Source organism: Physella acuta, unplaced genomic scaffold (genome assembly GCF_028476545.2).
Source record: "Physella acuta isolate Inbredline_101_S28 unplaced genomic scaffold, ASM2847654v3 ptg000678l, whole genome shotgun sequence".
In the NCBI taxonomy this organism is placed as follows: Eukaryota; Metazoa; Mollusca; class Gastropoda; family Physidae; genus Physella; species Physella acuta.
Genome location: NW_026732197.1, coordinates 82,566 through 154,654, shown reverse-complemented (window position 1 = coordinate 154,654; position 72,089 = coordinate 82,566). Strand labels below are relative to the sequence as shown.

General features: G+C 35.9%; 5 protein-coding genes across 6 annotated transcripts in view; 1 reads left to right on the top strand and 4 right to left on the bottom strand.

Annotated features, from left to right (window-relative positions):
* LOC131949237 (zwei Ig domain protein zig-1) overlaps nt 1–20,053 on the bottom strand; it is a 20,421-nt gene extending 368 nt beyond the window's left edge. Inside the window, exons 1-7 of one of the 2 annotated variants that reach the window (XM_059311038.1) lie at nt 19,815–20,053; nt 7,436–7,609; nt 6,820–6,897; nt 6,376–6,591; nt 3,906–3,986; nt 2,541–2,667; nt 1–914 (exon numbers count right to left, since the gene is read on the bottom strand). The exon at nt 1–914 is cut by the window's left edge and continues 368 nt beyond it. In XM_059311038.1, the coding sequence (XP_059167021.1) occupies nt 911–914; nt 2,541–2,667; nt 3,906–3,986; nt 6,376–6,591; nt 6,820–6,897; nt 7,436–7,609; nt 19,815–19,935 (801 nt within the window). In that variant the 5' untranslated portion in view covers nt 19,936–20,053 and the 3' untranslated portion in view covers nt 1–910. The remainder of the gene's footprint in view (nt 915–2,540; nt 2,668–3,905; nt 3,987–6,375; nt 6,592–6,819; nt 6,898–7,435; nt 7,610–19,814) is intronic. The other variant, XM_059311039.1, reaches the window with a different exon arrangement.
* Nucleotides 20,054–26,282: 6,229 nt separating this feature from the next.
* Nucleotides 26,283–32,226, top strand: LOC131949235 (cerebellin-3-like). The gene is made up of 7 exons (XM_059311036.1): nt 26,283–26,334; nt 27,784–27,869; nt 28,022–28,124; nt 28,482–28,679; nt 29,280–29,431; nt 30,776–30,908; nt 32,011–32,226. Exons 1-7 carry the CDS (start codon nt 26,283–26,285, stop codon nt 32,145–32,147), a joined length of 861 nt encoding a protein of 286 aa, XP_059167019.1. The 3' UTR covers nt 32,148–32,226.
* Nucleotides 32,227–35,123: 2,897 nt separating this feature from the next.
* Nucleotides 35,124–41,651, bottom strand: LOC131949239 (low affinity immunoglobulin epsilon Fc receptor-like). Its single transcript, XM_059311044.1, has 7 exons — nt 41,537–41,651; nt 38,386–38,471; nt 37,557–37,656; nt 37,053–37,256; nt 36,056–36,210; nt 35,832–35,961; nt 35,124–35,536 (listed from the first exon to the last, which is right to left on the bottom strand). Exons 1-7 carry the CDS (start codon nt 41,586–41,588, stop codon nt 35,412–35,414), a joined length of 852 nt encoding a protein of 283 aa, XP_059167027.1. The 5' UTR covers nt 41,589–41,651; the 3' UTR covers nt 35,124–35,411.
* Nucleotides 41,652–48,376: 6,725 nt separating this feature from the next.
* On the bottom strand, nt 48,377–53,287 carry LOC131949240 (uncharacterized). The gene is made up of 7 exons (XM_059311045.1): nt 53,189–53,287; nt 52,711–52,796; nt 52,248–52,350; nt 51,612–51,812; nt 50,250–50,404; nt 49,152–49,281; nt 48,377–48,517 (listed from the first exon to the last, which is right to left on the bottom strand). Exons 1-7 carry the CDS (start codon nt 53,238–53,240, stop codon nt 48,393–48,395), a joined length of 852 nt encoding a protein of 283 aa, XP_059167028.1. The 5' UTR covers nt 53,241–53,287; the 3' UTR covers nt 48,377–48,392.
* Nucleotides 53,288–58,764: 5,477 nt separating this feature from the next.
* On the bottom strand, nt 58,765–64,521 carry LOC131949231 (low affinity immunoglobulin epsilon Fc receptor-like). Its single transcript, XM_059311032.1, has 7 exons — nt 64,416–64,521; nt 64,194–64,279; nt 62,952–63,051; nt 62,458–62,661; nt 59,667–59,821; nt 59,443–59,572; nt 58,765–59,105 (listed from the first exon to the last, which is right to left on the bottom strand). The coding sequence occupies exons 1-7, from the start codon at nt 64,465–64,467 to the stop codon at nt 58,981–58,983; spliced, it is 852 nt and encodes a 283-aa protein (XP_059167015.1). The 5' UTR covers nt 64,468–64,521; the 3' UTR covers nt 58,765–58,980.
* Nucleotides 64,522–72,089: the final 7,568 nt, after the last annotated feature.

Genomic DNA, 72,089 nt, shown 5'->3' with positions numbered 1-72,089 from the left:
CTAAAGTTAGATTCTAATCTTTATCAAGTGTGAATTCAGAAATAAAGCCCAAATGAAATGACAGGTTGGTTTTTTCTCTTTAAATTTGTTTTTTTTTAACACTGAATAAGTAATAGGAATATTAAAGCCAGAATATTTTGGCACTTTTGACCATGCCATTTATAAAAAAAAAAAAATTCTATAAATGAATTAGCAATTAATTATTTCTCATTATATATCCTGCTGATAATGTATCTATTAAAAGTGAGCGATGAAATGTAGAGTCAAATAAAAGAAATATACATTAAAGCAACACAAAATACCTTTCTACATGAAGTATTTTTAGACCGTGTACTTGGCCTTTTTCATACAACTACAGACTAATTCTGTTGCCAACACAAGCCCTTATAATAAAAGTACCTTCATATTTGAATTTCTAGGGATTATTTCAATGTTCTTTAACATAAAACAAAAGCAATCTCTTTTGAAAACAAGCTTAAAAAGCTATTTAAAAAAAGCTTGGTTGCACATAGTTCATAAATTCTAGCTAAAACAACCTAATTCAAAGCACCTGCTAAAAGAACAATAATACAGCACTAAGTGTAAATTATAAGTATGCTAAAGCTTTTTTCTTAATAAAATAAGATGCTCAAATACATTGTTCCATTCAAGTGTTTCAAGATAGAATTAAAAACAACTGGTTTAGTGAAGAAATCATTAAAAAAAAAGATGGTATACAAATTCATTGGTTTTTGTTCAGTATAAAAAAGGATGGAACACATACAACTAGTTTACACACTAAAGTAAACTAAACTTATATCTAGTCTACCTGTAAACTAGCCGATGAAAATGTGCAGAAAATTTGTAATCTGGTTGCATGAAGACTCATCTCAAGTTTCTGGTCAAAGTGAAGATTCCTCCAACAGTGTCCTCAGCTGTCATTAACAAAGTTACAGATTATAATAGGAGTAAAATAATAAAATACAAGCTAACTAAGAAATACTACCTACAAAAGGATAATGGGCAAGGGTGTAATATTACTCAAAAATCACTCTGAATTAAATAAAACATTCTCACATATTTGTAAAAGTAATATTTCTAATACACTTAGGAGAGATTAAAACAACATGGGAACATTACAAACACAACTTGGAGACATTACCAACACAACTTGGGGACATTACCAACACAACTTGGGGACATTACCAACACAACTTGGAGACATTACCAACACAACTTGGGGACATTACCAACACAACTTGGGGACATTACCAACACAACTTGGGGACATTACCAACACAACTTGGGGACATTACCAACACAACTTGGGGACATTACCAACACAACATGGGGACAATACAAACACAACTTGGGGACATTACCAACACAACTTGGGGACATTACCAACACAACTTGGGGACATTACCAACACAACTTGGGGACATTACCAACTCAACTTGGGGACATTACAAACTCAACTTGGGGACATTACAAATGCACCATGGAGACATTACCAACACAACTTGGGGACATTACCAACACAACTTGGGGACATTACCAACAAACACAACTTGGGGACATTACCAACACAACTTGGGGACATTACCAACACAACTTGGGGACATTACCAACACAACTTGGGGACATTACCAACACAACTTGGGGACATTACCAACACAACTTGGAGACATTACCAACACAACTTGGGGACATTACCAACAAACACAACTTGGGGACATTACCAACACAATTTGGGGACATTACCAACACAACATGGGGACATTACCAACACATCTTGGGGACAATACAAACACATCTTGGGGACATTACCAACAAACACAACTTGGGGACATTACCAACACAACTTGGGGACATTACCAACACAACTTGGGGACATTACCAACACAACTTGGGGACATTACCAACACAACATGGGGACATTACCAACACAACTTGGGGACATTACCAACACAACATGGGGACATTACCAACACAACTTGGGGACATTACCAACACAACATGGGGACATTACCAACACAACTTGGGGACATTACCAACACAACTTGGGGACATTACCAACACAACTTGGGGACATTACCAACACAACTTGGGGACATTACCAACACAACTTGGGGACATTACCAACACAACTTGGGGACATTACCAACACAACTTGGGGACATTACCAACACAACATGGGGACATTACCAACACAACTTGGGGACATTACCAACACAACTTAGGGACATTACCAACACAACTTGGGGACATTACCAACACAACTTGGGGACATTACCAACACAACTTGGGGACATTACCAACACAACATGGGGACATTACCAACACAACTTGGGGACATTACCAACACAACTTAGGGACATTACCAACACAACTTGGGGACATTACCAACACAACTTGGGGACATTACCAACACAACTTGGGGACATTACCAACACAACTTGGAAACATTACCAACACAACTTGGGGACATTACCAACACAACTTAGGGACATTAACAACAAATATAAAACAAACATGTGACATCTCAGAACGTGTCTCACTTGTCTTTCCCTTGCTCACTCTGTAGTTTGCGCTTCTTGTCTATTTTAGTACAGATGATGATCATGGCAGCCAGCAGGATGATCTCTACCAGTATCCCCACCAGTGGCCACACCCAGGCTATGGGGTCTGTGGACAGCCAATCAAGTTAGGATAGTTTGGACTTAGAAAAGACGAGGTCAAAAAACAAGCTAAAAGAGTAAACTCATTCAATTTTTATGGTAACAAAATAAAATAAGAAAAATAAAATACCACAATTAAATATAAGTACATTAAAAATCATAGCAAAATTGATTTTTAAGCAAAAACTACAAAGAATAAGAACTAATACATCTACTGCAATGCTAATGAGATGCAATGATTTTCCAATTACATAAAAAAATTTAAAATACAAATAACGGTTTGAAAAACTGAAATTAAAGATAGAACCTTAAAAATAACAAGCTTTTATGTGCACCACAGTTTCAATTTTTTTTTATAACAGTTAGGGGACAATTATTAATGTTTCGTAAGAAAAGTGTTGTCTAATAGATCTTTTTTGTTATGAATATTTTCTAACATTCAATGCTAATATGTCAACTATTTATTATTGGCTGTAGCCATGCATCACGCTCCTGCTTATTTCTTTTTTGGGAACAAATGGACATGTCGAACATGATTTCAATTTATTTTTATATAGTTATATGAAAGTTTTCATGTTTAAATCATGCATCTTTTAATCTTTTTCTAAAATGTGTGGTGGGAACTTTGTGTTTGTTTTATAACCTGTAAATATTTCTTGGTGCTATAAAAACAGAAAGCATATTGATCTGCTTAAATGTATCTTCAGTGTGACATTAGAATTGTTATTCTATGACAAAAACACATTTTTTGAGATTTTTTAATTGTCATTTTTCTTTTCTTTTTTTTTTTGCATTGAAAATAAAAATGACCAAAATGCATTTATGAAACTTTCAATTATTATTTTTTCTATAGAAAGATTCATTAGCGATGACAGAAAGCACCTTTACCAACTTCTGCACAAGTTATTTTGGTTTCGAAAGTAATGGTTCTCAAAAATGCCACTTTTTAAAACGAATTTCTGCTTTTAAAAAAAAGGCATAACTTCTTTATTTATTGATACATTTTTATAAAATTTGTGTCATAAAGCTTAAAGTTCTATCAGGGAAACTCACTACTGTTGTCTACAGTCAATAGTTAATTTCAATTAGGACAACCAACTATTATCATCAGAATACACTTATGGAGATTTTGAAAGTAATAGGTCCCTGTTGAATTAGGATAAAAAGTTGTACAGTTACAATATATCACCACAAATTATAATAAGTACACTAACAAACTAAAAGGTGAACTAAAGCTTCACTTACTTTTAATCCTGACCATGAGAGATTTTGTTGAGGAGGTGTTTGAATATAGGGAGTGGGCAGTACAGCTGTATTCCCCTTCATCTAATTAACAACAAGCAATATGATATAAATCAATCAAGGGGTGTAAATCATTTGATATCAACCATGTGTATGTAACACATAGAAAAAAATCAATGAAACCTAGTGAAAATTGAAGGAAATAAGCTTAAAACTAGCTACTGATATTTATCAGATGAAATATCTAAAAGCAATAATTATCAAACAATTATCAAGTCTTTGTGCAATGAAAGGTAAAAAAAAATCTTTAACAAACAAATACTTTAATTATATGCAAACTCTGTCTAGTCACTCTACCAATCATAAAATATTGTAGAGCAGGATAAGCTGAAGTCAACAAAGGATAGATTTATACACCCACCCCACATCTACAAAGCCTCTTCACTTGAAATAAATCCCTCTTTAAGACCCAAACTCCTGCCCAGCCCCCTTGTGACATCCATATATCAATGACATCCAAGCAAGGGTGGGGAGGGGGGAGAGAAGCTGAGATTGGGTTAGTGGTAATTTCCACATATCGAGTAACAAAAAAATAATAATAAATAAAATAAATACATTTTTTTCCAACAAAACACCATATAAAATGGCCAAACTGATTTATTTCCTTAAATATTTAAGTTTAAATACTAATTATTTATTGGTATATGTCATTTTTTACAACTTATTTTTTTTTCTTTTTTCTTTTCTTTTTTTTTTTGCTGACCAAAAAATGTTTCCTGGTTTGTTCAAGCCCTCATAGGTAAATAACATAATGAATAAAATTTCTTCACATTCTCAAAACTGAAGATCTATCAAACGTTCTATCAAAAATTGATAGAGCTGGAACCTAACAGGAATAGCAAATGAACACTATAGTTGAAATAATAATGATTTTCATGCTTTGAGGTGCGTTGGAATTTCCCACTGTGGACCATCTATGTGGGAAGATTAAAAAACAATATTTACATGGCTGTATGGGTACCAAAACCTCAACCGACAGGGTCAATAGCACAATATTGTTTTACTTTATGTGCCTGTCTACAAAAATTTTGAAGGGAGGTTATTACTGACCATAAAGAAAAATTAAGCCTAATAACATTTTTAATTAAACCCTGATTTAACTTACTCTATTGCTAAGTAACTTTGTCCGACAAAAAAGCTCAGTTGTCCTAATTTGTCAGTAAATAATTTCCTTATATGCTCTAATTAAAAGATCCACCAAGTGTATCTTAATGAAAATTGATAGTATTGCTGGAACCTAGATTTACATTTTTTTAAAACTTATTTACTTTATATAGCCTCACAACAATTATGTAAGTTTCTTTAAATTCCAGCGCTTATCCGGTAAATGAAACTTTCATAGAAAGAATTAACAAAAATAATATTTTTAACACTAGAATCGGAAAGTTTGTTAAAACTTTCATAGAAAGAATTAACAAAAATAATATTTTTAACACTTGAATCAGAAAGTTTGTTAAGGATATTCTTTGAATGTTAATAATAACAAAATGCATTAGAACACATTTAACTTTTCAATAGACTACTGTCTTGTGTAGATTGGATGCTCTTATAGCATTAAAGCAAATCACTTCCTGCTTGTTAAAAAAATTCAGTCATAGTTCTTGGTTGGCATAATTAAATGTGTTTTTACATTTGAATAAGTCTTTTAGTTTTATTACCATCTATAAATAAAATTTGCTTTATACATTCACTTTCAACAGAGTAATTTTTTCAACAGATTTTTTGATTAGACAAATAAAGTAATAAATGAGAAATTATTTTAATTTGCAAACTTTGATCAATTTTAGTAGTATATAGATTTCCCAGACATGCCTACCCATGTCAGCCAAAAGTAGGAACAGTCAAGCCTAAAAGAGGAATATGAAGCCAAAAAGAGGAACATACATGCGGACGCTACTTTACAAAGTCAAAAATAAAGAATTAAAAATGAGTCTAATGACATTAGTAGGCTTCTAGTTATATCTAACTAGTCTCTAGGCTAAATTTAAATGCTGCTTAATGTCAGCTTACATTTCAAAGACAAAAGTTAACCAATAACCTGAAATCCTCCCCCCCCCCCCCCCCCCCCCCATAAAAACTTAGCTTTGACCTAACATTATTGATTTGATTTCCTGTCTTGCTATGTTCTAGGCTATATGAACAATAAATGCTGAAGGCACTTGAAAATATTGTAAGTTAACTAGGATATGAAACGTGTGCCAAAGGGAGTCGCTTTTTCCATTTCGATTTATTACTTTCTTTATGAATTATTTTTTTTTAAAAATGAAAAAAAAAAAAAAGCTTAACTTCGTCAAAAACGGGATGGCGGAACAGGACACGCTTTTGTAAAAAAGCGGAATTGATCCGCTTTTGACCGGATGGTAGGCATGTCTGCTATACACATTACTGTTTTTAAAGACTTAGTTGTCTGTACCTGAGTATTTAACGCCCTCGATGACAAGTCGAGCATTGGGATGGTCTTTAACATCTTTTAGCACAACCCTGGGAGCAACTGATTTATCTAGAATTACACCATCTTTTTTCCAGGTTACGCTATCAATTGGGTAACCTTTGACATCACAGGTAATATCCAAGTTCTCATCCACCTCATAGTTCACAGACTTCACAAAATCCAGGACCAAAGGATCACCTGTGTGGCGATAAAATATTTTGTTTAACTGCTGGACGTAACAGATAATATCTGCTACAATGAATCATAGGCAGGTATTCTTAATGGTATGACATAGCATTGGCATTCTAAATACAATGAAATAGCATTTTAAACAATTTAAAGACTAAATTCTAAACCAAAACTTGACAGGGTATTAAAATAATAAATATTATTATTAAAATAAATGATCTCAAATACAAGACTTACCATAGTAGGACACTGAACAGTTACAAGAATCTGATAAAGAATTGAGCTGTAAGTGGTATAATCCAGCATCGGCACGGTCTAACAACACCAAAAGATTAACCATTCAAAAGGTTAACAATACTATACATCTTCTAATTAAAATCTGATAAACATACTTTCTAAAAATAAACCGCACCTTATAAAACTTCATACATCCTCAATTACACTTAATTTAAATGAAATAAAAATATGTAGAAATTATGTATAATATAGGCTAAAAATATTAAAATTGTTTTAATTTTTAAAAAACACTGAAACTGCAACAATCCAAGTACCTAATGTAATTTCTATTAATATAGACCAAAAAAATAAATTCAGTCCACTAAGATACTAATAGAAGTGTATTTCCCAAATGTAAGATGTTTTGAGATTTGCTAAAAACATTACTGGAAAAAAAAAGAAACCTTATGTTAAAAAACTCAAGCTAGCAATTTAAATATAAAAAACATGAAATATTTTACTATCAGTCAATTTAAATCGTAAAAGAAAACATTTTAACCTACAGCAAGCATTAATTTATAAGCTTAGTTGCATTACAAACATGAGTATCGTTATTACATATATAAATATCACTTACTTGTATCTGTCAATGCTATAGTTCCATTTGGAAAGTAGTCTAGATCAGTGCCATTTTCCATATCTTCATCTTCAAAATAAACTGCTACAAATTTGTATACTGTTGTATTAAATGAACAGCCGAATGTAGCAGTTTTATTTCCATAATAATAGGTGCTGTTACTTGGAGTTACAGCTAAATAAAAAAAGATACATTTAATAATTACAATCCTACTTCACTCAAAAACCATTTAATGGCCATTCAGTTAACAGCACAATTGATATTGGAGTCAGAAGAACTTTCTGTTGTTACCAGTTGGACACAATACAAATTTATTGATCATAATTGATGCAAATCAGGGGCACATATGTGATTTGTATTTTTGTTTATTTAAAAAAACAATAGACAGTCCATTAAACGAGTCAAAATTTGAAAATATGTGTCATAGCTTTAAGTTTTAAGCTAAAGTAAACTATGATTAAGCTAGCTCTGTCAATGCATAGACTGATAGGTTTGTATTAGTTGTAAGGCCTATTTATATAGATGAAATAAGTAAAAGATCTTAGATTACTTTCAAATTTTGAGTGACCACAAATATCAAGAAGTGCTGCCATTTCAGTAAGGTGGATGCAACTTCATATATCTGTATTAAATTCAGTAGAATATGTAGGATTTCTTTCAACTTTTGAACGATTCCCAGAAACCAGAAGGGTTACTTTATATTTTTGATTTCTCAAAAACCTTCAGACTTAGATCTTCTTCTCTTCTTCTTCATTTTAGTGTTGGAAGGGATCCCCTCCACCACAATTAAGTATAAGGTTATGCGCCATTGAGGCTGATGACTCCAATTTCAGCCTGCTTATCTTTTTGGATTTGCTTCCATAGCCTTTGTCCAACCAAGAACAAACTACGAGGCAACAGTTGTTTGATTTTGGTGTTGTCTCACCATTATATGATGAGAGAAAATCAGCACAAATAATTTTTTACATACTTGGAACATAATTCAGGCATTAGGCATTTTGATGAAAATTTCATAATGATTTTTTTTATACAATATGTATCAATAATAACTAGCACACTAATAAACTAAGCCAATTTAGCATATTTTAACTTTCTGTGCAAAGTCATAACTACTGAAAAAATTCCAAAGTCAGGTCAGCCTACTGAACTGGATTCTTCTTCTTCTTCGTTCTTAATTTTTAGTGTTGGAAGGGATCGAGCCTTATCTGCCAGAGGGTTTGAACTAGAGACTTTTTTCGAATTTATCAACCATGAGCTTTTGCCGACTCGACCACACCTCCATCACAATTAAGGATACGTGTCAACTGGTTATGCGCCATTGAGGCCATTGACTCTGATTTCAGCCAGCTTTTCTTTTTGGATTTGCTTCCATAGCCTTTGTGCAACCAAGAACAAACTACAAGGCAGCAGTTGTTTTATTTTGGAGTTGTCTCTCCTAGAACTTACGAGAAGAGTGGCTGACCCAGAAAATGTGCCTCATCTGCACGAGGGTTCGCACTCGAGACATTTTGGTTTAGCAACCATGAGCTCAACCGAGTTTACCGACTCGACCACGCCGACCCTTAGAACTTGATTGAAGGAAAAAATATTTGACCTGTGACCTTCATTGAAAACGGAATTTACATTTGTTTGTTTTTTTATTAGTAGTAAAAATGTGCTTAATCTTACCCAAATAAGTAATTAAAATTTTAAAATAAATTTTAATTACTGTTGTAAAGTGCGAAAAACAGCTTAATAAACATGTGTTTTCTTGAGGGGGTGTGACCCAGGTGTGGCGCATTGCATTGTTGTAATTTGTAACTTTTTATTTCTGTGTTTTATGACTATTTGTTCACAATCAGCATGCTATGCTTTTAAAATTGATAAAGGGTAAGTATACCAAGTTACAAAACCTGAAATCTAACTAATAATACATACTTTTTCGTTTTTATTATTTTTTTTAAACTGAAACTAATAATTCATACTTTCAGTTTAAAAAAAATAATAAAAACGATCATCAATGAAGAAAGCGTAAGCATTCTATTTTTAGGTGTGACATAAAAAACAGTCATAAATCTAGCCAAATGATTGGATTTTTGCGCGGCACACATTTTCCCACGCCTCGTGTTCACCAAAAAAGATCATAATAAAATCGCATTATTATCAGTTAACTGTAATATGTGTTAAATTAATACTTTAAAGTTTATGAGGAATATAAGGTGGTTTACAAGGACAAGCGATATTTCAGAGTTATTTGATTTAAAAGACAAGAATACATAGAGCTATTTTCACTTACGCGCGTTTGCGAGACAAACAAAGAAATTAGGTCAAAAGTACATCTGGGAATTCTTAAATAACAGACTGAAATAGAAATGGATATTTCCGTTTTCTAAAATTAACCATGGCATCATAATCAATAGTTTTATCCCTCTACCGTTTAGTGAAAGCGAAACTGGTCGCCATTTAGTAAACGCATGAGCCATGAGATGCCACAAAAATGACAAACCCGGAAGCGTTGAATCGAACTGCCTAATCAATGAATATTCTATTTTTAAGTGTGACATAAAAACAGTAAAAATCTAGCCAAATGATGGCACCCATTTTCCTGCGCCTCGTTTTAACCAAACAAGATTGTAATAAAATGGCATTATTGGGGTGTTGGGAAATTGCGAAAAGCGAAATGGCAAGGCTGTAAATTGCGAGACATACTTACGGAGTCATGGGGAAATAGCGAGACACCTTTTTTTTCGTGGTTTTTTTTCATGCTTATTTATTTAAATTATTTTTGTTTTGTTTTAAAATAAACAAGCATATAGTAAACCTTTAATACAAGTGTTGAATGTTATTTTTTAGGCCTATCTAGATTTCATTACTAGTGGGCTAGCTATTATTAGGGATTTAGGTATAAACACAAATTTCATTATATTAAAATAAAAAATATATGTTCTTGTAGATCTCAATCAGGAGAAAACAAAACAGAAAAAAAAATTTTTCTATCCCAAATAGTTTTTTTTTATGAATTTTTTTGTGGGGGGTAAAAGTCCCTCTTTATAACATTGGCCATTTGTGACAAGTATCATAGGGTATCTATAAATGAGTATAGTTTGGTTAATTTCAGTTGGATTTTGTTCATATTTGCAGAGTTTGTCTACAATATTATAGGGAAGGTATATTCATAGTAAAACTTAAGAAAAAAAAAAAGAGTATACTTTTGATGAAATATCTACCCCTACATTAAAAAACATTCTTTTACATTAATTTATATGTATTATTTTTAGAGCAATGTTTGATATACATATAATAGATAAAGGTTTTTCATTCTAAATATTTGTATTTTAAATATCCAAATATGAAAAAAGGTTAGTAGAATCAGTTAAACTCAACCGAATTTGAACTGCATGCACAGAATACTTACTTCAACTGCAGAAATGCATTTTTTTAAAACTGCATTAGCCTTATCTTATTTCAAAATATAACTTATTTATTTTTTTAACTCCTAGTAGAACATAAACTACTTAGCAAAGAAGATGCATGCACCAAAGATAAATTGATACTTTTATGATCAACACGCAGGAGTTGCATCAATTTTATTTGTATCGTTACCCACAACAGTGAAACTCCTCCGGCCGGAGAAAACTAGATCTGCTACTTTAATAATAATACCCTGCCTGTGATCATATAAATAACAATCTGAAATAAACAATAAATCAATTGTTTTGACAAGCAAATCAAGATTTTTTTTATAATCATCATCACAATGTTTTCCATTTTAGTAATTGATTGGGTTTCCATTCATGATTGGTTTGATTTTGTTTTCATTCACAGGACATTATTTTGTGGAATGTACTTCTTACCCAGACATTTAAAGAATACTCAGTCGAAGAACTCAATATCTAATTGTTCACATCAAAGTTATATTTACACAATTTACAACTTTATAACTGAAGTCATCAATGTTCCAATTATAAAAATAAAAAAATTTATAAGAATACAAATATTTACAGAAAGCTTGTGATATAAATGTTTAAATTAACATTAGATCATGTAAAATTAGATCAGTTAAAAAATCTGTCAAAATGATGTTGTAATCAACAGATTCATCTTCTACTTCATCTGGCTTCTAGAAGGACACTGTCAGATATTTCTCAGGATTCTTCTGCCTTTTGAAATATACATCAACAATTCTACCATTATACATGACATCTTTTCCTTCAACATCCCATAAATGATTAATTTGTTGGCAAATTAAAAATGTCAGCAGCTCAGAAGTTTTTGCAGTTATCAAATTGAACTGATTGACAATTTCAGGAGAACTTCTTTTAAAAACTTCCTAGGAAAAATCATTAGTTTTCAAAGCTTTCTTAATTTGTTTATCATTTTTTCTATTTTTCTTATCAAACAGCTTTTTTGTTTCCACTTGTCTCTCCAAAGCTTCTTTCTCATTGGCCTTCATTTTTAGATGATTCAATTTTCTTAATTTGTAAGCTTCTTTCATGGAAAAGTTGATGGTCTTTTTAAGCTCATCCTCTGGTTTTTTTTAACAGCCATGACATGGTGTCATTCAACCTGCTCTTAACTTTTCCAGAAATAAACATAAATGTGGAATTTGGTGTTCGTCTCTACAGGTAATCTGTCAAACCTAGAGCTCTTTAAGAGGCCATGTTATGTGCTGGTGCTGATGAGGCTTGTTCCATCATTTCGCTACTAGGGTTTGATAAATTTCCTTTAATATAATTGTAACTGCCTCTTATAAACTAAATAAATACTCTGCACTGCAATTGGAATCATGTTTTTAATTAATTCTGTTGTTTCAGGGTCTAAATTGCTTATAAGTGATTTTAATACAGGATCAATTTCTTGATTAATGGGCTCACCAAAAATATTTGATTTTAGAGTAAGAATTTCTAAAGGGCTTGAAACAAAACGTTCAAATTCAGACTGGCAGCCTTGAATAACAGGAACTAGTCCTAAATTTGATTGATTTGAATAAAATTTGGTCATCCAAGGTCCAGTAATTGATTTTCCAATTAAAGCAAGGGTAGTGAGTTGTGCTACAACAATTGGGTCTTCTAGATAAATTTTGATGTTTCTTTTTAAATTTGAAGCTTGATTTTTTGATACATATGTGAGAAGATTTTTTCTATAAAAAATAATAATACCAGATAAGTGGAACAGAATATGCATTCTGTTTCCTACGTATCTCATGAACATTCCAATAGGAATGTCAAATTTTTTACAAAATAATTTAAAACCAGGTGGATCTCCAGTCTTCATGGAGTAACGTAATTTGGAGACATCCATCAAACAGTGAACAGCCTTTGGGTGTACAGATGTGGATGAAGTTAAGCCAGAAGATTTTTCATATTCTAAAATGGATTTCCTAGCAGCCGATGCAAAGCCATCAAGGGGATGCACATTGCAGTTCAGCTCTAAAATTTGAGCGTCAAATAAAATATTTAATTGTTGGACAACGCAGTGGTTAACTGGAGCTCTGTCAGTTACTGTTGAAGAAATTTTCTGAATCAATGATTTACAAAATATGGCAACATTGGCCTCTGGAATTTTTTTATGATTAGCATATAAAGATGTAACATGTTGTAAAGACTGAAAAATGTGTTGCGCATAGTCACTTGCCTTAGCACCAGGCAATTCTGACATCCAAAATTAAGGGTTTATCTGGAGCTGTTGAAATATGTATTTCATTGACATGGGCTACATCTACTGGGGTGGCATCCCAAGACAAAGTAACATTTTTATTTAACATCAGTGCTTCACCTATTTGGATATCAGCTAAGATGCCCAGTTCTAGAGACATTTGGGCTACAGTTGTTTGACTAGGCACAGATGAAAGCTTTTGACAGGTAATTGTTTCAATAAAAAATTCTAGCAGGTCACCAGCTGATGCCACAGACACATTACAGAGCAGGGACTTGTACATGCAAAGTCTGGTGTCTGTGTCAAATTCTTTGCCTTTTTTTGTAATTATATGTTCTTTATTTGTAATTTCTTCAAAGCGACAAGTTAAATCATCTATCACTTGATTTGAGGACACAATTTCTTTAGATAGGTTTGAAATCATCAGTTTATTACTTTTCAAAGTAAGTGTATTAGAATCTATTTTAGATTCAAAAATTTTATTTCTTCTCTTTATGTATTTCATTTTTTCCTTTTGTTGAAAATAATTATGTCTTCATTATGCGTTTTAGACTAATGATCTCTTGCTTCTTTTTATGCAGACGTTGTGTCATTTTTTAAAAATTTTGATGTATCTTTCTTACTTTGTAGACCTTTTTTAATGCTGCATGTGCTTTCATAAGTGAAAGTTTCTCTTGTTTTAACTTTTTATTTTCTTTCAAAAGATTATCTTTTGATATTCTTTTGAATGCACAACTGGCACAATCTGTACGAAGTTCTTTATCTAATGTTTGAACTTGAACATGTTTAACAGGTGACGGTTTTGAAGGTCCAGGAATAGAAGGATACATTTCAATGGATGTTTGTTTTTTATTCAAGGGATGATGAACATCTTCATCTAAAAAACTCAATATTGCACTCCAGTTGCTGCTAATATTTTTTTTCAGGACTTTAAATTTCTTTTCAGCATTAAAAATTGAGGTCTTGAGTGCTTTCTGTTCTATGTCACAATATTGAGAGGTCAATACATCCGTGTTCTTTATTTCTTTTAAAAGTGATAGTGCTGCTTGATGATAACTTTTACTAATTTTAGAAAACCATATTAAATTCCCTATTTTAGTAAATTCATGATTTAAACATTTATAAGAATCAATTAGATTATTGAGTTCTTCTAAAGAATGAGTAATTTCAGTAGGTCTATCCATAGCTGAGAGAAACAAAATAACCAAACAGTAGTTATAATTCATCTTATTTATTATCATTGTTCTATTAATTTTAAATACTTTAAAATGTGTATAGTAACAGGTTGTACAGGTAGATCTAGGCCTGATTTTAACTTAAAACTAGATCTATATAAACTAACAACAAACTTAAATTAAAAGTACTTGAGTCTAGGCCCTAATAAAAGTAGAGAAAAAAAAATATTTGGCAAAAATTAAATCTTCAAGCAAATCTAGAGCTGAAAAGAGGAATGATAGTATGTAATATATATTAGCCTAAATTATTTTTAAAACAACAATTGGGAGAGTTTTTTATACATTACACAATACGAGAATGTTGTTAGTGTGTCAAAACTCAAAAGCCGGCAGTGAGAAAACAGGATGAAAAAATATAACAATGGTGGCAGCGTGACCTACATACACTACAGTGACTACTTTTAAATGAGTATAACTAATGTCAGAGTCAAAATATCCAAAAACAAATATTAGCTAGGCCAATGCAAAAATTTAATTTCAGTAAAACAATATAAAAGTTACATATTTGGATAGGGGCTGTCAATCTGATTACAGATCAGTTTAAATTTTCAAAATCTGACCATAAACAAAAAAGTTATGAATTTTTTTGTCATTAAAAAATAGCAGTTTTTTCAGACAACCGGGGTAGACCCTGAAAGAGGAAAAATACTGGGAGGGTATGGACCAAATTTTAAAGAGTTTTCCACTAAAAGTGGTATTAAAGCAAGCAGACTTTATCAATTGATGTCATGTTATGATATTTTATAGATTTTTGTATGCCGAATCCAATGATGCTATTTTAAAAAGTGTCCTTCGATTACATAATCGACTAATCTCATAGATTATGTAATACCCCCCCTTTCAATTTTTTTAAAACATCTAATAATCAATGTGATAAGAAGTCATTGTTTAAATGTAACACTGTTTTAATCTATAATATGACATTTATATATGCTGAAGCTAATGGTAGTATTTAAAATGGTCCAACATTGTTACATAACTATCAAATGTTAAGGTTATGTAATACCACCCTTTGCTCAAAATATACCATTAATTAGTTTTGAAATCACTTTTGCTCATTGTCAGTTAACTTCAAGTTAATAGCCTACCAAAAGAAAATATAACTAATCAAGTTTTACAATACAAAGGGAAGAATGCTATTACAATAGTAAATTTGTGATTATGTAACTTCTTAAAAGATGTTATGTAATCTATGTCCAATACTTTAGGCCTACTCTATTCCAAAATTTAGGCCAATTTCATTATAATTATATTTCTTGTTATTTTGCTATAAAATTAGTCTAGTCACAAATGTGTCTGATCAGAATCAGAGTGTGCTTTATGATAATTACGTAATATTATTACCCATATTAAAATTATTCCTTTTTACAATTTCAATAAAATATTTTTTGGAGGAAATTTTTTTTTTTTAAAACTTGCACAAGGTATAGATCTAGTGTAAGTTATAGGTCTATAACATAAATTATATTTAAGCCCAATGTTTATGCTAGTAGTAAGTAGGCTTATGTATTTTTGTAGGCCTACCAGTAGGCCTTTTACAATTAAAAACTTTCTTAAGAAAAAAGCACGTGTTTGAGTGCTTGACTGTGTAGATCTTGTAGACTCTAGAAATTGTGTAAGATCACCGTGTTTGGCTATACACAGACACGTGTACCACCACCAGCTTTTGCCTAGATTTTGTTTAATCTGACTAGCCAGATCTTCTGACCAACGAATTTTATTGCCCTATTACGTAAACACGACCGCTGGATAGGCTAGTCGGCCAACCCGATGAACGTGTCAGACGAATATTATGTACTTTCAGAGACAAAAGTCTGGCAAGATTTCTTGATCTATGCCCGAGGGTTAGTAACATCAACTCCACAAAGTGAAGGGGGAGGTAGGTGGGGTATGAATCCACCACGAACTGAGTAGGTACCGTACGGGTGTTGTACAACATCAAAGGCGACGACCATCGGCTCGTCGCGTCACGGACTAGTGGGGGCGGGGTGAGGCTTACGTAGGCTATGGGTGTTACGTTGGGTGTTATCAGTGTTTCTTCCAGACTTTTTTCTCCGGGGGGGCACTTGAAATCTTCGGGGGGGCGGTTAACTTTCTTCGGGGGGGCGGACACTGTTAAAAGTATATATTTTCTATATAAATTATATAAATTTCATTTCGTTCGGGGGGGCGGTAAAAATTTTTCGGGGGGGCTTCGCCCCCCCGAAGAGATGCCTGGAAGAAACTCTGGGTGTTATACAGAATGCCCACCCACACCCACCCCATCCCTTTTTGGTCAATTATTACAGGCTAGTATCCTCCACGTTGTTAAGCGTATTTAAATGTGTAGTGAAAAAAAGGGGGACCGGGAAAAAAATTAAAGCCGTTTTTATGAAAAAGAAATGCTCTAATTTTAAATGAAATTAGGGTGCGCGAAACGCAGAATTGTTATAATCGGACAGTAACCATCTGGATTAATTTAAAAAACAAGATAAATTTGAAACCTGAGCCGTAAATATTAATAAGACTTTTTTCCCCTTTAAATGGGTAAGGACAAAATTATGAAACATGCCTGTCGGCTTATAGATATAATCTATATAAAATAGAAATAGCCGTCGAGTCTAACACGGGAACACATGTAGGCCTATCTATCTTTAGAAATTGTTTACAGTATCATCCAATCGGATCGACCGCCTAGCGTCACGTGACCAGGCATTCGGATGTGCCACACGGTGTGTAGATCGACACAGCAGAGCACGCAGTCGGACAGCGGTCGGCGCGTTAATTTTAATTTTTGCTCCATTTTAAAATGTATGGGCGGCTTTATTTGGGGGTATTGTAGAGAAAATCATACATATAAATAAACGTCCAGATTTCAGCAATACAGCGCAGGGTTCAAATTAAAAATCGGTCTATAAATAACCCGGGAAACTTGGTTCAACTTTGCTGTACGATATCTCCGAAAGTATTTAATATATTTTGACGACGAACCCTGCGCTGTATACGTCTACATCTAATCTGTATTTCTGTCAAGTTTCACTGTTGTAGTATGTAAACTCGATTCGTGTATAAATATTTTGTAACGCGTCGTCTGTTTAAAGAGGGCGATTCGAAGCACAGCCGAGCGGTTCAGTCGGACAGCGGTCGGCGCGTTATGTTTTGATTTTCGGTCCACTTCAAAGTCTATAGACGTCTCTATCTTAGGGCATTATAGTACATATCATACATATTAATAAACGTCCAGATTTCAGCAATACAGCGCAGGGTTCAAATTAAAAATCGGTCTATAAATAACCCTGGAAACTTGGTTCAACTTTGCTGTACGATATCTCCAAAAGTATTTAATATATTTTGACGACGAACCCTGCGCTGTATACGTCTACATCTAATCTGTATTTCTGCCAAGTTTCACAGTTGTAGTACGAAAACTCGAAGAGTCTATAGACTCAAAGTAACACCCCTGTTTTAAAAAGGCGAAAAAGCCTCCCCCCTAATCGGCACGTCGCCGCGGAGGGTAAAAAATGCGATTTAATCGGCGATTTCTTCAACGTTTGAAATCATATTAAAATCAAAATTGTACAGTTTAAAAGGTTATTCAATTACGAACAGAATGGTGTATAACATGTTAATATAAACACAATAAAATCATGCAAAAAACAGAGTTAAACATGCAGGGGGTAGGGAAAAGCCGATTTGTCCGATTTTCTCGGCAGCGGCATTGGCCTAGCTACAAATATCATTTCCACATAGGCCTACATAAGATATGTCTACTCAGTAATCTTCTCTCATCTAGAATAACCTTTTAAAAAATCGAGATTCCAACGTATTTGAAACTAACCTTGATACAGTGGGAAGACCAAAGCAGAGACAGCATGCAATCAGGTCGCAATGCCATTAAAACTAAGGGAAAATCACTCTACTTTTTAATTAACCTTAGGAAATGACCTTTTAAACTTAATTAATTACCATAAATTAAAAACTTATTAGTATGCAAAACCAAATCTCGAAAGTAATGGGTGATTTCGTGTCATGTTTTTACCACGAACTCGGCGGATGCCAACAACCCTACTATTATTGATATTTTTTTTATTAAAAAATTATTTTGAAATTGTCTACAAAATGCCTACATTGATGATCGTTTATTATTTTTTAAACTGAAAGTATGAATTATTATTTAGGTAGGGCCTAGTTAATAGGCTATTTAGATTGCAGGTTTTGTAACTTAGTAGGCTTTTTGATGAGAATTACAGAATGATTTTTTTTATTAAAAATGTATCAATAATAGCTAGAACACTAGTAAACTAAGCTAATTTAGCATATTTGAACTTTCTGTGTAAAGTCATTATTACTGAAAAAAATTCCAAAGTCAGGTCAGTCTGTGGCAACCTCCAATGAACTTGACAGAAGGAAAAAAAACTTGACCCGTGACCTTCATTAAAACAGAATTTGCTTTTATCTTTTTTTTATTTTTAGTAAACATGTGCTTAATCTTACCCAATAAGTGATAAAAATTTGAAAATTAATCCTAATTACTGCTGTAAAGTGAGATAAACAGCTTAATAAACACATGTTTTCTTGAGGGGGCGTGGCACATCGCAATTATAACTTAATGTTTCTGTGTTTTATGACTATATTAGTATATTTGTACACAATCAGGATGCTATGCTTTTAAAATTGATAAATGGTAAGTATACCAAGTTACAAAACCTGCAATCTAACTAATAATCCATACTTTCAGTTATAAAAACGATCATCAATAAAGAAAGCGTAAACATTCTATTTTTAGGTGTGACATAAAAAAACAGTCATAAATCTAGCCAAATGATTGGATTCTTGCGCAGCACACATTTTCCCGCGCCTCGTTTTCACTAAGCAAGATTATAATAAAATGGCATTATTGGGGGGTGATCGTTTTCCCACGCACATATCTCATTAACACGCCAAATTATTACCAGTTAATGGTAATGTGTGTAAAATTAATACTTTAAAGTTTACATCTGACATAAGCTGGTTTGCATCTGGAAGCGATATGTGTAAGAGTTATTTGATATAAAAGACAAGAATTCATAGAGCTATTTTCACTAACACGTCGCTTGCGAGACAAACAAAGAAATTAGGTCAAAAGTACATCTGGGAATTCTTAAATAACAGACTGAAATAGAAACGGATAGTTCCGATGTCTAAAATTAACGATGGCCTCGTAATTATTAGTTTTATCCCTCTACCGTTTAGTGAAAGCGAAACTGGTCGCCATTTTTATTAAGCGCATGAGCCGTGAGATGCCACGAAAATGACAAACCCGGAAGCGTTGAACCGAACGGCCTAAACTTAGGTTTATTTCATTAATTTTAATTAATTTTACGGTCGCTTTGTTTGCTAAATCTAAAAAAGCACGTTTTTATTCCATGTCAACAACATGATGGAAGGATTCTCGTCAACTCGCTCGCGTACATTTTAGGCCTATTTAGTTTAGAATTTACTCAATTTAGAATAATTTAGAATTTAGATTCTACCAAATTTTAAGTTCCTACCTGAACCTGAAGTACCTGAATCAGGGCATTCTTTTGACTGTACGATGATGTTTGATACGATTGAGGTAGAGGTCAACAGTACAAAGAGGTTTAAATTGAACATTTTAAAATAATTTTGCATAGGACCTAGAATCTATATCTAAACTTGATGTATACTAGATAGTAGATACTAGATCTAGCTAGACTAGACAATATTTGACTTATTTGTTTCCTTCCCTGTAGCAACAACCTTCGTCACTTCCCACTTCCTTTAGTTTGCCAGCTTTTTTACGGTATTTAGGCTGAATAATCTGATACGCTTGTTAGTAGATTATTAAATTACATTGGCCTAATAATTGACAAAAACTTCAAGATCTAGATTTTATTTTTTGTCGGACTAAAAACATGAGGTCTTATTTTCTTATATATATATATATATGTTAACATTTTGACATACGTTTTTTTTTTAAAGTTATAAATGTCTCTACTGGCCTAAAGTCTATGGTTAAGAGGTTCTCAGTATTTAATTACTTGTCAATGCCATCGTTACCCATTACACGTGAATTATAGTATTATAGGCTTATTTTTTTAAAAGTGTTATACATATAGATCTACTTGTTTGAGAAAAATATTTTATTACATAGTTAATGATTAAAACGAAATGTAGCGGCCTCTCCTGCTACGACTATTTCAGTGGCGGAACTAGAAAAAAAAGCACCACCCAACCAGCAGAATTTTTGGGGGCCCTGTATATATCTATATCTATATCTATATCTATATCTATATCTATATCTATATCTATATCTATATCTATATCTATATCTATATCTATATCTATATCTATATCTATATCTATATCTATATCTATATCTATATCTATATCTATATCTATATCTATATCTATATCTATATCTATATCTATATCTATATCTATATCTATATCTATATCTATATCTATATCTATATCTATATCTATATCTATATCTATATCTATATCTATATCTATATCTATATCTATATCTATATCTATATCTATATCTATATCTATATCTATATCTATATCTATATCTATATCTATATCTATATCTATATCTATATCTATATCTATATCTATATCTATATCTATATCTATATCTATATCTATATCTATATCTATATCTATATCTATATCTATATCTATATCTATATCTATATCTATATCTATATCTATATCTATATCTATATCTCTATCTACATCTACATCTACATCTACATCTACATCTACATCTACATCTATATCTATATATCTGTATCTGTATCTGTATCTGTATCTGTATCTGTATCTGTATCTGTATCTGTATCTGTATCTGTATCTGTATCTGTATCTGTATCTGTATCTGTATCTGTATCTATATCTATATCTTTATCTATATCTATCAATCAATCAATCTATATATATATATATATATATATATATATATATATATATATATATATATATATATATATATATGGTGCCCTGTCAAAACGGCCCGGGACAAATCGGCCCCGTCAAAACGGCCCCGTTAATACGACCCCGTCAAATCGACTCCCGACAAACCGACCCCGTCAAAATAGCCCCGTCAAAAGGGCCTCGACTTATTGGCTCCCGTCAAATGGGCTCCCGTCATATTGACTTGCGACATATAGGCTCCCGACAAATGGGCTCCCGATATTTAGGCTCCCGACAAATGGACTCCCGACATATTAACCCCTGACAAATAGGCTCAGGACATATTGGCTCCCGACAAAGCGGGTCCCGACATATTGGCTCCCGACATAAGGGCTAAAGACAAATGGGCTCCCGGCAAATGGGCTCACGACATTTTGGCTACCGACAAATGGGCTCCCGACATATTGGCTCCCGGCAATTGGGCTCCCGACATATAGGCTTTTGACAAAATGACTCCCGACATATTGGCTCCAGAAAAATGAATGATATGACCACTATTGGCATAAAAGTAACCATTGTGTCCTACCTCCAATACCACCATAACCTCTTTTTAATGCCCGAATGAAATTATTTTTTCATGAACCAACATTAATTCACAAACAAATCGAGCCCTTAACAGCTAAATTCTACCAATTCTAAAGTTTTGATAATGTTTAATTTACAACAGAAAAGATCTGTTGCTTAAAAGCGAGCACAGAAGTGTAAATGTATGATATACATGATGTTAACATGATAACAGCATTTTGTTTTGATAACCTACAAGCACAGTGGCGTAGCGAGGTCGGGTGTTACCCGGTGCGGCACTAAATGGTGTCACCCCCCCCAGAGGCGTTGCGACCCTTCCCGGGGACAAACTTTCAAGTTTTCGATTTGCACCCCCCCCCCAAACTTTCGATTTGCACCCCCACCCCCTCAACTTTTTCTCTATATATTTTGCTATTTTTTGCCTTTGTGTCACCCCCCTAAATGGTGTCACCCGGTGCGGTCCGCACTCCCCGCCCCCCCCCCCCCTCCCCCCCTCGCTACGCCCCTGTACAAGCATATTGCAGTTAGGAAGGTACAGCGTGGACCCTTCTCCCCACACAATGAGTTGGAACAGCCTATAACCGACTCAATTATGGATGTCATAGATAGATGACCCTTAAATTAAAACATACTATATTTTATAATAGATAAACTAATATAAAAATAAGGCCTGCCGAACAAGAGATGCATACGTTGTATTACATAAGAGTGTTGGATAAGCTAACTCTAAAGAATATTGATGAAGGGGTCCCACTGGCAGATGTCATATTCAATGAGACCGCTTTGCCGGGAGACTTAGTCTCTACAGAAACGGTATTGTCAGTGCAGTGGCATAGCTAGGATTTTTGGGCCCCTATGCAAAAATTATCAGTGGGCCCCTTCGTCAGCCGTTAGGCCAGTGGCGTCGCTAGGTCGGGTCTCACCCGGTGCGGCACTTCGTATTGTCACCCCCTCCCAGGAAACAAAGCATATATATATATATATATATATATATATATATATATATATATATATATATATATATATATATATATATATATATATGTGTGTGTATATATATATATATATATATATATATATATATATACATATATATATATATATATATATATATATATATATATATATATGTATATGTATATATATATATATATATATATATATATATATATATATATGTGTGTGTGTGTGTGTGTCGGCCTACATAGGCCTAAAATTTATATATATGCCACATACTGGTACACGTACGTGTTTAAGCTTTAATCACTGCTGACTTAATAGTAACGATGTTTATCTACAGTCTGTTTATAATACAGTTGGATGTAGCATTGTTTTCTTTATAGTTTACGTCGTGGTGTCACATCCCCCCCCCCCTCTTGATATAATTTTCGATTTGTACTTAGAAGACTATTTAACTTTAACTAATGGATCTGGAAAATGGCATTTCATTCTATAAATTTTACAACTTTTTGCCTTTGGTGTCACCCCCCCCCCTAAATGGTGTCACCCGTTGCGGTCCGCACCCCCCGCCTCGCCTTCGCTACGCCTCTGCGTTAGGCTACAGAGGAGTTAAACGAAGAGATCAACTTCTACTTACGATGGATATTTTTTAATATATAAATATTCTGAAGGCAACATTTTGTATTTTATATGTCCTGATTTTGTATTTATACTATATTATTATGCTTGCCTACTACTGCTAAAAAGTTTATTTATAGGCTGATTCTCTCAATGTATTGCACGACAAAGTGATATAGCCTGTAGTGTTATTATAACGATTGGGCTCTGTTTGATCCACAAACACTGAATCCCACTGCCGAAACACCCCCCCCCCCCCAATGGGGGCTGGGGGGGGGGGGGCTTTTTGGAACTTTTAACCTTTTTCTTTTTTAAAATTATTTATATGTAACAAATATTAAAATTCCATTGTAAAAGTTTTAATTTTTTATGAGGGAAAGGGCCCCTATGTGCCTTGGGCCCCCATGCCTTGCTTACGCTAGCTTTACGGTAGCTACGCCACTGTGTCAGTGGTCCTTTTGTCTGGAGCCAAATTGACAGGAGCCTTTTTGTCGGGAGCCAAAATCACGCTAGCCTATTTGTCGGGAGTCGTAATGACGGGGGCCGTTTTGTGGAGAAACTAAATGGCGGGAGCCTATTTGTCGGTAGTCGTAATGACGGGGGCCGTTTTGTGGAAAAAACTAAATGACGGGAGACTATATGTCGGGAGCCAAAATGACGGGAGCCTATTTGTCAGGAGCCTTATTGACTGGAGCCCTTTTGTCGGGAGCCTATATAACGGGAGCCTATTTGTCGGTAGCCTAAATGACGGGAGCCTATTTGTCGGGAGCCTATATGACGGGGTCCATATGTCGCTGGCCCTTTTGACGGGGCCGATTTGACGGGGTCGTTTTGACGGGGTCGTTTTGTCGGGGTCGTTTTGACGGGGCCGTTTCGTCATTGGCCGAATTGACGCCGCACGATATATATATATATATATATATATATATACATATATATATATATATATATATATATATATATATATATATATAAACAAATATATATATATATATATATATATATATATATATATATATATATATATATATATACTAGCGTACCAGCCCCCGCGCGTTGCCGCGGGAATAGAAGAAAGTCCGACGAAATATATAAGAAGGGTTTCATCCAATCCTATATTCTTAGACGCGTGACCTTGTTTTCTAAAAGTGAGTTATTTAATTGTAACATTGCCTGCGCTTGGATCATAAATATCGTGACACGGGTTTACCTACACTACCGCATGAAAACTTTGAGTGTACGTTAATCACTCACCGAAACAATGAGGTAGAACACACGTCAGTGACCGCCCATGTGTCAGGACTTAGAGGGGCGTTCTAAAGAGCCCCCCTCTCCCGATTACACTACCGCATGGGCGCCGCATCATTCTCTAAAGTGACACAAATGAACGGGTTTGTTTAGAATTATAATAACCTATATGTTAAATTGTTAATCCATGTGGGTGGGGAGAAGGGAAATTAAATACATCCAGAAGAAAAAAAATATTATAATACATGTACACAAGCGTATACACATGCTTACATGCTTACACATGCTTATATATATATATATATATATATATATATATATATATATATATATATATATATATATATATTCTTACGGGGGAGGGGGTGACACCATTAAGTGCCGCACCGGGTGACACCCGACCTCGCTACGCCACTGCTAGTTATATCCCCTTCTGTTATTGAATATAGTAATATATCGGATGATTTAATTTTGTTATCTCCTCTTAGTTTCGAAACCTTTCAATTAATTTTTAATGAATAATTAAAGTAATGTGTAATCACATGGGGGGGGGGGGCGGAGCAAAATTGTTAGTTTGTCCCCGGCGCTGAAATGAGTTGCTACGTCTCTGTAAAGAGTTCGAGATCTGATTAGAGATAAGGATTGAGAGTTGGATAAGGAAATGGATAATATTGCAATAATATGTATTCTACATGTAAAAATGTATTTTAAAAGAGGGTGGTAATTACCAGAGGGGAGGGGATAATTGAGAAGGGGAATACTGATACGGTTGGCATTTGAATCGGAGGTTATTGTCACGGGGGGGGGGGGGGGAGCAGTGTTTCTTCCATACTTTTTTCTCCGGGGGGGGGGGAGGGGCACTTGAATTTTTTTTTTGGGGGGGGGGGGGGGCGGAATAAAATTTGGGGGGGGGGGACACTTTAAAAAGTATATTTTCTATATAAATTCCATTTCGTTCCATTTCGCCCCCTCCCCCCCCCATCCCTCCCCCCGAAGAGATGCCTGTAAGAAACTCTGGTGGGGGGGGATTTAATGTCAGGGAGGAAGGGAGTTAATTACCTGGTCCCGTCCTACCCCACAGTGATACTCCCCATTGTTCAATAGGTGTGACCTCACCACCCGTGACATGAGTAATTACATGACACTGTGGAACTTAATTCTAGTATAACGAGCTAACGAGTGCAAAAGATTATAAATTAATTATTATTAATAATGCACTCAAAAGGGCGACGAAACCTGACTCTAGTGGATATTTGCATGCTAAACCTAAAGTGTGAGTCAGCGACAAAATAATAGCGTGTATCGCATTCTACTTAAAGAAGTTGCATCAATCATACTGCTAGTATATAATCCTTTGTAAGATTTTAAACACTACTTAATTCTAATAGTTTAAGTAACATATAATAAGCATATTTCACTCGCGGTTGGATTTACCCGCCCCCACCCTTCCTCCACACAAACTACGCCAATGACGTTTAATTGCAACATCCTTAACCAAACAAAGATCTTAATTAATTACTTTCCGTTCAACAGATGTTCATAAAAGCTTAACAGCTTTTTATATCCATGCGCTTATCTAATTTAATTAAGTAGCTAAAATTTAGTATAAAAGCTTCAGTAACTAAGAGGCCAGCTACAATTTGACTGTCGTCTATTTGCTGAAGAAAATGAAGCTATTTCATTGGTGTTTGTTCATAGCCTTCTGTGGAACTATTTCAGGTAGTCAACGAGATACATTTGTTAAAAGCTTGCTTTATTACAAATGTACTGCTTTTACTTTGTTAGTTTTATTATACAGTTTATTATGTTTTTTAATTCTTACTGATTCATCCTATACTATTGTTACCACAATAATGTGGTTGCTCAGCTATGTTGTTCCTATCACAGCGAATTTTAAACTGAGATAATATTAATAGGCTGCCTCAATAGGGTGAAATTATAAAAAGTGTAACCTAATATGAGTTAAAAATAATGCCACAAACACACATTACATTTTTTAATGTTTATAGTAAGATATTTAAACAAGAGGAACGTTAAATAAATAAATGTATTTTTTTTTTCCAAATCAAAATACTAATTTAAATTTTTAAAAAGGAATTTAACGATATACTGCAAACAATGACAGCTTTAACTAAAATCACACAAACTTCTAGGTTGTCCCTTATTCCATACTCTATTTGTATTCAAAGTGATTGAAAGATAGCGTTATAATTATGTTTTCCATTTAGGCCGATTATTTAGACATTTTGATTAGAATCCTGCTGCGTTTCCACTCAGTAGCGTAGCGAGGGGGGGGGGGCGGACATATGTCCCCGGGCGCCGACCTTAGGGGGGGGCGCCAAATTGAAAGTTTGAGGGGGGAGTGCAAATGAAAAGTTCGAGGGGGGGTGCAAATCGAAAATTTGAGGGGGGGGGGTGCAAATGAAAAGTTCGAGGGGGGGGGTGCAAATCGAAAATTTGCTCTCGAGGGGGCGCCAAATTGGAAGTATGTCCCCGGGCGCCGGGAAGGGTCGCTACGCCTCTGTTTCCACTACACCCAATGCGCTTACAACTGCCTGTTGTCCATACATAATGTCACATTGTAAGGCGGGAGGGAGATTTAAACATTTGTGACAATATAGTAGTTGGTAATACGGAGGGGTGGGTGCGGTTTAAAAAATGTGACGTAGTGTAAAATCTTGCATTAAGTTTTAATAATTAAAAACTCATGTGGGCTTTGGAGACAGAGGTGTTAATAATTTACATTTGTACAACCTTAAAGAACAAATTGGACATAATTCTGACCACACTATCCCTTAATATGAAACAGGTTAAATCTACTTTACCTGCACCATGTACCGTCAGCTTCAAACGGAAACTTTTCTTATATAACAAACACATAGCCCTGATTTCTTATGCCGAGGTCACAGAAAAGTTGTAAAACGACACAATTTGTCACAATCTCAATTTAGATTTTTTTGCACGATTACAATGCATCCTTTATATTCCGTAGACGATAAAGTAAAACGGCGAAAACTGTCAAAATTTCATTTAATTTCCGTGCACAATTACAAATACGAATAAAGTAAAAACGTGCGATTGTTAAGTCTTAAAAAAGGTGTATAAACTTATCAATAAACCCTGTATAACATCTGCAAACATTTCGCGTGGTTCATGTTCTGGTTCCAGCCCAGTGTGTGAGCAAGAGCGCATTAAAGCTCTACAACCGCTGCTATGAGCTGGTAACTACGCCGATGACGTGGAATAACGCCCTGGTGAGTTCTTTTAGGAAATAAAAATAGGCTGAATTTTAATTTTTTTTTATAATTCCGATCTCATTGTCGCGTGATTAGCGTTACAGGATTTATTGCTCATTTCAGTGTTTAATCCGCTGTTATTTACGTGTTTTATACGATGTTATTTTTAGAACTATTGTAGAAATTTTGCTGCGGGAGGAACCCTGGCTAAAGTTTCAAATCCCTCGGAGTTGATATTCCTGCATGTTTTAATGGAAGGAATTTTAGATAACAGTAAGTGAAATATATATATATATATATATATATATATATATATATATATATATATATATATATATATATGTGTGTGTGTATATATATATATGTATATATATATTGTCTTTATATATAGGACCTATATATAGGTGTTATATATGCATACACATGTAAAAATGTTTATATATATATATATATATATATATATATATATATATATATATATATATATATATATATATATATATATATGTGTGTGTGTGTGTGTGTGTGTGTGTGTGAGGGTTAAATATATGTTTTATTCCGTCGAAGCACCATGATAATCAAAGAACTGAGATTTCTTTCTTTTATCCTAACGTAACCTGCACTTTCCAGTTTGGATCGGCGCAAATGACATCGAAACAGAAGGCTACTACGTATGGACTGACAAAACCGAGGCGCACTTTGGCAATCTCTGGAGCCCCGCCGACCCCGCGGGTACCACGGCAGAGAACTGTGTTGGGATAGGGAACACGGGCAAGCTGTTTGATGATAATTGTGAAAGTGCTCGAGCGTTTGCCTGTATGGAACTAGGTCAGTGCCTCTGCTTTACATGGTTTCTTTCAACTTTTTTTTTCTTCGTCCTTTGTTGGGAAGGGGCACTTTAAAATTCGCGGGGGGGGGGGGAGGGTTGGGATGTTGCACTCACAAGGCCGGGACTGGACATTGGTTAAATTATATACTTTCAATATATTTCTTCTATTTCTTCCCCACCCCCCCCCCTACCCCCCCCCCCCCCCCTGAAAAGAAACGTCTTTCTTGTTCATGAACTTAGTATGTTTGAAAATAAAGACCGTAGCTGGCAGATGAAATACAAATTTGTTTAGTTTGATTTAATTGGATAAATTCTGCTTAGAATTCATATATATATATATATATATAAATAAATATATATATATATATATATATATATATATATATATATATATATATATATATATATATATATATATATATATATATATATATGTATATGTATATATATATATATATATATATATATATATATATATATATACATATATATATATAATATATGTGTATATATGTGTGTGAGTGTGTGTCTGTGTGCGTTTATACGTGCGTGTTTGCTTGCAATGATGTTTTAAATGACTATCAATTCTTTTATTTTAGGTCAATCTGACCTGTATGGAGAAATCGCTTTCACGGCCGGACTGTCCTCCCCATTAAACCTACTACAAAACCAGATTGTGGTTTACAATGAAGTCCTCACAAACATAGGTGGCGCTTACAACAAACGGACCGGCGTTTTCAAAGCTCCTGTGGTATGTTGACTAGGAAAGGACGGACTGTTACTGTTACTAGTCTTACGAAGTAACAATTATGTAAAAACAAAACGTTTGCTAGATGTTGGCAATTATAATCGATCTTAATTGAATAGGGTCTACTTTGAATAGGCCCTACTTGCTAGAATGGCGTTTTTCCGACAACGTTTACCCTCTTTGGACATTTCCCAATGACCGGAAACCTACTCCCATTCAATTATTATCAGATCAAAAGTTTTGTCTGTTTAACAATTGAAAGAAAATAAACTGCATGGCACATTTCATGGCACCACTGAACAGAATATCGTCAGTTAAAAATTGAAGTACTTAATTGAAATCCATAGGTCTGGTTTAACGCAATGTTAATCATCTGTTCACCCAACGATTTAAGAGGTCTTGTAAACATCAACATTTCAGTATGCGATTAATCAAAAAACCGTTATTCTTGGAGCATCCAGGGAAGTTCTACTGTTTAGAAAACGGGAAAATAAAATATATCTAGATTTCGTGGCAGCATTCGTGTACTCAACACACTAAACCACTCTTTTTAGTCTATTATTTGTAAATGCGCGTGTAATCATTATCTACCTGTTTTAGGTTTTAAAATGAATTCTTTTCAAACCGCTTTTTGAAATATTATTCTGGCTTAAACACGTTTGTGTTTGTACAGCTAGCCTAGTCTGTTTCCATCATGTTTTCCTGTTTGTGTGTAAGACGCACGGGGAGTTAAAGTTGATTTCATATGTCTCAACGACCATGGCATACAGGGAATAGTGTGGTCCGCACTATGTCCAGGCGCCTTTGTCTTTCTAACGTGAGTCACGTACCCAGCAGAGCTGGGTGGATTTTCAAGTTAACAGTCGTGAGTTCTACAATCCGACCACGTCTTCTCCTATCCTAGTCTGTACCTGTTTGTTTTAATACTGGTAGCCTGGCCTGTACATATATTTTTATACTACTAGGCTGGCCTATACATATATTTTTGTACTGCTAGGCTGGCCTATACATATATTTTTATACTGCTAGGCTGGCCTATACATATATTTTTATACTGCTAGGCTGGCCTATACATATATTTTTATACTGCTAGGCTGGCCTATACATATATTTTTATACTGCTAGGCTGGCCTATACATATATTTTTATACTGCTAGGCTGGCCTATACATATATTTTTATACTGCTAGGCTGGCCTATACATATATTTTTATACTGCTAGGCTGGCCTATACATATATTTTTATACTGCTAGGCTGGCCAGTACATATATTTTTGTACTGCTAGGCTGGCCTGTACACATTTTTATACTGCTAGGCTGGCCTATACATATATTTTTATACTGCTAGGCTGGCCTGTACATGTTTCAAGTTCACGGTGCCGCCAGCAACAGCTCAACGTTGAAGCTAGCACTAGGCCAGAACGACACCATATCTGTCACAGCCTATAACAACATGGCGGGCCTTGGTATAAACGAGGCCAGTAAGTATCAACTGTTTTAAGTCTAATCGTGAGCATCACTAGAGTTGAGGCGGGGGGAGCTGTCCGCACCGGTAGACACTATATGGGATGACACCAAATCAAAAAAGACGAAAAATCTACTGTCAAAACAGTGTTTTATCCAGTTAAAATATAAAATAGTTGTAGGAAAGTGGGGCGACACCATCAGTTACTGCACTGGGTGACACTAGAGCTAGTAACGTCGTTTTAATCTGCTCATCATTTCAGGTTATTAAATTTTAATTACAACTAGACTTTTTAGCTAGAACTACAGTAGTTTTTCATTAAAAGTTTGAGATACAAACACTTATATTTACGCTTATTACAAGATAGTTGACATGGAGACATAGATGCTAACGAACTTATAATGGGGCACAATTACCCGCAAAGAACACAAATTTTTATATGAATAAAAGCAAGCCCCTAATCCTTGAATGTTTGTGCAGGTAACTATAAATGTCTATGCAGGTAATTCTGAATGTTTATGCAGGTAAATAAATGTTTATGCAGGTAACTCTGAATGTTTATGCAGGTAACTCTGAATGTTTATGCAGGTAACTCTGAATGTTTATGCAGGTGACTCTGAATGTTTATGCAGGTAAATGAATGTTTATGCAGGTAACTCGGAATGTTTATTCATGTAACTGGATGTTTATGCAGGTAACTCTGAATGTTTATGCATGTAACTGAATGTTTATGCAGGTAACTCTGAATGTTTATGCAGGTGACTCTGAATGTTTATGAAGGTAAATGAATGTTTATGCAGGTAACTCTGAATGTTTATACAGGTAACTCTGAATGTTTATGCAGGTAACTGAATGTTCATGCAGGTGACTCTGAATGTTTAGGCATGTAACTGAATGTTTATGCAGGTAACTCTGAATGTTTATGCAGGCAACTCTGAATGTTTATGCAGGTAACTCTGAATGTTTATGCAGGTAACTGAATGTTTATGCATGTAACTGAATGTTTATGCAGGTAACTCTGAATGTTTATGCAGGTAACTGAATGTTTATGCATGTAACTGAATGCTTATGCAGGTAACTCTGAATGGTTATGCTGGAAACTCTGAATGTTTATGCAGGTAACTCTGCCGTGCTGCAGCTAGAGAAAAACGACGAGGTGTACGTCTCAGCCGCCACAGCAACCAGTCTCTTGGGCGCCCGCACCGCCATCGTCAACACGTTCTCTGGTTTCCTCATTGAAGAGGAGAACTATTGATGTGCTATAGGATCATGCACAAATTACATTTGTTTTTACTAATTTACCCACGGCTTACTATATATAACCAGTGCTTCTTCACTTTTTTGTCCGGGGGAGAGGGGGGGGGGGGGGCTCTTTCGCCCCTCCGAAGAGATGCCTGAAAGAAACTCTGTATATGACGTTATACAACTTTTTCTTTGAGCACCGCCGGTCATATAAAACATTTCTAGTAAACCGCCTGCCTCCTCAACCACTCCCTTTAAAACAAACGAGAAGGAATACGTTACTACAAAATAAATTAGGGACATGACAATATATCGGTAAAATCAGTTCATTTATAACTGAAGGGTTTCTCTCTGACATTTTCTCCTGGGGGAGGGGGCATTTGAAGCAGACGCATAGCGGCCCCTCCCGGCGCCCGGGGACAAACTTTCAATTGGGCCCAAAGGGTCAGTGCCCGGGGACATATGTATCCACCCCTCCCCCCCCCCCTTCGCTACGCCTCTGATTTCAAGAGGTGACTGATATAAATCATGTAAAACGGGTGTAATTCTCTAAATTTAAAATAAAAATTATACCAGTTGTGTCAACTGAACAAAGCTTTACCTGCTTCGATCTGTGTTGATAGCCAATGCAATGTTCCTGATCAACATACAAACTGGTACAAACATTCATATAAAGATTCCTGAAGATGTTACCGATAATAGATCTACATTCTGTTGATATGTATAGCATACATAATCAGAAGATAAAGAACACATAGCAACTTACTCTCACTGTGTGATACTACACTCACTCACTCACACAGAGGAAAGCAGTAGAAAATCTTGCTTTCCAAGGTGCATTGTTCTAGTTGGTAAACTAATGGGTCTCCAAGAATGCCATTGAAACTTTTTGGATACATTATTTCACAAACTTTCAGAACTTAAAGTCCTCTAATATGACGTCATAAAGATATTATTCAACCCCCCCCCCCCCCATTAACAGTGAATAATTTTAACGAATATATAAACATTTGTGGGGTCGGCGTGGTCGAATCGGTAAAGCTCATGGTTGCTAAACCGAAAAAGTCTCGATTTCGAATCCTCGGGCAGATGAGGCTCGATAGCTGGGGACAGCCACTCTTCCAGGAGAAACGACTCCAAAATTAAACAACTGCTGCCTTGTAGTTTGTTCTTGGTTGGACAAAGGCTATGGAAGCAAATCCAAAAAGAAAAGCAGCCCGAAATCGGAGTCAATGGCCTCAATGGCGCAAAACCAGTTGACACGTAACGCTTAATTGTGTTGGAGGCGTGGTCGAGTCGGCAAAAAGCTCATGGTTGATAAATTCGAACAAAGTCACTGGCAGATAAATCTCGATCCCCTTGAACACTAACAATTAAGAACGAAGAAGAAGAAAGATAAACATTTGTCATACTTTTAGTCCGATAGACAGCAGCAGTGTTTTCCAGACTTTTTTTCTCCGGGGGGGGGGGGGGGGGGACTTGAAATTTTCGGGGGGGGGGGGGGCGGTAGACTTTCTTCGGGGAGGGGGGGGGGGGGCGCGGACACTGTTAAAAGTATATATTTTCTATATAAATTATATAAATCTCATTTCATTCGGGGGGGGGGGAGGGTAAATTTTTTTGGAAGAAACTCTGTACAGCAATTTAATATTTAGACAGGTATTGGTAAACTATAAAAAAAGCTCTAAAAATGTATTAGTGATGTATGGCCAATCCAACTGTGTTAAAGCAATGTGAAAATAAATTAATTAAAAAAACAGATTTTACTTATGGTTTTTATATTTTGTCTGTGTTTTGATGCAAAAAAATATTATGAAAAATTAACCCTGAAACAGAGGCGTAGCGACTCTTCCCGGTGCCCGTGGACAAACTTTCGATTTGCACCCCCCCCCCTCCAACTTTCGATTTTCACCCCCCATCAAACTTTCTATTTGCACCCCCCCCCCTCAAACTTTCGATTACTTTTTCCAACCCAGCCCCCCCCCCCCATCGCTACGCCTATGCCCTGAAACTCAATGTGTTTTCGTCACTATAGCTTTCCGTCCATTTAAGGGGAGACACCACCCCTAATTTTTGTTTTTTTTAAAATTATGTTCCAAGGCGTCTCATAAATTTTTATGTTAATATTATTTACTCTGTGTAGACAAAAATAGTATTAAATCTCGCGTAGAAATGCTTGTTGCTATAGAAACTACGTTTTTGTGTGAAAATTGGATCCGCTTTACGAATGTTTAGAGGAAAACTAAATTGTATCGAAAAAACAAAATGTAGCTGCCATCTTTAACGACAAAAGAAGGGTGAATGGGTCAACTTCGTCCCACAACATGCCCAAATATGCAGGGGTTGGGATGGAATCCGAATGAAAGAGAAAAGAGGTAGGTGTGTGTTGGGGGGGGGGGGGGGGTCAGGTCGGATATGATGGATTGACATGACCAGAGAAAAGGAAAAGATCTACGTATCAAGTTCGTTGGCCAAGATGCGTCTCGGTCTACTGCAATGTTACTTAACGTAATACGAAATTATGGGTAGTGTTACAGCTTATGCTGGGTTATTTTTTTTAGTCTTTAAGTGACGTTCCACACTTACAGTTTTTGAAATATTTATTACTGTAAGATTTCTATCGTAAATTTCTTCTTTGCTGTTTTCAACTCTCGTGAATGTATGAACCATTTCCATGCTTATCTGCCATAAGATGTTTTTCCATTTGTTTCCAATACTTTCCATATTTAAGTTCCCTACACCAGGTAATATTGAGTCAACTGGTGTTTCCTATTCCTGGTAGACTTCAAAATATGCCTCGTACAAGTATTTATGATGCATAGAAAAAATGAGCCGGAAGATGCTGACAACTAACTCATACTTCAGCTAATCTAAACTCTAAAAATGTCCACTGATCGTACTTTCACTATGTCGTGTTACATGTTTATTTAACGAAGTTGATCACATTCTTAAAGACTAATCACAGCTGATTATAAAATAACGAATGGGATTCGTCAGGTAGTGATAGTAAAAGCAACTGTTTTATAGAAACACCATCACTCTTAGCTGTTTATTTATTTATTTTTTAATGTTCTGTTTTTTTTAATGTTCTTTTTCTTTTCTATTTGGGCTATGTATTAATTGATTTCCAAAAGTTTTCTTAAATTTTTAAACTGGATGAAAACACTATATAACCTATATAATTTATCTTATATATAAATATGCATAGACGCACCTAAAACAGTTTCTTAGTATAAACGATCAAAAAAGACAACGCCGTATTAAGTCATTATGTCGACTAAGCAATCAAAAAGCCTGAGAACGTGTTGAGGATCTGACCGCCAGCACCGTACAGACTCCCACAGCTGGTGGCTTGTACAGAAATCTCGTCACCTTTTTCTAACATCAACACGGCTGAATTGCCTGGAACAAATTTATATATATATATATATATGTAGACATGTATATATATATATATATATATATATATATATATATATATATATATATATATATATATATATATATATATATATATATAACTAGATGTAGATGTACAGTTACATGCACATTTCACATGTACATGTTAAAAGTGGTGCTATGGTTTAGTTTTTTATCTTAAATATTTTGTTTTAAAACTACGATTCCCATATAGATTAATATATTTCAATAATGAATGCACTGTTACAAATAGTAGAAGTAATAAGGCAGTCTATACCAGCAGCTGAATGGTGCTGATTGGCATTGGCTTCAACTGAGACAACTGGGATTTTATTCTTCATGAGAGACAGCCTGAGTTCTTTTTCATTGCTTGCAACTCCATTGATTTCAAAGAAATATGAACCCGCCTGTTGATATAACAATAAAAATAATTGCCCATGTTTATGGATTTGACTTAAACGAAGTATATAAGCTGGTAAATTATACTATAGTTATGCATACCTTCGGACATTTAAATACGCCAGTGCTTGAGTTGTAAGCGTTGCCCGTGTTAGTTATAACGTCAGTATAAATAACAGTGTCTTTGGCGACAGCGTCCAGTGGTTTTGATAGCCCTACCGTAAATGCTACAGCGGCCACTTCAGGAGTCTTCTTTGCTGTGTTTTAAGAAGAAAAATATTCTTAAGAACTAATAAACCATTTAATGTTTTAAAATTAAAACAGTTTTTTTTCAATCAATCCGTTAAACTGATACATGCAAACAAAAATATTTTTTTTTAAAATTGTTGGCCCCTTCAATAAGGTATTATTAAATTAGCCTCGACAAAAAGGCTTTAGGTAAAACGTCTACTCGAAAAAATGTGCTTGGGACTATACATGTTTGTACAAAATTTTCGTTGACAAACTGCACACCAACATTAAGACTGTCAACAAAAAGACTCACGACGGACATACATAATTTATTTTCTGTTTATTTACGTTTCATTGCGAATCACATTCAGAGATGCCTTATTGTCAGAAACCTTTACGTAGGGAAATTGAAATAAAGCGCTCTCGTGGCAACCATTTGGACGTGGTCTTTTTGTCGTTTAGACCCGGTACATTAGTTGGGTGCATACTGATTCCTCTCGATTTTGTATATATGTTTCATAAATGTGGGTTTCAAATACAATAACACACAACTTTTTTTTTTCAGAATTTTATGCTTCTGCTGATGAAAACAAAATATATTTTAAGAACGCTTCTTTTTTTCTCTCAATAAAGCGACACAATGCTATCAGCGCTCAAGCCTATATCAGATTGACCTAATAGACTATTTTAAGAAGGAGATTAATTTTCTGCTATCACCAATAGCCTGCTTACCCTAAACTCGACCAAACTGTTAATTAATCTTAAACCTGACCTTATTAACAGTTAAACTGATTTTTTTAAACTGATTTTTTTACTTAATTACCCTATCAACGTTTGAACAAGAAGAAAAACAAACCAATCTACTCACCCTTTTCCATACAAATAAACGCCTGTAAATAGTCACAGGACTCGTCGTTTAACCCGCTCCCTGTGTTTAATTCAACACAATCTTCATTTTTACCAGCGAAACTGTTCGGTTCACCACTATTCCACAAAGAAGTCAGATTAGCCGGAGTATTATCGTCCCACACCCACGAGCCTTCAACGTCAATGTCGTTTGCTCCAATCCATTCTTGAAATAAAAGCTTTAAATGTGAGACCATCTAGAACGCAAAATAAGATAGGGTCTGCGTTGCGTTTGGTTTAGGCTAGTTTTCTTCTTACTATCAAGTGTCCAACGTACCACGCCTCAACCAGGTCCGAACACCCCCCCCCCCCCCACGGTTTTTTTAATTTTTAATTCATTTTCATAAAGATAGTAATTATTGGGATTTCCTAAGCAAAATCTCTTCCCCCCTTCCCTCCCCAATTTTTAATGTTAATTTAGGACTAGTAAAATATAAATATTAGAAAGAGAGTAAGGTTTACTTACTGTTGCCATATCCATGCATTTGATTACTTAAGAAAAGCATTTCAGAGGTAGTCAAAACTTTTGCCAGAGACCTGCCTGCAGTAAAGTTGGCGCAAAATTTCTAAGTTTAAAAGTGACAAAAAAAAATAAATGAAACAAAACTAAATCAGCTCTTTGAATGCGATTAAAATTTAGGGAGTTGACAAAATAAGCCAGGCATTCATATGAAGACCACAGTGGCTGAACTACAGTTGTAGGACTTTTTCACTTTCGAGAAAAACAAAATTTAGAGTTTGCTGACTCTGGTAGCCTCACATGTGTTATATTTTTAATTAAAATTAGTTTTTTATGAAATTTATATAGAAAATATATACTTTTGACAGTGTCCGCCCCCCGGAAATTGTTGTCCACCCCCTAAGAGGCGTAGCGACCCTTCCCGGTGTCCGGGAACAATCATTTCGATTTGCACCCTCCCCCCCTCTCAAGATTTCGATTTGCACCCCCCCCCCCCCGCTCAAACTTTCAATTTCCACTTTCCACCCCCCTCAACCTTTCAATTTATTTTTCCAACCCATTTTGGCGCCCCCTGAGGTCGGCGCCCGGGGACATATATCCCTCCCCCCTTGCTACGATAATGCCCCCCACCCCGGAATATTTCAAGTGCACCCCCGGAGAAAAAGTCTGGAAGAAACACTGATGTATAGGCATAGGCTACTGTAGTCATGAGAACATGTTAATTTAAAAAAAAAAACCAAGAGTTTAGTCTGTTTTATATATCTTGGACTTAGCTGTGCGAAACAAAAGGATGTTATTTTCAAAAGTGATAAATTAAATATTATTTGACGCGTACCTTCGCATCCTGCCATGTCTTTGGCGTATTGACTATCTCGTAGCATTTATTCTCAAACATCAAAGCTGTACTGCTGATACACTGAGCTGAAATGGCAATATTAGTAATAAGGGTATACGTATTCATAAAGTCTAGATGTTTTAAACTTGAATATCATAAACAAAGTTCGAACCCCGATATCTATCCGATAGATTTATATAGAAACAAGAGGCATAAAGGTCAGGCATCAACATGATGAAACGAACATTTCTCGAGCAAATTTGATCCTATAACATCTCGTCAACTTGTTTGTATTTGAGGTGCCATTTTGATCTAGGTACAACCTGCGGCCCTCATACCAGATACTTAATTTGGCACTTTCGGTTTAGCAAGTATATGCTCTCCGAACATATTCTGAATCTAATATCTATATATATAATAAACCGGGAGTGATCTCCCCTAAACTTTCTCGAATATTCTTATATAAAACAACAGAGGATGCTAACTCGGGATATAGACATGATTTTTAATCCATTTTAAATGCTTAAACTTTTTGAAATAGAATAAAATCTCGTAGAAAAAAGAATTGCACACCAAAAATACGCCAAATAAAATGTGCATAATAGTGCGGAATATTATTAGTACTTTATAAATTTACATTAGTTTTTTGAGAAATCGGAAGTAGCGTAAATTACTACTTCTGGTCAACGGAAATTGCTCAAAATTTTATAGAAGGTAGAGAATTAGATCTTTTACTTACATGTGAAATTTCATTTGTCTATGTGAAATAGTACTCAAGTTATAGGCTTTTGAAAAATTCAAAGTAGAAAAAGTACCACTTCCGGTTATCGGAAAGTTGATACGGATCTACGATTTTAATATAATACTTATATGTATGAAATTTCTTCAAAGCTATAACGGTACTCAAGTTATCGTGTTTACACACACACACACACACACACACACACACACACAGACAGACAGACACACATACACACAGACATACGGACAAGATTGCAAACAGGGAGCCCGTAAAAGTCGAGATTTGCAAAAATCTCGTTTTTTTTTTTTTTGCACAATTACAAGACTTTCTCTATACTTCGTATATACGAGAAAGTAAAAAGCAATGTATATGTGTGTTGTCTGTGTGTCTGCTTGTTTGTCTTTTATGCATTACTACACCTCTCATCACACTGCTGTGAAACTTGGGGAAGTTATTGAGAAAATTTCTGGGGAGGTGCCTGCGGAATTTTTTTTTTCAAATTCGCAGGGGTGGCGCCCTGGCAGGGCGCGAATTGTTTTTTTTCACTATATACAGTCTATAAAAATAAACGTTGATTTTGGTTTGGCACCATTCATCCGATCGCCATCAAACTTTGAAGAGTTCATTAGAACACTCTGGGAAAGGGTTCTGTAAAATAATCATTTATAGTTTCGCAAGGGCGGCGCCACGGGAAGGTGTGATTTTTCTCTATATACGGTATTAAAAAAACACGTGAATTCCAGTGACAACGTTCACACGATCGCCATGAAACTTTGGGAACAAGTTGTGAATACTCCTGGGGAAGTTTCTGCGCAAAAAATATTTTCAAATTCGCAGGGGTGGTGCCCCGGCAGGGCGCGATTTTTTTTCTTTATAACGGTATATAAAAATAAAAGCCAATTGGGGTTTGACATCGCTCATTTGATTTTTATGAAACTTTGGGGAGTTAATTAGAACACTCCAGGGAAGGGTTCTGTAAAATAATCATTTATAATTTCGCAAGGGCGGCGCCACGGGAGGGTGCGATTTTTCTCTATATACGGTATAAAAAAATAAACGTGAAATGCATGGGCGGCCCCCGGCAGGATGCGATTTGGCGCCCTGGTCTTTCCCGTGAGCGCTATGGCGACTACGTTTGGTCTAAACAGTGTGATAGACAATGGTTAGGATGGGGTGTTACAAACGCTTAATAAATTGAATCAGGCATGTCCGCCGGCGCCGTGGTAGGGTGCGATTAGGCTGCAAATAAAAATGTCTGTTGCTGCCCCCAAAGGCTAACATGGGCCGCTGAGGGCCTTGTAATACGTTTTATTTTAATAATCAGAAAAATTAACCAAGGTTAGATTATTAACTGGGTTGTTTCCTGTTATCCGTAAAAAAGTCCAAACAGTTTCGCAATCAGAAATTCAGATCGAGCATCTAATAATAGACCATTAGTAATGCTAATATATTGCATCAGTCAAACTGATGTTTAAAACACGTCAAATAATTTTTAATGAAAAAATTCTGATAATTTGTTTCACTTTAGGGGTCGGCGTGTTCGAGTCGGTAAAGCTCATGGTTGCTAAACCGAAAAGTCACGAGTTCGAACCCTCGGGCAGATGAGGCTCGTTAGCTGGGGACAGCCACTCTTCTAGGAGAGACAACTCCAAAATTAAACAACTGCTGCCTTGTAGTTTGTTCTTGGTTGGACAAAGGCTATGGAAGCAAATCCAAAAAGAAAAGCAGGCTGAAATCGGAGTCAATGGCCTCAATGGCGCATAACCAGTTGACACGTAACGCTTAATTGTGTTGGAGGTGTGGTCGAGTCGGCAAAAATAAATTCGAACAAAGTTCAAACCCACTGGCAGATAAATCTCGATCACCTTCAACACTAATAATTAAGAACGAAGAAGAAGAAGAAGAGTTTCACTTTAGCGAATGACGAAATCTGCATCATTGTTAACAGAATACTATTTGGCTCACTGGGTTATCCAAGAGCCCGATGGCGCCTGTTAGTTTTAAGGAGCCAGGGGCCGTATGCTGCGCCTCTGCGGTAGTGTAATCGGCAGGGAGGGGGGTCTCCTGAGAGCTGTCACCGAAGTGTGTTCTACCTCATTATTTCGGTGAGTGATTAATGAACACTCAAGGTTTTCATGCGGTAGTGTAAGTAAACCCGTGTCCTGATATTTATGATCCAAGCGCAGGCATTGTTTATATTTAAATAAACTCACTTTTAGAAAACAAGGTCACGCATTTAAGAATAAAGGATTGGTAACGCATGGATGAAACCCATCCTATAAATTTCGTCGGACTTTCTTCTTTTCAAGCGGCAACGCGCGGGGACGGGTACGCTAGTACAAAAATAAAATAAAAAGTTCTCGTACATGCGAAATGTAGAAAAGAAGAAGCCTCTATTGTATAATGTACCTGACATTGTTCCAAACCAGCTTAAAAGTAGGCACCAAAATAGTCCCGACATTTATGACTGTTTTTTTCGCTCCTCTAAGCTTACTTGGATAGAGTCGCATACGTTAATGCGAATATGAAGATATATATATATATATATATATATATATATATATATATATATATAATATATCAATTAGAAAAAAATGTTTTTAATAACAATAACGCTAATGACAGTTCACACTTATAAATGGTTGCAATAAGAAATCAATTAACAGTGGTTTACTTAAGGTAAATAGCGTTTCAGGCATAACCTCGGCGGGGGAGGGGGAGAGATAATGGTGCGGGGGGTGGGGGCGTGCCTAGAAAATATAATTTAAAAAAAAAATCGAAAACATACGTTATACGAGTATCAGCCCCCCAACTGAGAAACTTAAAGTGCATCCTTACCCTATGAAAGTTTTAATGGCGCCGGCAATCCTGTCGCTTGGATAAAAATATCTGAAAGTTCTTAACACAACTTTTTTTATATACGTGTTAATATACATGTTCCTTTAGAATAAACTTATTGCGAGTTTTATATTTTTATTTCTAGACGTTTATGGTATACGTTTCGCAAGTTTAAACGCGGTGTCTACTTCTTCTTCGTTCTTAATTTTTAGTGTTGGGAGGGATCGAGCCTTATCTGCCAGAGGGTTTGAACTCGAGACTTTTTTCGAATGAGCTTTCGCCGACTCGACCATGCTTCCATCACAATTAAGGATTACGTGTCAACTGGTTATGCGCCATTGAGGCCATTGACTCCGATTTCAGCCTGCTTTTCTGTTTGGATTTGCTTCCATAGCCTTTGTCCAACTAAGAACAAACTACAAGGCAGCAGTTGTTTGATTTTGGAGTTGTCTCTCCTAGAAGAGTGGCTGTCTCCAGCTAACGAGCCTTATCTGCCCGAGGGTTCGAACTCGAGACTTTTCGGTTTAGCAACCATGAGCTTTACCGACTCGACCACGCCGACCCCTAAACGCGGTGTTAAAGAATAGTTTTAGGGGCAGAGACAGTAAAAATAAAACTCAGTGATAAAATCCATAAAAAGTAGATTACAATACAATCAATAAAGTCAACAGCAATTCAGTTACACGTGTTTCTTTTTGTAATTACAAAGCTCCGTTGTATAGGCTAGTGTTAAAAGTCATTTGTTTTTTTGTGCTCTAGACAACTTCGCTGTTTCCATTTCTACACAGGCATTGCAGTTTGTCCGTTTGACAAACTATGTTGTTGTCATAGTAGTATGTTGTTGGATGTGGTCAGCTCTGTAGTGTTTTCACGTACAAAACGTGCGGACCGCATCGGGTGGACACCATTTAGGGGGGTGACACCAAGGCAAAAAATAGCAAAATATATAGAGAAAAATTTGAGGGAGGGTGAAAATCGAAAGTTTGAGGGGGGGGGGGGGGGGGGGGGGCGCCATCGAAAGTTTGGGGGGTGCAAATCGCAAATTCGAAAGTTTGTCCCCGGGAATGGTCGCTACGCCTCTGTGGGGTGACACCATTAAGTGCCGTAATTTAAGCAAAGGGTTTAAACAACACTCCATTCAAACAAAATCGATGTGTTGATTATATATTTTTTAAACGTTAAGTCATGTCATTCTTGAACACTTGCTTTTTTTCTCGAGCAGAGTTTCTTCCAGGCATCTCTTCGGGGGGCAGAGCCCGCCCCCCCCCCCTCCTCAAAGAAAGTCTACCGCCGCCCCCCCCCCCCCCCCCCCACCCCCGAACGAAATGAAATTTATATAGAAAATATATACTTTTAACAGTGTCCGCCCCCCCTCCGACCGAAGACATTCTACCGTCCCCCACCCCCCGAACATTTTAAGTGCCCCCCGGAGAAAAAGTCTGGAAGAAACACTGAAGCCGAGCATCTATACACATATTTTTTTTCTGCTATAAATGTATTAGGTTTTTATACTGCTAGGCTTGCCTATAAATGTATTAGGTTTTTATACTGCTAGGCTGGCCTGTACATGTTCCAAGTTCACGGTGCCAAGTTCACGGTGCCGCCAGCAGCAGCTCAACGTTGAAGCTAGCACTAGGCCAGAACGACACCATATCTGTCACAGCCTATAACAACATGGCGGGCCTTGGTATAAACGTTGCTAGTAAGTAGCAACTGTTTTAAGTCTAATCGTGAGCATCACTAGATGTGAGGTGGGGTAAGCTGTCCGCACTGGTAGACACTATATGGGATGACACCAAATCAAAAAAGACGAAAAATCTACTGTCAAAACAGTGTTTTATCCAGTTAAAATATAAAATAGTTGTAGGAAAGTGGGGCGGACACCATCAGTTACTGCACTGGGTGACACTAGAGCTAGTAACGTCGTTTTAATCTGCTCATCATTTCAGGTTATTACATTTTAATTACAACTAGACTTTTTAGCTAGAACTACAGTAGTTTTTCATTAAAAGTTTGAGATACAAACACTTATATTTACGCTTATTACAAGATAGTTGACATGGAGACATAGATGCTAACGATCTTATAATGTGGCACAATTACCCGCAAAGAACACAAATTTTTATATGAATAAAAGCAAGCCCCTAATCCTTGAATGTTTGTGCAGGTAACTATAAATGTCTATGCAGGTAATTCTGAATGTTTATGCAGGTAAATGAATGTTTATGCAGGTAACTCTGAATGTTTATGCAGGTAACTCTGAATGTTTATGCAGGTAACTCTGAATGTTTATGCAGGTAACTCTGAATGTTTATGCAGGTGACTCTGAATGTTTATGCAGGTAAATGAATGTTTATGCAGGTAACTCGGAATGTTTAGTCATGTAACTGGATGTTTATGCAGGTAACTCTGAATGTTTATGCAGGTGACTCTGAATGTTTATGCAGGTAAATAAATGTTTATGCAGGTAACTCGCAATGTTTAGTCATGTAACTGGATGTTTATGCAGGTAACTCTGAATGTTTAGTCATGTAACTGGATGTTTATGCAGGTAATCCTGAATGTTTATGCAGGTAACTCTGAATGTTTATGCAGGTAACTGAATGTTCATGCAGGTGACTCTGAATGTTTAGGCATGTATCTGAATGTTAATGCAGGTAACTCTGAATGTTTATGCAGGTAACTCTGAATGTTTATGCTGGTAACTCTGAATGTTTATGCAGGTAACTGAATGTTTATGCATGTAACTGAATGTTTATGCAGGTAACTCTGAATGTTTATGCAGGTAACTGAATGTTTATGCATGTAACTGAATGTTTATGCAGGTAACTCTGAATGGTTATGCTGGAAACTCTGAATGTTTATGCAGGTAACTCTGCCGTGCTGCAGCTAGAGAAAAACGACGAGGTGTACGTCTCAGCCGCCACAGCAACCAGTCTCTTGGGCGCCCGCACCGCCATCGTCAACACGTTCTCTGGTTTCCTCATTGAAGAGGAGAACTATTGATGTGCTATAGGATCATGCACAAATTACATTTGTTTTTACTAATTTACCCACAGCTTACTATATATAACCAGTGCTTCTTCACTTTTTTGTCCGGGGGGGGGGGGGGGGGGGGGAGGGGGGGGGGGGCTCTTTCGCCCCTCCGAAGAGATGCCTGAAAGAAACTCTGTATATAACGTTATACAACTTTTTCTTTGAGCACCGCCGGTCATATAAAACATTTCTAGTATACTGCCTGCCTCCTCAACCACTCCCTTTAAAACAAACGAGAAGGAATACGTTACTACAAAATAAATTAGGGACATGACAATATATCGGTGAAATCAGTTCATTTATAACTGAAGGGTTTCTCTCTGACATTTTCTCCTTGGGGAGGGGGCATTTGAAGCAGACGCATAGCGGCCCCTCCCGGCGCACGGAGACAAACTTTCAATTTGGCCCAAAGGGTCAGTGCCCGGGGACATATGTATCCACCCCTCCCCCCCCCCCTTCGCTACGCCTCTGATTTCAAGAGGTGACTGATATAAATCATGTAAAACGGGTGTAATTCTCTAAATTTAAAATAAAAATTATACCAGTTGTGTCAACTGAACAAAGCTTTACCTGCTTCGATCTGTGTTGATAGCCAATGCAATGTTCCTGATCAACATACAAACTGGTACAAACATTCATATAAAGATTCCTGAAGATGTTACCGATAATAGATCTACATTCTGTTGATATGTATAGCATACATAATCAGAAGATAAAGAACACATAGCAACTTACTCTCACTGTGTGATACTACACTCACTCACTCACACAGAGGAAAGCAGTAGAAAATCTTGCTTCCCAAGGTGCATTGTTCTAGTTGGTAAACTAATGGGTCTCCAAGAATGCCATTGAAACTTTTTGGATACGTTATTTCACAAAGTTTCTGAACCTAAGGTCCTCTAATATGACGTCATAAAGATATGTATTAACCCCCCCCCCCTCCATTCCCCCGGTCAATAACAGACAATAATTTTAATGAATATATAAACATTTGTCATACTTTTAGTCCGATATACAGCAGTTTAATATTTGGACAGGCAGTGGTAAACTATAAGAAAGCTCCAAAAATGTATCAGTGATGTACCGCTAATCCAACTGTGTTAAAGCAATGTGAAAATAAATTAATTAAAAATACAGATTTTACTTATGGTTTTATATTTTGTCTGTGTTCTGATGCAAAAAAAAAATATTATGAAAAATTAACCCTGAAACAGAGGCGTAGCGACCCTTCCCGGCACCCGGGGACAAACTTTCGATTTGCACCCCCCCCCCCCAAACTTTCGATTACTTTTTCCAACCCATTTTGGCGCTCCCTAAGGTCGGCGCCCGGGGACATATGTCCCCCCCTGCCCCCCCCCCCCCCATCGCTACGCCTCTGCCCTGAAACTCAAGGTGTTGTTGTCACTATAGATTTCCGTCCAGTTAAGGGGAGACACCACCCCTAATTTTTGTTTTTAAAATTATGTTTTAAGGCGTCTAATAAATTTATATGTTAATATTATTTACCCTGTGTAGACAAAAATAGTATTAAATGTCGCGTAGAAATGCTTGCTGCTATAGAAACTACGATTTTGTGTGAAAATTGGATCCGCTTTACGAATGTTTAGAGGAAAACTAAATTGTATCGAAAAACAAAATGTAGCTGCCATCTTTAACGACAAGAAGGGTGAATGGGGCAATTTAGTACCACAAAAAGCCTTAGTAGGCAGTAGTTGTGGTGGAATCCGAAGGGTAGAGAAAAGAGGTAGGTGTGTGTTGGGGGTGGAGGGGTCAGGTCGGATATGATGGATTGACATGACCAGAGAAAAGGAAAAGATTTACGTAACAAGTTCGTTGGCCAAGATGCGTCTCGGTCCGCTCCAATGTTACTTAACGTAATACGAAATTATGGGGAGTGTTACTGTTTATGCTGGGTTATTTTTTTTTTTAGTCTTTAAGTGACGTTCCACACTTACAGTTTTTTAAATATTAATTACAGTAAGATTTCTTTCGTAAATTTCTTCTTTGCTGTTTTCAACTCTCGTGAATGTATGAACCATTTCCATGCTTTTCTGTGATAAGATGTTTTCCATTTGTTTCCAATAATTTCCATGTTTGTTTGAGGTCTCCACACCAGGTGATATTGAGTCCACCGGTGTTTCCTATTCCTTCATGATATGCCTCGTACAAGTATTTATAATGTATAGAAAAAAATGAGCCTAAAGAAGCTGACATCTAACCCATACTTCAGGTAATCTAAACTCTTAAAATTCCCACTGATCATACTTTCACTATGTCGTATTAGATGTTTATTTAACTTAGTTGATTACATTCAGACAAAAGATAGCTGATTATAAAATAATGAATGGGATTCGTCAGATAGTGATGGTAAAGGCAACTGTTTAATAGAAACACCATCATTCTTAACTGTTTGTTTTTTAATGTTGTTTTTACTTTCTCGTATATATGAAGTATAGAGAAAGTCTTGTAATCATTAAAAATAAATCGAGATTTTTACAAATCTCGACGTTTTACACCTCACTGTTACGGAAAAACATAATTTTGCAATCTTGTCCGTATGTTTGTGTGTCAGTCTCTGTGTGTAAACACGATAACTATAAACCGTTACAGCTAGGTTGATGAAATTTCATATATAAGTATTTTATCAAAATCGTAGTTTCGTATCAACTGTTGAGCGATTTCCGATAACCGGAAGTGGTACTTGTTTTCACTTTGAATTTTTCAAAAGCCTATAACTTGAGTACTATTTCAGATAGATAAATGAAATTTCACATGTAAGTAAAAGATCTAATTCTCTGCCGTCTGTCAAATTTTGAGTAATTTCCGTTGAACGGAAGTACTAATTTACGCTATTTCCGATTTCTCAAAAAACGCTTGTAAATTTATAAAGTACTAATCATATTCCGCACTATTATGCACATTTTGTTTTGGCGTTCGCTTGGTGCGCAATTCTTTTTTCTATGAGATTCTATTCTATTTTAAACAGTTCAAGTATTTAAAATGGATTAAAAATCATAACTATATCCCGAGCTCCCATCCCCTGTCGTTTATATAAGAATATTCGAGAAAATTTAGGGGAGATCTTTCCCGGTTTATTTTTAATGTTCTGATTTTTTTTTTTTTGGCTCTGATTTAATTGATTTCCAAAAGTTTTCTTAAATTTTTACACTGGTTGGAAGCACTTTTTAAATATATATTTTTATATATGTATATATATATATATATATATATATATATATATATATATATATATATATATATATATATATATATATATATATATATATATATATATATATAACCTATATGATATATGTGCAAAGCCGCTCCGAAAATAGTTTCATAAGTATGAAAAGACCCCAGACAACACCGTATTAAGTTTTTATGTCGACTAAGCAATCAAAAAGCCAGAGAACGTGTTGAGGATCTGACCGCCAGCACCGTATAGACTCCCGCAGCTTGTGGCTTGTACGGAAATCTCGTCACCTTTCTCTAACATCAACACGGCCGAGTTGCCTAGAAAAAGTTGGATAAATAAAAAAATACATGAGTGAGCGGATTGTTGGTTGGGTTGGTGGGTTTCAGTCAGTGTTTCTTCCAGACTTTTTTCTCCGAGGGGGGGGGGGGGGCACTTGAAATTTTCAAGGGGGGGGGGGGCGGTAGACTTTCTTGGGGGGGGGGAGGCAGACACTGTTAAAAGTATATATTTTCTATATAAATTATATACATTTCATTTCGTTCGGGGGGAAGGTAAAAACTTTTCGGCCCCCCCCCCCCCCGAAGAGATGCCTGAAAGAAACTCTGGTTTCAGTCAGTTAGTCAGTCAATAAATAAATAAATATATACATACGAACATACATACATACACACACACATATATATATATATATATGTATATATATCTATATCTATATATATATATATATATATATATATATATATATATATATATATATATATATATATATATATATATATATATATATATGTGAGGGGAGGTGGGTGGGTGTTGATGTCTGTGGGTGTGGTCGAAACAAATGAATAAATTACAACTCTTTGCTGATGAAATCTGTCAATTATTAAATATATTTTAATTGTAAAATATGTTTTAATAACTGTAGTCTAGAAGTTGAGAAAAGGCAGTGTTTACCAGCAGCAGATTGTTCCTGGAGAGACTTGGCTTGTACAGATACAATTCTGATTTTATTCTTAGTAAGAGAGATACCTATTTCCATCCCCTTGCTAGCGACGCCGTGAATTTGAAAGCTATATACACCAGCCTGTTTACAGTAAATTAAAAAAAAAATGTTTGAACAAGCGTGACGTAGGTAAAACATCTAATTATTAATCTAATTAAATAAGTCATAAAATGTAATTATAATAATACCAAATACATTAATTACGAGGAGATAACAAGATTAAATACTATCGATCTATCAGTTGAACGTCGATAATAAATTGTTTTCTTCACAACTAAGTGATGCTGTTTTTTTTTACTGAGCGTCGACCATGGACTAAGAAGGCGAAGATAATATCCTATAGAAATAACAAGCTATTGGTCGAGGTTTAACGCGAATATTTTAGGAGATCTCTTGAGCGGCAAGAGAAAGCAAATTAATTAATTTATTTTCAGATCATTTAAAAGCTAATTGTGATAAAGGATTTTATATTTTACTTATTAGTGTAAAGAAATTCGCATGACTGTAAAATTTTACTCGCTAATTTGATACCAACGTGTGCAAAAGCACATCATTAATAGTAATTTATACGGCAACATTAAGCATCTATACATTTCATAGTAATTTCACATACATTGTTGTTGGATCTTGACATACGTGTCAAATTTGACACAAATCTCTTCTTTAGAATTGAATTTGATTTCTTTTTCTAGATTCCGCCCAGACAAGGCGGACGGCAGAGGCAGGGGCGTAGCGAGGGGGGGGGGGGTGCGGACCGCACCGGGTGACACCATTTACGGGGGTGACACCAAGGCAAAAAATAGCAAAATATATAGAGAAAAACTTGAGGGGGGGGGGGGGTGCAAATCGAAAATTTGAGAGGGTGGGGGGGTGCAAATCGAAAACTTGAAAGTTTGTCCCCTGGAAGGTTTGCTACGTCTCTGTGGGGGTGACACCATTAAGTGCCGCACCGGGTGACACCCGACCTCGCTACGCCACTGGGCAGGGGTATCAAGTTAAAGGAAAACTAGTACTAGTAAGCCCCATAAACATAGACCATATTATCTAACCTTTGGACATTTAAAAACACCCGTGGTATTTCTGTAAGCGTTGCCGATGTTAGTTATAACTTCAGTGTAAATAATTGTGTCTTTGGCGACGGCGTCTGTTGATTTCAGTAGCCCTGCCGTAAATGCCACAGTGGTTGGTGTTGGTGACTGTTTTTCTGTGCATGGGATAAAATAGGTTTAAAAGTCCTTTTACTTTAAAAGTCAAAACTTAAGATTTTAAAAAAATCTTCGTTGTATCTTGTACGACGACAGTTGTTTACTTTTAAAAATTAATCTGCTGAAAGATATCATCTAATTGTTGTTATGTTTATTATTGTAATGGTATTCACTAATTTAAGGGGAAACAAACCATCATCATTTTTTCCAGTGTATGATTACTTAACCACCACCCCTGGATTCGGTCAAGTATGCAGCCTGCGTGATTTGCAATGCGTTTTTTTTGTTTTTATATATTATTCTTAATAACCGAGTAAAAAACTAAATTCACAGCCCCAAAACTACTATCGAAAAAGAAACCTATCCTCATAGGAAGATGGAACGTCAGAACACTATGGGAAGCAGGGTGCTTGGCCTGTGCGAAACAAGACGGACAACATGTGGAGAGACAAATCCTATAAAATAATTTCATTAGCTTGTTTTTTATTTTCTAATTCAGCTGCCATCATCCAATATTCGTAGGTCTGTAGACATGTAGCTATAACTATTAAATGCATCAGTCTGATTATTGTGTATATTTGATGGTTAAAATTCTTATTTTTGCATATCGCCCTTACCCTTGCACGCTAATCATATAGGTTTTTGTGTTGCTTTTATTTGATTAAGATTGATATTGTATTACGTCTTGGTGTTTAAAGTGCACCATGCCAAACTTTATCGTATTCCTTCTTGGATTCCACAGATATATGGAGGAGCGGATTTAGACTTGATAAGGCTCTAATATAATCTTCAATGTGGGGCTCTTATAAATCCATATATTATATGTCAGTGCCAAATATTTGCAGTTTTTTAAAGAAAGTTCGTCGACAAAAAAAAGGTATTTATAATTGTAGTGGAATAAAAACTCGGGCTCCACCACGTTTGAAAAAAAGGAAAGAAAAGTATAAATCAGTGTTTAAAAAATTAATATGATGTAAAATGCCCACTGCGGTTTATAAAAATAATTTTGGAGGCCTCAAAGACAGCAGGAGCTCAAAGCTATAGCTTGTTCAGATTATACGTAAATCCCGCTCTGGACACATGGTAGATGTGTTGCTTGTGCGATACCACAAACTCAGCTATCGATACAATATTATAATGGCGGTACGGGCTTTTATATTTTATTCATTAGAAGCAATATGTCTGTGCTTGATATAAAATACGTACCTTCTTCCATGCAGATGAAGGGTTTCAAATCATCGCAAGGCGCATCGTTTATCAATCCATTTACGAACAATTCAGCACAGTCTTCATTGCCGTTTAAGTTGTTTGGTTCGTTGCCGTACCACAGAGTCGTTAGATTAACAGCCGTTTTATCCAACCACACCCAGCTACCTTCAGCATCAATATCGTTTGCTCCGATCCACACTTTAATACAAAATGAATTTATTTAACTACCAAATAACAATTTGAAAATGTATAGAAAATTACTAATTTAATGACCAATGCTTTTAATAGTATTTCTAAAGAAGATTTTATCATAATTTTCTTATTCTTAATGTGCATTTTTAAAACAACTGTTATTACAGAAGGTTTCTATAAATATGATTTGCCCCCATACTTTTTAATTATTTTTTTTAGGAATAGAAACAACATAGAAGTTATTCAATATTTTAGTTTAAAATAAATAAACATGAACGATATTTTTATTCTTTCTTATTACATGTTATGAGATTGTGTCGACATGCCTTCCATTAATAAAATCGTACTAAAAACAACTAAACTATTGGTAATTTTATTTAGGAAACTTCCTCAACGCTTTTACAATAAACTTAAGATAGTAAGATAGTAAGGACTACTTACTTCTGTTGCTATTTACATTCCTTGGGCGATTTAAAAAAAGCATTTCCGAGGCAGTCAAAACTTTTGCCAGTGATCTTTTTCCAGTAAAGTTCGCGCAAAATTTCTAAGCATGGAGTTATCAAATAGAATAAAAATTAAGACTAAACTTTTGTAAATCAATGTTTTAAGCGTGATTAAGATGTAGGGTTGATAAAATAAGGCAATAATCTATATAAAATTCCAAATAAATCACAGGGTGTTAAACTAAATAGTGGTTAGAGAGCATGCATAGAAACATGACTATTTTCCCGAAAGAAGCTCTGAATATGTTGGTTGGCTTAACCAATACATAGGCAACCATTATGATTAGAACAAGTTAATTAAAGTTAAAAAAATAATAGTTTAAGCTATGGATCTTGGACAAATGACGTGCAAAACAAATGGACGTTAATTTTAAGAAGCGACAGATCACTTGACTTGGTACCTTCGCATCCTGCCATGTCATTGGCGTATTGACTATCTCGTAGCATTTATTCTCAAACATTAAAGCTGTACTGCTGATACACTGAGCTGAAATAGTAATTAGGGTATACGTGTTTACAAAGTCTAGATGTTTTAAAATTGAATCACCTAAACAAAGTTCACAACCCCGATATCTAGTCCGTATAATTTATATACACACAAAGAGGCATAAAGGTCAGGCATCAACATGATGAAATGAAAATCTCTCGAGCAAATGTGATCCATAACATCTCATCGCCTTGTTTGGTGCCACTTTGATCGGGGTACAACCTGCAGTCCTGGGCATACGGAATTCGGCACTTACAGTTTAGCGAGTGAATGCTCTTGAACACACTTCGTGTCTAATTGCGACATGTATATATACATGTCTAGGCTCCCCTATTATGTTCTGACAAAATTAGTTTTAAAAAAAAGAGTTCTCGTTCTATTGTATTATGTACCTGACATTGTTCCGAACAAGCTTAAAAGTAGGCACCAAGATAAACCCGACATGTTTGGCTGTTTTTTTAAGCTGCTGTAATCTTACATGGAAGGAATCGAATACGTTTAATGCGAATAAGTAGATACATTTTAAATAGGCTACAATCACAAATAACACGTGCTACTAGCAATTAGGGAAAATGTGTTTGAAAACAATAACGCAATTGACAGTTCACACTTGTAAATGGTAGCGATAAGAAATCCATTAACAGTTGTTTACATAAGGTAAACAGCGTTTTTGGGCATAACTTGGCGGGGGGGGGGGGATGTTGTTACAACATACTTAACTAAACAGAAAACATATACTTTAACCAGTGTCCACCCCCAACCAGGAAATTTTAGTAAATCCATCCCCCTGGAAAAAGTCTATCCCCCCCCCCCCGAACGAAATTGAATTTATATAGCAAATATATACTTTTACCAGTGCCTTCCCCCCGGGGGAAAAAGTCTGAAAGAAACACTGCCCCCTACCCCGCCCCCTTCCGCTACCGCTTAGATACTAATATCTGAAAGAAGCCTGAGTTTAAAATTGCATTTTCTAAACAAAGTCATTACATCTAGATCTATCTCATGTCATGAAAGAGATAATTTTATGTTATTGATAAAATGTAGCTAAACGTTAAAAGCTTAAGAAAGTTGTTAACCTATTCTAATTTATTTATTTTTTACACTTTACATATGTATGCTTTAGAATAAAATACTTCGCAGTAAGTTAGTAGTTAGTATACATGTTCCGATAAAATAAACTTATTGCGAGGTTTATATTTTTATTTCTAGAAGTTTATGGTATACATTTCGCAAGTGTAAACGCGGGTGTTATAGAATAGTTTTAGGGGCAGAGACAGTAGAAATAAAACTCAGTGATAAAATCCATAAAAAATAGATTACAATACAATCAATAAAGTCAACAGCAATTCAGTTACACGTGTTTCTTTTTGTAATTACAAAGCTCCGTTGTATAGGCTAGTGTTAAAAGTAATTTGTTTTTATGTGTTCTAGACAACTTCGCTGTTTTCATTTCTACACAGGCATTGCACTTTGTCCGAATGACAAACTATGTTGTTGTCATAGTAGTATGTTGTTGGATGTGGTCAGCTCTGTGGTGTTTTCACGTACAAAACACAAACACAAACATAAGCGGAGGCGTAGCAAAGGGGGGGGGGGGGGGGGGGCAGGGTGGTGCGGACCGCATCGGGTGACACCATTTAGGGGGGGGGGGTGACACCAAGGCAAAAAATAGCAAAATATATAGAGAAAAATTTGAGGGAGGGTGAAAACGAAAGTTTGAGGGGGGGGGGGGGGGGGCGCACATCGAAAGTTTGGGGGGGGGGGTGCAAATCGCAAATTCGAAAGTTTGTCCCCGGGAATGGTCGCTACGCTTCTTTGGGGTGACACCATTAAGTGCCGTAATTTAAGCAGAGGGTCTAAACAACACTCCAATCAAACAAAATCGATGTGTTGATTATATATTTTTTAAACGTTAAGTCATGTCATTCTTGAACACTTGCTTTTTTTCTCGAGCAGAGTTTCTTCCAGGCATCTCTTCGGGGGGCAGAGCCCGCCCCCCCCCCCCCCCCCCCCCCCCCCCCCCTCGAAGAAAGTCTACCGTCGTCCCCCACCCCCCACCCCCGAACGAAATGAAATTTATATAGAAAATATATACTTTTAACAGTGTCCGCCCCCCCCCCCCCCAAAGAAATTCTACCGCCCTCACCCCCCCCGAAAATTTTAAGTGCCCCCCCCCCCCCGGAGAAAAAGTCTGGAAGAAACACTGAAGCCCAGCATCTATACACATATTTTTTTCTGCTATAAATATATTAGGTTTTTGTACTGCTAGGCTGGCCTGTACATATATTTTTATACTGCTAGGCTGGCCTGCACATATATTTTTATACTGCTAGGCTGGCCTGCACATATATTTTTATACTGCTAGGCTGGCCTGTACATGTTCCAAGTTCACGGAGCCGCCAGCAACAGTTCAACGTTGAAGCTAGCACTAGGCCAGAACGACACCATATCTGTTACAGCCTATAACAACATGGCGGGCCTTGGTATAAACATTGCCAGTGAGTAACATCTGTTTGAAGTCTAATCGTGAGCATCACTGGAGGTGAGGGGGGGGGGGGAGCTGTCCGCACCAGTAGACACTATATGGGATGACACCAAATCGAAAAAGACGAAAAATCTACTGTCAAAACAGTGTTTTATCCAGTTAAAATATAAAATAGTTGTAGGAAAGTCGAGTGACACCATCAGCTACTGCAGCGGGTGACACCCGAGCTAGAAACGTCGTTTTATTATGCTCCTTATTTCGGGTTATTAAATTTTAATTACAACTAGACGTTTAAGGTAGAACTACACTAGTATCTCATTAAAAGTTTGAGATACAAATACTCATACTTATGCTTATTAGAAGATATTAGACATTGAGTCATAGATGCTAACGATCTTATAATGTGGCACGGTTAACCGCAAAGTACGCCCATTTTATGTGTATAAAACCAAGCCCCAGATCCTTGAATGTCTATGCAGGTAAGTTTGAATGTGTGTGCAGGTAACTCTGAATGTTTGTTCATGTAACTCTGAATGTTTTTGCAGGTAACTCTGAATGTTTGTTCATGTAACTGAATGTTTATACAATTAACTCTTAATGTTTATGCAGGTAACTGAATGTTTATGCAGGTAACTCATCGTCAACACGTTCTCCGGTTTCCTCATTGAAGAGGAGAACTATTGATGTGCTATAGGGTCATCCACAAATTATATAACAAATTAGTTTTTACTCATTTAGCCACGGGATTACTATATATAGCCAGTGTTTTTTCAAGACTTTTTTTGCCCGGTGAGGGATGGGGGGCACACAATTTTCGGGGGAAGGGGGGCGGACACTGTTAAAAGTATTTATTTTTTTATATAAATTCCATTTCGTTCGGAGGGGGGGGGTAGACTTTTTTCGGGGGGGGGGGGAGGGAGTAGCTCTCCAGCTCCTCAGAAGAGATGCCTGGAAGAAACTCTGTATATAAAGTTATACAGATTTTTCCTTGAGCACCGCCGGTCATATAAACATTTCTAGTATACCGCCTGCCTCCTCCACCCCTCCCTTTAAAACAAACGAGAAGGAATACGTTACTACAAAATAAATTAGGAACATGACAATATATCGGGGGGGGGGGGGGCAGACTAAAATAATTTCCGGGGGGGGGGGGGTCGGGCACTGTTAACAGTATATTTTTTCTAAATTCCATTTGGTTCAGGGGGGGGGGAAGCTCTTCTGCCCCTCCGAAGAGATGCCTGGAAGAAACTGTTTATAACGTTATACAACTTTTTCATTCAGCACCGCCTGTCATATAAAACATTTCTAGTATGCCGCCCGCCTCCCTTTAAAAAAACGAGAAGGAATACGTTACTACAAAATAAATTAGGGACATGACAATATATCGGTAAAATCAGTTTATTTATAACGGTAGGGTTTCTCTCTGACATTTTCTGGGGGAGGGGGCATTTGAAGCGGTGACTGATATAAATCATGTAAAACAGGTGTAATTCTCTAAATTTAAAATAAAAATTATACCAGTTGTGTCAACTGAACAAAGCTTTACCTGCTTCGATCTGTGTTGATAGTCAATGCAATGTTCCAGATCAACATGCAAACTGGTACAAACATTCGTATAAAGATTCCTGAAGGTGTTCCCGATAATAGATCTACATTCTGTTGATATGTATAGCATACATAATCAGAAGGTAAAGAACACATAGCAACTTACTCTCACTGTGTGATACTACACTCACTCACTCACACAGAGGAAAGCATTAGAACATCTTGCTTTCCAAGGGGCATTGCTCTAGTTGGTAAACTAATGGGTCTCCAAGAATGCCATTGAATCTTTTTGGATACATTATTTCACAAACTTTCAGAACTTGAAGTCCTCTAATATGACGTCATAAAGATATGATTCCACCCCCCCCCCATTCCCCCGGTCAATAACAGACAATAATTTTAACGAATATAAACATTTGGCATACTTTTAGTCCGATATACAGGAGTTTAATATTTGGACAGGTAATTGGTAAACTATAAGAAAGCTCTAAAAATGTATTAGTGATGTATTGCCAATCCAACTGTGCTAAAGCAATGTGAAAATAAATTGATTAAAAATACAGATTTTACTTATGGTTTTTATAATTTTGACTGTGTTCTGATGCAAAAAAATATGAAAAATTAACTCTGAAACTCAAGGTGTTATTACTATAGCTTTCCGTCCAGTTAAGGGGAGACACCGCCTCTAATTTTTGTTTTTAAAATTATGTTTCAAGGTGTCTAATAAATTTACATGTTAACATTCTTTACTCTGTGTAGACAAAAAAATAGTGTTAAATATCGCTTAGAAATGCTTGTTGCTATAGAAACTACGATTTTGTGTGAAAATTGAATCCTCTTTACAAATGTTTAAAGGAAAACTGTAGCTGCCATCTTTAACGACAAAACAAGGATGAATAGGGCAACTTCGTCCCACAAAAATGTACTAGTAGACAGGGGCTGGAGTGAAATCCGAAGATGAAGAGTAAAGGGGTAGGTGTGTGTGTGTGTGTGTGTGTGTGTGTGCTGGAGGGGGGGGTCAGAGATGTTGGACTGACATGGCCAGAGAAAAAGAAAAAATGTACGTATCGAGTTCCTTTGCCAAGATGCCTTTCGGTCCACTCCAATGTTACTTAATGTAATACGAAATTATGGGGAGTGTTACTGCTTATAAAAAAAGTAAAAGTAAAGTTTCCCTTTCAAACCTGACGGTCTATGGGGCAAGTGAAGTAGAGTTCACTTGTTTCTGTGACCTCGGCATATGAAGAGATAGTGTGGTCAGCACTATGCCCAGCCGCCTTTACTTTCCCTAACGTGAGTTGGGTGGACTCAGGGACGGTCTACTGACTTGAACCCGGATTCGAACTCGAGAATAACGGGTTAGCAGGCCAGCTCTCTACCGCTAGACCACTCCGTCCCATGTTACTGCTTATGCTGGGTTATTTATTTTTAGTCTTTGAGTGACGTTCCACGCTCGCAGTTTTTGAAATATTTATTACAGTAAGATTTCTTTCGTGAATTTCTTCTTTGCTGTTTTCAACTCTCGTGAATGTATGAGCCATTTCCTTGATTTTCTGTCTCAAGATGTTTTTCCATTTGTTTCCAATATTTTTCATGTTTAAGTTCCCTACACCAGGTCATATTGAGTCCATCCGTGTTTCCTAATCCTGATAGGCTTCATGATATGCCTCGTACAAGTATTTATGATGCACAGAAAAAATGAGCCGAAAGATGGTGACATCAAACTCATACTTCAGCTAATCTAAACTCTAAAAATTTCCACTGATCCTACTTTCACTATGTCGTGTTACATGTTTATTTAACTAAGCTGATCACATTCTTAAAGACGAACCATAGCTGATTATAAAATAATAAATGGGATTCGTCAGGTAGTAATGGTAAAAGCAAATGTTTTATAGAAACACCATCACTCTTAGCTGTTTATTTTTTTTTTTAATTTTTTTAAATGTTCTGTTTTTTTTATCTTCTTTTTCTTTTCTATTTCGGCTCTGATTTCATTGATTTCCGAAAGTTTTCTTAAATTTTTACACTGAATGAAAACACTATATAACCTATATAATACATCTTATATCTGTGCATAGATGCACCTAAAACAGCTTCTTAAGTATAAACGATAAAAAAAAAAGACAACGCCGTATTAAGTCATTATGTCGACTAAGCAATCAAAAAGCCTGAGAACGTGTTGAGGATCTGACCGCCAGCACCGTACAGACTCCCACAGCTGGTGGCTTGTACGGAAATCTCGTCACCTTTCTCTAACATCAACACGGCTGAATTGCCTGGAACAAATTTATATATATATATATATATATATATATATATGTATACATGTATATATATATATATATATATATATATATATATATATATATATATATATATATATATAGATATATATATATATATATATATAACTAGATGTAGATATAGATAAAGATATAGACGTAGATATACAGATATATGTACATTTTACATGTACATGTTAAAAAGTGGTGCTATGGTTTAGCTATTCGATATTAAATATTTTGTTTTAAAACTACGATTTCCAAATAGGTTAACATTTTTAAATAATGAATGCACTGTTACAAATAGTAGAAGTAATAAGGCAGTCTTTACCAGCAGCTGAACGATGCTGATTGGCATTGGCTTCAACTGAGACAACTGGGATTTTATTCTTCATGAGAGACAGCCTGAGTTCTTTTTCATTGCTTGCAACTCCATTAATTTCAAAAAAATATGAACCAGCCTGTTGATATAACCATAAAACTAATTGCATATGTTTATGGATTTGACTTAAACGAAGCATATAAGCTGGTAAATTATACTACAGTTATGCATACCTTCGGACATTTAAATACGCCAGTGCTTGAGTTGTAAGCGTTGCCCGTGTTAGTTATAACGTCAGTATAAATAACGGTGTCTTTGGCTACAGCGTCCAGTGGTTTTGATAGCCCTACCGTAAATGCCACAGCGGCTACCTCAGGGGTCTTCTTTTCTATGTTTTAAGAAGAAAAATATTCTCAAGAACTAATAAACCATTTAATGTTTTAAAATTGAAACAGTTTTTTTTTCAATCAATCCGTTAAACTGATACACGTAAACAAAAAGATTTTTTTAAAAATTGTTGGCTCCTTCAATAAGGCATTATTAAGTTAGCCTCGACAAAAAGGCTTTAGGTAAATCATCTACTCGGGAAAATGTGCTTGGGACAATACATGTTTGTAAAAAATTTTCGTTGACAAACTGCACACCAACATTAAGACTGTCAACAAAAAGACTCACGACGGACATACAAAATTTATTTTCTGTTTATTTACGTTTCATTGCGAATCCCATTCACAGATGCCTTATTGTCTGAAACCTTTACGTAGGGAAATTGAAATAACGGGCGCTCTCGGCAACCATGTGGACGTGGTTTTTTTTGTCGTTTAGACCCGGTACATTAGTTGGGTCCATACTGATAAAACTCTCAATTTTGTATATATGTTTCATAAATGTGGGTTTCAAATACAATAATACTAAATTTTTTTAGAAGTTTATGTTGCTGCTAATAAAACAAAATATATTTTAAGGACGCTTTTTTTTCTCAATAAAGCCTACACAATGTTATCACCTATATCAGATTGATCTAATAGACTGTTATAAGTTTTCATATGACGACACAGTTTTAAAAAGAAAGTACGTGTATGTGTGAGCGGGTGAATGGATTATTTATTTTGTATTAATTTTATTTGTTGCGAATCTGGGAGTGCATGGTGGTCCAATGGGGAACAGGCCACGGGGTCCCCCTTCCGTCCGAAGTGGTCAGTATATAAACTGACCACTCGGATAATTTCTTCCTTTTTTTTTTGACCGCCAGAATGTAGGTCAGGTCAGCTTCTGTGGTCGCGCTTTGTGCGTTGGAGGTATTTGTTTTTTTATACTTTATCTTTATGTGATTTGTATGAATGCGACTGTCGATGTTTCTCGTTTTCTTTCATTTTCGTCTAAAACGAGATAGTGAGCATCGGCATGTCTGGTATGCACGTGGTGTGTTATTTTGAATTAAAATGTATTTTTGGTGTTTTCTAAACCCGTGGCGTGTGTTTCGGACCACGTGGTTTAGGCCAGTGTGTTTAGGAGTGTTTCCTAAACTGGTGTGAATGCTTGTGTGCATTTACCTGATTGTTTTATGATGTGTTATTGACTAGGATTGGCTTAGTCAATAGTCGGTTGTTTTAGACAGTAATTAGATTAGCATATTTTAGTTGCCTCGAGTTTTAGGTGGTTTAAAATTAATGTGTGTGCTGTTTCGTGCAACGTCATGTTGAGTATCGCTTGCTTTGTGTCTGCCTTCATTGGGGCCTTAGCGGAGTGTGTTAACTTTAATGTTATCGATATGGATATTGTTTATGTAGACCAATGGCTTCGGGCTGCTCCTTGTGTAGGAAAGATTGGTTCTACAATGAATTTGTTTACACGTTATTTTTAAGTTGCTAGTTCTTCTTTAGACAGTGGTTAGTTGTTTTTGAGAATTGCTTTTAGAATTGTATAGTAAGGATTAGTTTTACTCGAGGCTTTAGCTAGATAGAAGTAGTAGGTAGCATTTTGAACTTGTGTATATATTTATGTATATATCTGCCATTACCATGCATTTTTCTTATGTTTTCCTTTTCTTTTTCTCTTCCCCCCCCCTTCCAGTGAGGTTGCTTGGGCAACTTGGCTGGGTGTTTTGTTATATATGAATTGTTTTGTTTGGTGTAAAAAGTTTGTTGTGTACGTATTGTTTTCTACGTAATGTATTGTACGTAACGTATTGTACATAGTGGTTTTACGTAGTGTTTTGTTTGGTGTGGACTTTTGGATGAAGGGAGGTTTCTGTGTGTCAGGGCCTGGACCATCCTAGACATCATAAGTCGGTGCAACACCAGCAGATGGTCGAACGTAATGTTTTGTTATATATGAATTGTTTTGTTTGGTGTAAAAAGTTTGTTGTGTACGTATTTTCTACGTAATGTATTGTACGTAACGTATTGTACGTAGTGGTTTTACGTAGTGTTTTGGTTGGTGTGGACTTTTGGATGTCGAGAATGGATGAAGGGAGGTTTCTGTGTGTCAGGGCCTGGACCATCCTAGACATCATAAGTCGGCGCAACACCATCAAATGGTCAAACGTAATGTTTTGTTTCGTTGAGTTCTGTTTGTTTTGTATGTCTCTTGAGTGTTTTATTTTGTCTAGATCTAGATTCTAGTTTTTTTATAATAACTTTGGTTCCATATTTATTATTTTGTGAAATAAATTTTATATTATTGTTAAAGTTTTTTTGTTTTTAATTTAGACTAAGGTTAGGTGATTAACCAGTCTGGGTTTATCCGGGCTTGCACTGACCGGACAGTAGAAAGATAGATAAGCCTAGGGAAGGGTAGATAGATTTTAGGTATCCCCCCCCCCCCCCCCCTAGCAGGGCTTACATATGCAAAAAAGGAGAGTAATTTTCTGCTAACACCAATAGCCTGACCCTAAACTCGACCAAATTGTTAATTAATCCTAAACCTGACCTTATTAACAGTTAAACTTATTTTTTTAAAACTGATTTTTTTACTTAATTACCCTATCAACGTTTGAACAAGAAGAAAAACCAATCTACTCACCCTTTTCCATGCAAATAAACGCCCGTGGAAAGTCACAGGACTCGTCGTTTAACCTGCCCCCTGTGATTAATTCAACACAATCTTCATTTTTACCAGCGAAACTGTTCGGTTCACCACTAGCCCATAAAGAAGTCAGATTAGCCGGGGTGTTATCGTCCCACACCCACGAGCCTTCAACGTCAATGTCGTTTGCTCCAGTCCACCCTTGACATAAAAGTTTAAAACGTGAGACCATCTTGAACGTTGCATTTGGTTTAGGCTAGTTTTTTTTTTCTTACTATCACGTGTCCGACGTAACACAAATCAACCAGGTCCGAACACCCCCCCCCCCCCCGCCCTTCACGATTTTTAAAAATTTTTAATTCATTTTCATAAAGATAGTAATTATTCGGATTTCCAACGCAAAATCTCTTCCCCCCTTCCCTCCCCAATTTTTAATTTTAATTTAGGACTAGTAAAACATAAATGTTAGAAAGAGAGTAAGGTTTACTTACTGTTGCCATTTCCATGCATTGGATTACTTAAGAAAAGCATTTCAGAGGTAGTCAAAACTTTTGCTAGTGACCTGCCTCCAGTAAATTTTGCGCAAAAACTCTAAGTATAAAAGTGACATCAAAACGAAATGAAACAAAAATAAATCAACGCTTTGAATGTGATTAAAATTTAGGGAGTTGACAAAATAAGCCAAGCATTCATACGAAGATCACAGTGGCTGAACTACAGCTGTCAGACTTTTTCACTTTCGAGAAAAACAAACTTTAGAGTTTGCAGACTCTGGTCGCCTCGCACATGTTACATTTTGAATTAAAAATTGTTTTTTTTTGGCTGTTGTTTTAATCCTTGATATGTAGGTGTATTCATTTAGTTACTAGGTCGAACCACATGTTCAGAATAAATGTTTAAAAAATGCATACCAATTTTGGACATGTGTTATTTTTCCCTTGCAATTCTATTTTATCCACGTTAAAGCAGGTTGTATTAAAAAAAAACATTTATTATTCTAATACTGATAACCATGAACCTATAGTATTAAACAATCAGATGGTCTTCCAACCCCGCGCATCGCACGGGGACGGGTATGCTAGTGTTGTACAAGAATGCAACAAACAACACGACAAAACACAACATTTAAAACCCACACATCTAATCGTATTCGTGAATCTGTACCCTAACCTAAGCCTCAGCCTGGATCTGAACGTGAAAGAGAACGTGAACATGAACATGAGCATAAACCTTGTCTCTCGCTATCACAAGCTGAAATTATCATACTATAGGCCTATACATGGTCTAAAAAGAGTGTTATAGATAAGATTGCGAACATTTAAAAGGACCGAAGTTGAGAGTTTCCTATTAAAACCAGTGCGCAGACCACATGATAGATAAATCGTTATGACAGCCAGTATTTCAAAGGAGTAGGCAACAATTAAATAAAATATTCTGCAGATATCGTATTTAAAAAAAACAACATAAGTTAGTTATACCCTAAAAATATCATTTTGTCATCACTATTTTATTTTGCATTTAGCTTCAGAATAAAAATATGGTTTTTAGGTCAGTCTTTGTGTTAACAGGTCTAACTAATGTATAGGTATAGGCTACTGTAGTAATTAGAACGTTAATTAGAAAAACTCTAAGAATTTAGGCTGTTTTATATATCTTGTACTTAGCTGTGCGAAACAAATGGATGTTATTATCAAGAAGTTTAGTGATAAATAAAATATTGTTTAACGCTCTACCTTTGCATCCTGCCATGTCATAGGCGAATTGACTATCTCGTAGCATTTATTCTCAAACGACAAAGCTGTACTGCTGATACACTGAGCTGAAAAGGTAATATTAGTAATAAGGGTATACTTGCTCATAAAGTCTAGATGCTTTAAACTTGAATCACCTAAACAAAGTTCACAACCCCGATATCTGTTTGTATTTGAGCTGAATACCTTTATTGTATAATGTACCTGACATTGTTCCGAACAAGCTTAAAAGAAGGCACCAAGATAAGCCCGACATTTTTACTCTTTTTTTAAGCTGCTGTAATCTTCCTTGGAACGAATCGCATACGTTTAATGCAAACATGAGATCTATATATATATATAGACTACAATCACGCGATAACACGTGCTAATAGCAATTAGGGAAATCGATTTCCCACTTGCAACTTTTTCAATGTTACTAGGGTCAAATTTAATTGGAAAAAAGTTCGTATCTAGATTATGTCCCTGGCTTATATCGACCCAGTTTGGTCAAGAGTAAAATTTTAATCCAAATCAATTCGACATTTTCAAGCAGTCAGTCAATGAGGTTGGCGTGGTGGAGTCGGACAAGCTCATGGTTGTTAAACTGGAAAGTCCCTAGCCCCGGCCTATGAGGCTCGATCGATAGTTGGAGACAGCATTTCATCTAGGAGATACAACTCCAAAATAAAACAAATGCTGCCTTGTAATTTGTTCTTTGTTGGACAAAAGCAAATCCAAAAAGAAAAACAGGCTCAAATCGGAGTCAGCGGCGGCCTATATGGCGCATAATATGATGACACACATGCTTAACTGTGTTGGAGGGAAGCTCTTCCAACACTAGAATTAAGAACGGAGAAGAAGAAAAGAAGAAGAATCAGTCAATCACCCCCCCCCTCCTACCCTTATTGGGGTGGTTGGGGCACAACAGTACATTTTCTCATTATTTTCAGCCATCTGTCTCGATCTTCTACTGTTTCAGTCCAATCTTCGATTCCCTCCATCCAATGACGTCTTTGCCTTCATCCTCTTCTCCATCCTGGCACAATGCCTTTTATTATAGTTTTGGATAGCCTTTCCTTTAGGCATATGAAAATGATTACATCGATCCATTTTGTAAAGAACACTGTTTTAAATGATCTACTGAAAATTAATTATATCGTAGCTATAGAACAAACATCGCTCGGATAACAACAGGACTAAAATTTTGGTATTTAATTCACTCAAATCAATCATTTAATTAAGTGAAATTATTATTTTCCTGTATACATTTTGCTATTTTTTGCCTGGTGTTGGTGTCACCCACATAAATGGTGTCACCCGGTGCGATCTGCACCCCCCCCCCCCCCCTACGCCTCTGGCTTAAACTGAGTATAGTTCGTGAGACATGCGAACTTACCTTGGCTGTACAAAACGGCCTTGAAAACTAGGATTACAGCGTGTAAACATTTAGTTTTATCTGTAAATCTTAAGAGTATCTTACATACAAAATTTACAAACCACTATCTTGGTCTATATCTGGGTTAAGCTTGAACTACCATCAGATCAACCAATCAATACAACAACCTCTATTGGGGAAACAAAAATCGTCGTTGGTTTTTTGTATCTTTTGTTTCATAGTCTGTAATAATACTTTTAATACATTTCTTTGCTTGAATGGAAAATTAGCTGACCATTAAACAGGTAAAAGGTTTCATCTAGTTCACTAAGTTTGTGGATCCGCAAATCTAGGAAGCTATATATATATATATATATATATCTTCGTGGAGGGACCATGCGGGACACCACAGAATCCCGCCGAATCGCCCCCTGCCTCGCTCTCTAGCCACATCGCTACCACCCCCACCCCACCAGTCTGGGCCTGTGGTTCACGCCGAATATTTACAATCGTAGAGCCGGGTCGAATTAGTGACGGCTTTTAGGGGGTCAGCTCATATTAATTTAAAACCCTGTCCGTTGTCCGATTGAGCTGTCAGTATGGAATAATGATAGATCTTGAATGACAATGCAAGAATATATAATTTTCATCTGATTAGGTAGACAATTTAATTTTTCTTAAAGCCTTTAATTACTATATTCAAGAATAAAAGAAGTGATACAATACTAGTGTAGATAACCAGAAAAATAAAATAAAAACTGGCTATCGATTGATCAGTTGGCCGATGAGGGTGAACTGTTTTCACGGTTGGCTGATTTTGTGCCCGATCGTCGACCCAGAGCTAAATAGAGGCAGATAACGGATATTTTTATCACAAGCTACAGGGCGGTTTTTAACGCAAATAGTTTTAGTCGTTGCCAATGCAATGTCAACTTCATATCGAATGTATAACTAAAAGGTGGAAAATAGTTTAAAATGATTTTTTTAAGGAAAAAACGTTTATTATATGCACAAATCACAAAAGAATCACAAATGAAAAAGTATACTAAAAATTAAAAAATTAAATTTAGTTTGGTGTAACCTTACTGAAGCTTTATGCTGATATAGCTAAAACTAAAAGCCTGAGCGCTCACTTATGGAAAATATATCCTCTTTCATTGGAAGTTCATTGAAAGGTTAACGTTTTATATTAGTATTAAACGTTCAAATGTTCAATTTTAAGCACAATTTAGAGGTGAAACCAAAATGAGGAATAGTAAAATAAATTTACAATGTTTTTTTTAGTTAAAATAATTTTAAAAATAGGTTGAGGGGTGCCATAATAAGGAAAATGCAAAATTGATGGAGGGTGGTGGTGGGGGGGGGGGGGGGTGGGGGTTAGGACGACACCCTCGTATAACCCAAACTTTCGTACACACGCACCGCAAAAATCAATATTCCTTTTTAACAATATTTTAAGATGTATTATACGTTTCCCAACTAAAAACAACCCATTAGAATATTATGTGCATTTGTTTTTAGGGCCATTGTTTGAATTGTTAAACGAGAATTTGAGGTTGTTTGAGCTGATAAACACAGAGATAGTATCAGTGTGAGACTGTGAGATCAATCCTTAAACCTATGTAGGTCGGTACAAAAAAAAACGTTATCTCTAATCTTTAAATAAACACGGTTTAAAATTTCCTTTATACGAGGCAAGTAAACAAATATGTTGCACATTTTTTAGCTATGAATTATAAATGATTTCTACATTCAAAATTGACGCATTTTTTATGGTCGGCTCTAAACAACTCGGTACGTTTTTACAATCGAGGATTATAACCCATCAGCAACACTTGGTATGGGGGTCGTCCATAAATGACGTCATGCTCGTAGGGGAGAGGGGGGGGTCCGTAAAAAATTGTGACGATGTGTAATGAGGGGGAGGGGGGGTAAGATGGTGTGACGTTACATTTTTTTGCATTATAAAAAAGCAATGTTAGAAAACGAGTTTAGCCGTTATTTCGCGTTTTAGAAAACCGTTTTCAATAAATTGTAATAGGAATTGATCAAAATACTCTATATTGACAGAGTTCTGACAAGATTTTGGAAAAATATCGATGTTTTAAGAAAAATACAGCAGCAACTTTGAGGGGGTGGGGAGTTGTAGGCTGAGGTGTGACGTCATTTTTAGGGGAGGGGGAGGTAAAAATCGTCAAAAAGCGTGACGTCATTTATGGATGACCTCTTACATAGTGTTTAGAAATGAAGGTCTGCATCAAAGTTCATGGAAATATACGGCATGATGGAATTCAGGTGCGGTAAAAATTTTCGCATATTATTATAGATCTATCAGCGCATTTTATTCCCACTCTTAGCCTCTTAATCGGGTGGGGGTAAAATGCGAGACAAAATGAAGACCTTAGTGCTTAAAGTAACTGAGTCACAAAAACAACATTTTGAGCTAAATGAGTTCAAAGATCAAATTGAAATTTGAGGGGAGGGAGAGGTAAAAATCTTCAACAAAAAAAAGCGTGCCGTCATTTATTGATGACCCCTATATTCTAAATATCGATTTATTGAATGTTTTATCTCAAATAATCAGGCAATGTTGCGCGTGGGCATGTTTGGTTAACACGTGATCTGTCATGCGCAGTAGAGGAGCAGGAGGTTTCAAGGTTGGAAGTTTTAATTTAGTCGCAGCTTGCTTTCATTCATCTGTCTGGCAGGGAAAAAATTGTTTTTTTTTTTTATAAAAATGATTTACATCAAGGGTCTTCAAACTTTTCAGCCCGAGGGCCGCATTAACTATTAAATATCAGTTCGGGGGCCAGAGTCTGCAACACGGCGAGTAATTGTATTTGCACACAAAGCTACATTTTCAAAAAGTTTTGAATTTTCTGTGCAAAGCTCCTCAGCCACCTCCAACAAATATTTATTCATTGAACAAAAAGACCGTCGCGGGCCGGATAAAATGACCTCGCGGGCCGCATGCGGCCCGCGGGCCGTAGTTTGGAGACCCCTGAATTTACATGATAAATTTTCATTGTATATGTTTAATATCATATATAGAAACTTAATAGTAAAATTAATATTTTTTTCATATAGGCCCAATATTTTTTTAAAAATTTCTTTGTCCAACTTGTAATAAGACAACTATTTCCAATCACCATTAGTAAAATTGCGTGGAGATACTTCTAATAAAATACAGGCTTATCCCTAACGATGAAATGCTTTAAAGGGGGTCTAGAACTTCCGTCAAAAGTTTTTTTTGTGTGGTGTCCTAAAATTAGATTTTCCAAATGTAACTCTAGTCCCGTGTCAGGATGACATCAAAATTTAGAAGACTGGGTTTCCATCAATGCTCTGCCCGGTGGTTACAGAGTTTCTTTCAGGCATCTATTGATATGCTGGTGGGGGGCCACAACCACCCCGAAGGACGTCTCCTGCCCCTCGAACGAAGTATTACAAATATAAATATATATATATATATATATATATATATATATATATATATATATATATATATATATATATATATATATATATTGCCTATACATACATATATATGGATCAGCCACTCATTCTTACATATAATATTCCGGCTTGTAAAGAGCAGCATATTAAACATAGTTTGTGGTCTTATCAAGTCCGAATTCTGTTCTGATCATCAAGCTAGTTAACAAACAACGATTCTAAATGACACCCAGTTAAATGACCATCTCTCAATGTACAGTTGTGTAAAAAACATTCTATCTCTGGATTACAATTAACAGCTCGGTTTTAAAACAAAAGAAACAGTGTTTCTTCCAGGCAGGTGTACCGCCCCCCCCCCCCACCCGAACAAAATGGATGTATATAGAAAACATATACTTTTACCAGTGTCCGCTCCCCTCCCCCGAAAAATGCTGTCGCCCCCCCCCCCCCGAAAATATCAAGAGCCCCCCCCCCCCCCCCCCCCCACCCGGAGAAAAAAGTCTGGAAGAAGCTTTGCACGTAAATGCTTGTAGGTTGGCGAAGCATTATAATTATAGTGTGTCGCGCATTAATGGTGAATGGGTTGATACAGCTTTGTTTTTAATTATAATGTAGTACACATTAGTGACGAGTGGGTTGGTGTAGCTTTATGTTTAGAATTATTCTAACTCACAATGTCACTTATAACTGCCGACGTCCATCCAAAAGATTATACAAAAAAAAAACATTTCTAATTAGAAGATTAATGACAAACACATTGTTTTTATAAATTAGTTTTTTATTACAACATATAGGAAGATGAAAAAGTAAAAACTCAACAACAAAAAAATGACTAGAAGAAATTTGGATCAATTTTTCTTAAAATGACTAAATTTGTATAAACAGAATGGACCGAAAAGAGGATAAAACTTAAATTATATTGGAATTTTACAAAGTACATATTGATTTAAAATTAGTCCCACGTCATAGTTTTGCATAGGCTCTTGATAGATGTATTTAAGACATAACCTAAATCTATATAAAGCCGCAAACTAAACTTTTCAATAATGGAACATCTTTAGATTTACCCTCGCATAACTATTGATAAATAATAAGTTGACTTCATTATGAAAAAAAAACACAATTAGAACAGCAGCTACATAAGATATATAATTTAATTTTAAATGTCACTTTATTGACCTAAAACTTGATTCAAAACACTATGTAAAAAGATGGACATTAAAATGTTAATCAAAGGCGCTGCCTAGCGGTAAAGAGCTAGACTGCAAACCCGAAAGTCTCCAGTTCAAACCCAGGTTCAAGTGAATAGAATGTCCCTGAGTCCACCCAGCTCTGATGGGTACCTCACTCACATTACAGAAAACAAAGGTCGCTGGGCATAGTGCCGACCATATTATCCTCTCATATGAAGAGGTCTCTGAAACCGATGAACTGTGTCTTGGGCACGAACGGGAAAAGATAATAATGATCAAAAGCCCCAGAATTGTTTTCATTTACATTGTTCATCTAACATATTTTACAATAGAAAAAAAAAACAAATTGTTCTACAGCATGAGATAGAATCGTTACTAAAAACTATTATTATTATTATAAATTTAGCACTGCTAACTAGTGTGTTGCCATTGTATATAACTATTCAAATAGATTGGTACAATTTTACTAAAACAGCAATACATTAGTTTGTATAATCTTTCAATTGTTTGAACCATCGTGAATTTGTTTCTAGATCTATAATATAATTCATCGCATCAAGATAACTGAACTTCTTTAATATACTGATGCCAACTCACACGTAAAACATATAAGATGGAAAATTGGATAATTCGCGACATTTCAATGTGCGAAACATGTTTAAATGTGCAGAAAACAGAAAAAGCCCGAGATCGAATCCCGGACAGATAAGGCTCAATAGCTGAGACAGCAACCCATCTAGAAGAAAAAAAAGCTCCAAAAGAAAAGCGGATTGAAATCGGAGTCAATGACCCAAAATGGCGCATAACAAATTGACACGCACTATTAAATTGTGTAGGAGGAAATCCCTTCCAAAATTACAACTAAGAACAAAGTAGAAGTAGATACTGTATCCAAAATTACAACTAAGAACAAAGTAGAAGTAGAGACTGTATCCAAAATTACAACTAAGAACAAAGTAGAAGTAGAGACTGTATCCAAAATTACAACTAAGAACAAAGTAGAAGTAGAGACTGTATCCAAAATTGATTATATGTACACAAATGGGACGGATCGGCCTAGCGGTAGAGAGCTGGACTGCTAACCCGTAAGTCTCGAGTTCGAATCCGGGTGCAAGTCAGTAGACCGTACTTAGTCCACCCAGCTCTGATAGGTACCTAACTCACGTTAGGGTAAGTAAAGGTGGCTGGGCATAGTGCTGACCACACTATCCCTTTATGTTCCGAGGTCACAGAAACAAGTGAATTCACTTGCCCCGTAGACCGTCATGTTTGAAAGGGAACTTTACTTACTTTACTACTACATATACAAAATACACAGTTGTATGTTAAGTTCTAATACTATATGTGTATAACTGGATGGTCTCAACATGGTCATTTAATATTAAAAACTTCGTTAAACTGTGTTAACTATTTGTTAGATGTATGAAAAAAATAATTGAATGACAAAATTGTCATTTCTTAATAAAACACATTAATAAACAACTTTCATGCGTACATACATTTGGTAACAATACAATCTAATTGATTTGACGATCAGGTACAAGAGCGATGTTATAATTGTGTGCTTGTAGCTTGAGTTTTTTTTTTCATTGAGGTAGTTGATCCACTAATGGATTAGAACTCAATATTATTGCATTGCTTTCGTTAATAGGTAAGTACTGAAATATAATTGCACTATTTTCATATAGATTTGAACTCAAAAATTGCATTATTTTCATTGAGGTAGTTCATGCGCTAATGGATATCAGCTCAAATAATATTACATTGAGGTAGTTGTTATATTAATAGATAAGAGCTCACAGATTATTGCATTACTTTCGTTAATAAATAGGTACTGAAAAATAATTGCACTATTTTCATATGGATATAAGC

Excerpts from the sequence above, each read along its gene's own strand:
- LOC131949235 (XM_059311036.1), top strand. The coding sequence starts at position 26,283 with ATGAAGCTATTTCATTGGTGTTTGTTCATAGCCTTCTGTGGAACTATT. Across the intron at positions 27,870-28,021 it reads TGACGTGGAATAACGCCCTG|AACTATTGTAGAAATTTTGC; the intron begins GTGAGTTCTTTT and ends TGTTATTTTTAG. Across the intron at positions 28,680-29,279 it reads GTTTGCCTGTATGGAACTAG|GTCAATCTGACCTGTATGGA; the intron begins GTCAGTGCCTCT and ends CTTTTATTTTAG.
- LOC131949239 (XM_059311044.1), bottom strand. The coding sequence starts at position 41,588 with ATGTCGGGACTATTTTGGTGCCTACTTTTAAGCTGGTTTGGAACAATG. Across the intron at positions 37,257-37,556 it reads AATGCATGGATATGGCAACA|AATGGATTGGAGCAAACGAC; the intron begins GTAAGTAAACCT and ends TTTTATTTCAAG. Across the intron at positions 35,962-36,055 it reads GCGTATTTAAATGTCCGAAG|GCGGGTTCATATTTCTTTGA; the intron begins GTATGCATAACT and ends TTATATCAACAG.
- LOC131949240 (XM_059311045.1), bottom strand. The coding sequence starts at position 53,240 with ATGTCGGGTTTATCTTGGTGCCTACTTTTAAGCTTGTTCGGAACAATG. Across the intron at positions 51,813-52,247 it reads GAATGTAAATAGCAACAGAA|TGTGGATCGGAGCAAACGAT; the intron begins GTAAGTAGTCCT and ends TTTGTATTAAAG. Across the intron at positions 50,405-51,611 it reads CTTCATCTGCATGGAAGAAG|AAAAACAGTCACCAACACCA; the intron begins GTACGTATTTTA and ends TCCCATGCACAG.
- LOC131949231 (XM_059311032.1), bottom strand. The coding sequence starts at position 64,467 with ATGTCGGGCTTATCTTGGTGCCTTCTTTTAAGCTTGTTCGGAACAATG. Across the intron at positions 63,052-64,193 it reads TGACATGGCAGGATGCAAAG|AGTTTTTGCGCAAAATTTAC; the intron begins GTAGAGCGTTAA and ends TTTTATACTTAG. Across the intron at positions 62,662-62,951 it reads AATGCATGGAAATGGCAACA|GGTGGACTGGAGCAAACGAC; the intron begins GTAAGTAAACCT and ends TTTTATGTCAAG.